This window comes from Pecten maximus, chromosome 9, assembly GCF_902652985.1.
Source record: "Pecten maximus chromosome 9, xPecMax1.1, whole genome shotgun sequence".
In the NCBI taxonomy this organism is placed as follows: Eukaryota; Metazoa; Mollusca; class Bivalvia; order Pectinida; family Pectinidae; genus Pecten; species Pecten maximus.
In genome coordinates, this window is record NC_047023.1 from 16,782,733 (window position 1) to 16,845,937 (window position 63,205).

Genomic DNA, 63,205 nt, shown 5'->3' on the forward strand with positions numbered 1-63,205 from the left:
ATTGCGAATTCATAGATTATATCTTTCTCAAGCATTTAATCGTCGATAATCCATGAGACCGTGACATGTAAAATAAGGGATAAAATCTGTATAATTATTTAGAAGTGTGTTGGAGGCTTCAACACGGGTTTTCATTCGGGAGAGATTTAGTCTATTGTAGATCATGATCTATACAATATATTACTCTCTGAATGAAGTATCCTTCATGACTAAAAGAGGGTTTTGTATAGAATACAACGCATAAGTTTACTGTATCTTTGTATTTCGTCTTTTCTCACAAACCAGAGTATCCAGAACTGTTGTATTTTTGTGGTATGCTTATTTGAATATTAATTTGCGAATAAAATAGCACATTATTTTATTAAAAGAAATATTGATGCCGTGTTCCTTTTATAGTAACGAGGAAGAAATGGTAAACACATAACTAATATACCTTTATTGGTGATTGACCGATTATTGGGTCGTGTATGGCATCTGTATGCCCCTGGTATAATACATTATTCTTTGTTACCCAAGCGGTCATTTTGAGAGTCGATTTCACTAAAATCTTCTTTTTTTGAACGCTCAAACTGATATTGCTGGATTTCGACTTCTTGTCGCAATATTCGCCGAAATCATCAACCTCAAATCTCATGTCCAGATCGTATTCAGACATGCTGTGTTGTTTCTGTTCACACTGTCGTCTATACTGCTGGCCACCATTTCAGTTACTGTTAAACCTGTGGCGTCATAGACTTCAAAATCAGCGTGACTGACCGATACGCTGATTAGCAGTCGACCGACAGCGCTGTAATAAACAAATGAACTAACAACCGAAGGCAATCGTCATTTTAATGGCCACGTGTTTCATTGACAATCATTCATCCTTATGATATCAACCTAGGAGGTTCTTAAAAGTTTTTTTTTCTTTCTCAAATCAATCCACCGCAACTGAGGGACCTACATAAGTTGCGATGTCGTAGCTCAAGACGACGGGTGCATGCTTAGTGCAAGGATATAAGTACTTCAATGTAATTTGGCTATCTAGGATATGAATCATTTGATAAATCTTTCTGCCATTATCGCATCACAATGAATGGTACAATATATTAAAATTGCGAAATGCGCTGATGAATGATCTACACGTGACGTTATGGACACATTTACGTTTCTGGGCATGACGATATGACAACTGATTGTAGTTTTTTAATATATGCTGGAGTATTAATCACGTACCCGTCCTTCTAGTACATGTTTTGTTTTAAGTACAGCAATTTAAATATTGCTACAGAATGACAGTTTAGAACAAAAAAATACTGATAAACACATGGGACCAATTCAAATCCGATCACTCAAGCCTTTCCAATAGAAACAATATAGGTCAAATCATCTTACCTTAGTTGGTCACCGAACAATTCTTTGCTTGCAATAATTGATAAAAGTGGGTACCAATGATAATAAGCCTCTTGATTATCCCATTTTGATTGCGGACTCTGTCTTTCGTTGTAATTCATTGTGATTAGACGGTTCTTCTGGAGATCTTTTTTATTAACAGGTGACGGTGGGTCCACGCGAGATTTGTATACTGGTCATAGTATAAGTTGTTGAAATCGACAGGCGTTAAACAAGTGAATACATTTCTACGTCTATGGACCTGGTACAAATGATGGTGTTTACCTTTAAAGTTAAATGAATGTTAATAAAACCAAAAATATCAATTCCAGCGGTATTTACAAATCAGTGTCACTTCAGTTCATTTAATTTCGTAGACCTATCTGCCCACAAGTCGCTACCAGACATCTTGTGAAAACAGAAAGGTAAAAACTCATTGTTATCTTTCGTGGGATGATGAAAATGACTGACGTCGCCATTTTTTTGTACCCTATAATGGTAAGTAATAACATCATGAAATTACTAGAAAAGTTCCGTTGCGTTAATTATAATAGGTCGTTTATGTATACCCTGGTACCAGGGACCTATATATTTAGTATATAGGTCTCTGCTGGTACTGTACATTAAATCCAATGGAGAGATCATTTTTAAACCAATGATAAAATTTAAGACGATGCATTTTGAAAATTAGAAAGAAAAAAAAAATGAAATCCACTAAAGCAGCCGACTATTTTTTAATGGCGGGAACCTTGCAATATAACGTGGACAACAGAATGCATGTGTTTGGATATCTGATTTCCTAGGTATGTCCGATAATTATTAAACCCGTATTCACTTAACAATGTGACGCTTAGTTAAGTATCAGACGACTTTTGACTAATTTGTGTGTAATCAACCCAGTTCTTGTGATCACTGCTTAATACGTAAATTTGTATGTAATTAATAACATGCATCTTTCAATGAGTCGTCGTTTCACGTAACGGTGTTACAAAGCCGATATCCGTGTTTAATTTCCGATCATAAATTTATTACATGTATTTGAGATTAATCAATTATCGTATCACGTAATGTATGATTGTGCATAAATTCTGTAACATTTAGGTCGTAGAGAAAAAGCAATGTACCGTTATAAAAACAAAAGCTACACATTGTAACACAGGTAAACACCCGGGGCTATGACCTGGCAGCGGTCGCTATGACTACGCACAGTGTCAAGCGATAGTTTGTACAGCTGTCGACACGGGTGACTTGGCCCGACATTTTTTTCTCCTCGTGGTGAAAAAATCGTCCGGATTATTGAGGGAAATTTACTAATGAAAAGTACGTTCCCTTCCCACTGGTGAGTACAAATAACGTTACGGAAATCCGTTCCCGTGCATTTCCGTCCGGGCTGTGAGTTTTCCGGACTATCGGCGTCCGGATTATCGCGGGTCCACTGTAATGTGATTTAAATCGTGTTTTTATTTTTTGACGAGTTTATGGTCACTGGTTACTTCGGTGAATCCAAATTTCAACAATCAAATTATTTTGTCACATGTAAACAGATTGCAATAATACTATCTTTGAAAATATGTCTGTCAACCCACCGTAATAGTTAATTTGGTAGACTTACGAATCTAGGTTCATAACGGACTATCACACGTTTATCAGTTAACTTGATTGACAGCTGACACTTTTATAAGACGAGTCCGTACCCGACCGAGCAAGATACGTGTGTAATAGGACTATAGCAGGGTTATACCAGGGACATAGATATAGAATACTTCTGGAGAAAACTTGCTAAAAACCGACTATACATTATTTGATACACAATTTTTAAATATTTAATGAGTGAATGAGGAATGTATTCCGCTTTTTACATAGTTAAAACGCTAAAAGAGAACAAACAAAAACAATAATCGTTTTGTTATTAAAACAAAAAATTTCTTGATAATAACTTATAACCCATCTTGAAAATCGAGTCGCCGCGGGTAAACTTTCAGACGCCTACTTTTACCAAAATCATCACATGTGATATATAGGACCTATATACACTTTAGGTCCGACACCCATATGATCTACGAAATGACTTAACCCATGGATGTAATGAAGACAAACTATTGTTTTCACTTATTTGACCATCGACGTGCATATATCAGTTAATCACGTGTAATAACAGGTCTCTGGTTTGACGATCCTTCTGAAATGAATTGAGAACAAATATCGTAAGATATCCCATCCTCGCTGTCGCTGGCCGTATTTTTCAAGGACTAAATACCAAGTCCGTGGTTGGAGGCCTAGCAGTCGAATTGCTGTAATCTACAAATATCAAAAAACAAAATCTTGCCTTATAAACGTGACCGTTGTGTAAACTTCCTGAAGTTATTAAACAGCGCCGTCTATTGAAGGTGAAAGGTCATCAAAGACAACGCGGATAGTCCGTACATGCAGAAGTCATGCAAAACGGTAAAAACATATCTACAATGTATTGTCGTTTAAAATCGAATAATCCAGTAGAATCTATTACAGTTTCAGCAAAATATAAAGTCTAGCGCACACAACTCGGCCGAGATTCACGTGTCACACCTACGTAACAGTTTTGGTGCTCTCGATCTGCTATCAATACACAGACACATATGTCGAGATTTCTCCGTTGTAAGTGAAAACAAAAACCGTAATAAAACTTTGTGTGGGACATTTAATAATTCCAGTAAATACATCTCTCAGAAGATAGTCATACGGTTTTACAAGGTGATTTTAATTCACTTAGCAGCACATCTAGATACCTACCGATATGTACCCACAGCAAACGCAGCGCGGAATCGGGGACGACGTCCCCGGCTGTACATCAATGGATTTTGATTTCAACTAAAATAATAATGGATGGAAATGAAAACAAAACAGTCATAAATCAGTTGGTTCATGTACATTTAATAATTCCATGGTCGTCAAGAGCTATGGTTCAGCTAAACTTACAGTGTGTTCCCACGTGTCACACCTACGTAACAGTGGTGCTCTCGATCTGCTATCAATACACAGACACATATGTCGAGATCTCTCCGTTGGAAGTGAAAACAAACACCGTAATACAACTTTGTGTGTGACATTTTAATAATTCAGGTAAATACATCTCTCAGAAGATAGTCATATGGTTTTACAAGGTGATTTTAATTCACTTAGCAGCACATCTAGATACCTACCGATATGTACCCACAGCAAACGCAGCGCTGAATCGGGGACGACGTCCCCGGCTGTACATCAAAGGATTTTGATTTCAACTGTAAAAATAGTGGATGGAAATGAAAACAAAACAACCATAAATCAGTTGGTTCATATACATTTAATAATTCCATGGTCGTCAAGAGCTATGGTTCAGCTAAACTTACAGCGCGTTCACTGTATGAAGCCTTTACTTGCCATCGTCACGGGGCACGTTTGACACACAGGTGAACGCGCTCAGCCGTGACGAGGCCATCGGCAAGTATTCTGAAACAGATGAACGATTTATAGTTACTAGCGGTCTACTTTTACCAATTAAACCAAATTATATATAATTAGTGGTAATTACTAAATTGTACTGGAAAGAATAAACAGCTAGTGGTAAGAGTGATAAATCCGTGGAAAGACTATTAAAGCAGTGGTAATAGGAAACATTTTGCGGAAATATAAAAAATAAAGTGGAAACTACTAAAAATCTCTGGTAGGTTAAGCCAAAAGTGGTAGGAATTTCCACTTTGGCGAGCGAATTTCCACTTTTCTAATCCCTAGTGATAACTTCCAAATATTTATTATGACGTCATAATTATAATGACGTCATAATTGTCATAACGAAAGATGGCTGTTAAAAAAGCTGTTCCGTCTCATTGACGGTAATAATTTGTTCATTCATCGTCAGAGCAAAATTTCTGGATTTAGTCTTTAAAAATCGTTGTCAAATGTAAATATTAGCATTGAACTGCTTTCATTTGGAAGTTATCGGCTGATCAGCAGCCCATAACTTCAACTGAAAGCAGTTTAATGCTTAATAAACATAGAAACCTTCTACGTAAAATACTGATGCACAATATCCTGTATCTTACATGAAATCAAAATTAGCAACAAAATTGAATTACCTATGGCACTATCGATCAATATCATCCTCCTAACAAAATATCATCAAAATGATGTCGCATAAATTCAAGTAGTAAATAACTTTTGAATTTTCATGTAAACGGCAACAGAAATAAATAGAATCATTATGAAAATGAACTTGAAACCAATATCTTTCAGCGTACCAACTTTTGATAAAATCGGCCTATCGACAAATGCAGGCAAATTCTTTGATAAAAACGTTGAAATGGTATAAGATTATATAGCAGAATTAGATTGCGAGGAAAGACTTCTGACCAAGCAGTGTATATGTTCTTCATTTAAAATAATTGTTTATTAAGTATGCCTTATTTATAAAATTGGCAATCCTTGAATATATTGAACTAGAAAATAGAAGTAATTATGAAATACTGATATACTATGCAATCTTATTAAAGAATCAATCAATTTTAAATTTGGTGTTGCACCTTTTAGTGTGTTAGATGTGAACATTTTGTTCTTAAGCTTGTTGCTTTGGACTTCTCTGAAATTCAAGTGCAATATATATAGTTCTGCTTGATGAATGATACATAAGCGTGCATGCATTTGAATTCAGTTATAAGATAATATTTGCTGTCTAAAAAACTTAAGTAAGTACATGTACCAACTGGTCAAATTATTTATAATGTATATTAATTTGTATGCTTTTCATTTTGATTTTTGTTCGATAAAATTGTTATGCATAAATCATGAATTGTACTAAGGGATCTAAAGGAGAAAGTCGTCCTATAAAGATGTGTTTTAAATTGAACATTCACATCATTTGGCTATCGAATTACAACTTTATGGTACACATTGCCATATCAACTTAATTTTTTAATGAAAATAAAGATAGATGCTTTGAATAGACATCTTTCATGATAAATACACTCCCAAGCCAAAAATATGTCAACTTTTTTTGATAAAAAAGTGCATGAAGTAATGAGGAAAAAACACAAACCTTGACATATTTTTAGCAGGTGGGTGTACATATGACAGCTACAATTATTTAGATGAAATATCACTGATCAAAACACAATCTTATACTGGGTATTTGCTTTGATTTGTGTGTTTACTTGAATAAGTCCTGATTTTTTTTTTATTAATTCAAAAATAGTGACACTACATACAATTAATTTTGAGGTTTAAAAACACAAAATCCAAAATTAATCTTTTTTTTAATGGTATTAACCTCTCATTTATTGTATTTTAAAGAATCTGTTTTTTTTTTTAAAACTTACTTGAGTTATGTTTATTGTTTAATCATTCAAACACAATTATTAGGTACTATTTACCATTTAGCAACATTTGTTATTTTGTATCATGCTGCATGTATTAATACACAAGATGAGCTGTTGAACCTACAAGTAACAGTATGGGAGCTGCGAACATACATACAGATGTTTATTACTTACAAAACATGGCATACATCTGATATATTTGACTTGTTGTGATAACGTGATATAGACCTTTAAGGTTAAACTGTATACATTTTTATTTATGTACACATATATACAAGGCTAGGTTGTATGGGTTATGTACATTGTTGCATTTCCACAAGTTTCTACGCGAATGACAATTCCTGTTTTACCTGTTGTGCAGTGGTAATCAAAAGGCCTAAAGCCCTTTGTTTTATTTTAAGTATGTCATCTATTGACAGATCTAATAAAAACAAACTTTAAGTGTCATTCGTTTCATACTTTTGTTCACATATAATTACAAATGAATGTAGCATGTGTGATTTATTATGAATGAGGACTGATCAATCCCCTTTCAGAATCCTATATATACATCATCACTTCAAAGCTAACGCAAAAAACTCATTTTGTCACCATGTTGGGATAAAGAGCTACCAAGTTTCTTCACATGACAGGGCATCCAGTTGACCCTTGACTTTTCAGAAGTCAAATCACCTTTTTCTCAGAAATACATTATTGTATGAAGGGTCAAAACATTATCTCAAAAAGACCTGCTCCTTCAAATTCAGAGTCAAATCTGATTTTGGGGAGTCAAAAACATACTCTCAAGGGTCTACTGTATGTCCTGTATGAATGACCTTGTACGTTTAAGGTTATAGAGGTATAATATGTTAAAATCTTTGAGCAACTTCTTCTCAATAACCAAGAGGTCCATAGCCATAATATTGGACCAGTGTCGTGGAACGAAAGGCTACGCTACCAAAGGTGTACAAATGAAATATATTAGTGTTCTTTCAAGTTACAGAGGTCAAATGTGTTAAAGTTGAGTCCAATAAAGTTTTTTCATTTCATTTTTCATTCAAATCGCCCTGCGTCCATGGTGTATGGTCCGTTAGTCTGTCCCTCAGAAAACAATTGTTGATATCCCTATTTCTCAGAAATTGCTAAAGGGGTCTTTCTCAAATTTCATAGTAAGTTCCCCTTGGTACCTCCATAGATGTGCATAATACACTTTGGAACAGATCGGAAAACAACATGGTCGACAGGCGGCCATCTTGGATTTTGACAATTGAAGTTTGTTATCGCTATTTCGCGAAAAGAACTGAAGGGATCGTTCTCAAATTTCATATGTAAGTTCTCCTAGGTGGCTAGTTATGCATATTGCATTTTGGAACCGATCGGAAAACAATATGGCCGATAGGCAACCATCTTGTATTTTGATAATTTAAGTTTGTTATCGCTATTTCTTGGAAACTACTGAAGGGGTCTTTCTCAAATTTCATATGTAAGTTCCCCTTGGTACCTAGATGTGCAAATTTCATTTTGGGACCAACGGAAAACAACATGGTCGACAGGCGGCCATCTTGGATCTTAACAATTCAAGTTTGTTATGGCTATTTCTCCAAAAGTCCTAAAGGGATCTTTCTCATATTTCATATGTAACTTCCCCTTGGTCCCTAGTTGTGTATGTGCTATTTTCTTTCGGCTTAGACGACGATTTCTTAGAATGACTGTGTTATCATAGCTTTCGTAAAGAACTCGCATTCTTTTAGTTCTATCAGTTTGATTGAGATGAAACCCAGGAATGATCCCAAGATAGTACATGTACCATGTGTTGTTATTTGTCGAGAACATACACTAGTACTGGGGTTTTCATAGTCAGACGGTCGTTAAGGCAATGCGGGATCATTTTAATTGAGCTAAGCTAAGCATTTTTAGGTCACTTGAGACGTCTCAAGTGACCTTTTCTTATCACCTTTTGTCCGACGTCCGTTCGTAAACAATTCACATTTTCTTAATAACCAAGAGGCCTAGAGATCTGATATTGGGCATAAAGCATGCTAGGATGAAGGGCTATCAATATTGTTCAAATGAGTTACATGTACCTTGACCTTCATTCAAGGTCAAAGGGTCAAATATGCTAAAACTTTTTAACGACTTCTTCTCAATAACCAAGAGGCATAGAGAGCTGATAAAAGGCATATAGCATGCTGGGGTGAAGGACTGTCAAGATTTTTCAAATGAACCTTGATCTTTATTCAAGGTCACAGGGGTCAAATATGCTGAAATCTTTAAACAGATTCTTCTCAATAACCAAGAAGCTTAGAGAGCTGATATTAGACCTATATCATGCTGGGGTGAAGGGATATCAAGATTGGCCAAGTGAATGTCAATGAATGACCCCTAGACCACCATGTGATGGGCTATAGTTGTTCTCTTGCCTTTATTATTGCAAGTCGGCAATAGGACACAGGTTTCTGGGGACAGCTCCGGTTTTTTCCCCGGGCGGCAGGATTTTCGTTTAAAATGAGTTTCCCGTCCAATAAAGTATGCTATTAAACCGGTAACATTATTTATCAGGTAGCAAACACTTAAACATTATTAAAGGACTTGCGCAACTAAATCAGCCAATCAGCTGCCGTTTCGTCAGAACCAAATCCCTTACGAAAAATTGTTTCTGAGGTTTCTAGCTATTTTCGTGAGTATTTAACGTATGGAATAGAGCAAGGGTACGTAAATTCGCACACCTGATTAAAGTAATAAAGAACTTGAAACTTGATCTATACAGTTGCACACAGCTCATTGATTACACAAAGGTCACATCTAACAATGATAATATAACTATTAAAATTAGTTTTTGGCAGAATACGTGATAGCTCAGACTTTTAAATTCCCTTTACATATTTCAAATAGTACTTAAAAATATTTGAAAAGTACGTTTATGTTTATAAATATTTTAAATGAAATGACACCTGTTCACATCAAAGACGTATATAATAAATATAACTCTGTTCATATTTAGCAGGACGCTAAATGTATAATCAGGGACGTACATACAGAGATTGGAAACTGCCTCTATCTGTTAGTAACGGCGTAGCGAGATGACATCGAGTTAACTACACAACCTTATTGTAAGCCACTTTTCTCCAAAAAATCCCGTCCAATCATTTTAATTTTTGAATATGTAAAAAGCTGAAAACAATTCACTTGCACTGATGAAGTTTTTCTAGCAAATTATTTTGAGCAAATTACTAAAAATTTGCCTAAATAATCAAAGATTTTACATAATGGCCGCTAACTGTTCATAGTAAAAAAACAAATATTTTCGAAATATACGACCTTATTGTGAACCAATTTTCTCCAAAAATACTTGGCCAATCTTTGCCATATTTGGATTAGTAAAAAGCTGATTAGATTCCACGTGCAATGATTAAGTTTTTGAAATGTATTTTTGTTTTAAAGTTTGTGTCATCATATTGATATCATTTGGGCAGTGATTTATACATGTACCCGTAAATGATAATATATTCACACAATTATTTATCATACATAAACAAGTACGTTATATTGGTAACAAGCAGGAATTTGTTCTCTGTATGAGGATTACATCAAAGTACAAGAATGGTCTCAGGAACTGATGTGTATGGTGTTTCGTTAGGGCCAAATTTCAAATATAGCTTCTTCGCTCCTTCGTCATCGTATTTCCGCTCCTTCGTCATCGTATTTCCGCTCCTTCGTCATCGTATTTTCGCTCCTTCGTCATCGTATTTTCACTCCTTCGTCATCGTATTTTTACTCCTTCGCCATCGGTTTTTTGTCGCTCCTTCGCGTTAATGTCTATGGAGCGATGTTGGTGGCCCTAACAGAACACCATATATGTGTCCTTATATAGAGGGCTGGTACAGACTGGTGATTGTTTGTGTCAGATCAAAGCAATTCAATACCAGATTCCGTCGACATATTACCGCGAATATATCATCGCAAACCACGTGAATTCCCATTCTGAATGTTGTTTTCCAGCATATCGATTTTGAGGGGAGTATATACTGTCAATATAAAATTTATAATGTTATAATCAACAATATTATATTTCCAGTATTATTATTATTATTTTTTTGTGTACTATTTTACCATACTGGAAAATACTGGAATCAAAAATGATAAAACCAAAATTCCCCCATAGTTGTGAAACCCACATGAGGATTTATTATGGTTGAGAGCTGACGCTCATAATGAACTTTGACCCTGGTAAGGTAACAGCCTGATCAATTTATTACCCCTACAGTGACAGTCAAAGTGGAGTCTGGACAGTGATTTTGATTGAAATGTAGTCACAAAGATAATTTGACAAGATATATGGTGTTTAATTTGAATTTTAATAACAAGTGTAAGCCAAAACAAAAGAGATAAACTCGAAGGCAATTAAACATTCTTATTTCACCATCTCTTAATTAAATTTAAATTTATCTAATCACAGGTAAAACGAAACATTCATGAAAATAACAAACGCACACGGTGACTTTCAGTCCTACACTATTGTTAGACCACATACACATCTCTAACTCGTATTTTGATAGAACATGCATGGTTTGCCATTTTGTGAGCTGCTTCAGTTGATAACACATGATCAAAGATGTTGGAAATATAATACAAATCTCTTTCTTGTTTATTATTTAGGATTAGCATGGTATTATTTTGATATCGTTCAGGTGATTAAAAATTAAAATTTGTTAGGTATACAATTCTAACATAAACTCATTATTAATGAAACAATTGCTTCTTACCAATAACTGTCTAATTGTGGGGCTAACTGAACATGCTTGAAGTGACCAACATTCCGTCCCATCGGGCCTTTACAATCCTAAAATCAGTGGAGCATGAAAAGTGCAATTTTAAGTTTTTCAAATTAAGTTTGATGGTAACATCCCCACTCACGCTATAGTCCTGTTTCTGATTAGGAGAGGGGGCATATACATATACATGTATACACAACAACAATGCAATTGTGAGCAAACTTGGAGGCGAAAAGCTGCATTGCATCTGGTTGTTTCCCCTCTTTCATGTAACTGACAATGTATACATAACTGAGTCTACATCCTGTGGGATATTCCATGCAGGCATCTTTGTGAATAGTTCCGTTATGTTGCACCCCAAAATGCAATCTAATCAAAATTAGACTTGTAATTCCAATTCCTCTACGATACTCTACGATACACTTTAATACAAGATCTAACGATACCCCTGACACTCTTGGTTATTGAGAAGAAGTCGTTTAAACATTTCAGCCTATTCAACCCCTGTATCTAAAATGTAAGTCAAGGTCCTTCATTTTAACAAACTTGGTAGTAGCCCATTGCCAAAGCATGATGCAGGTCTAATATCAAGTCTCTGTGCCCCTGGGTTATTGAGAAGAAGTTGTTTAAATATTTTTATCCTATCTAACCCCTGTGACCTTGAAAAAAGTCAAGGTAATTCATTTTAGCAACTTGGTAGCCCGTCACCCCAGCATGCTAAAGGCGTAATATCAAGTTTCTGGCACTCTTGGTTATTGACAAGAAGTCAATAAAACATTTCAGCCTATTTGAACCCTTTGACCTTCAATGAAGGTCAATTTCATTTATTTGAACAAACTTGGTAGCCCTTCACCCAGGCATGCTACGGGACCAATATCAAGTTCCTTGGGCCTCTTGGTTATTGAGAAAAGTTGTTGGAAGTTTTCAGCCAATTTGCCCCACCCACGTGACCTTGAATGATGGTCAAGGTAATCCATTTGAACAAACTTTATTTCCCTTCACCCCAGCAAGCTACAGGCCTAATATCAAGTCCCTGGGCCTATTGGTTATTGAGAAGAAGTCATTTGAAGATTTTAGACTATTTGACTCCCGTGACCTTGAAAGTAGGTCAAGGTCATCTACTTGAACAAATTTGGTAGCCCACCACCCCAGCATGCTACATGCCTAATATCAAGTCCCTGGACCTCTTGGTTATATTGAGAAGACGTTTAAAGATTTTAGCCTATTTGACCTCTTTGACTCTGAATGAAGGTGTTTAAAGATTTTAGCCTATTTGACCTCTTTGACTCTGAATGAAGGTAAAGGTCATTCATTTGAACAAACTTGGTACCCCTTCACCCAGCATGCTATGTATGTGATCGCACAACGTTCCACGATGTGCGATGTGCGCACGTACGATGTGCGCACGATGTGCGATATGTGCGATACGGATCGTGCAGGAAAATGTGCGCACGATGGGCGATTGGAACGGTGCATGTGCGATATATATCGTGGTCGATATAAAATGAGGAACGCGTCATCTAATTATTTAAACGTGTGGAACGATTGTAAAATATATACAACGATTAACATTTTACGAGGCAGCTAATTACAATATTTTTTGGTGAAATATATGCAATAATTATTAGGAATGAAACTAAATAGTAAATACCGATGTATAGTTAAATAAATTATCTAAAGGACTTTATATAATTTGCTCGGACGTCGTCGAGGACACCACTAGGCCTTGGCGAGTCCAAGAAATGTGTATTCAGCGAGATTATATACATTTGTGTACAGGCTATTTAATACATGTAGAACTAAACAACAGACAAAACGACTTGTTTTGAATAGAAACATTTCTGTTGTGTTTAAAAATACATAATGTATGAAATTTACGTATTAAGTAAGATAAATAATCGTAGTGATGTCCGTCCACCATTCTGGTACTATTTCTTATATCTTTTCGTATAACTAGTTATTCCGTAATATTTGTAACCCTATCGTTAGCTGTGCGGTTTACATCGCAAAGTTGTGCGGTTTGTATCTTACCTCGCACATTTTGGGGTGGCATAGGCGTTTTTTAAGGCTATACAATTGTTTTCCTCATCCGAAAAAGGGGGGTAGGGGTTAAGTGTACGTGTACGGGAACTCGGGAGTAAGGTGGACGTGTACGGGAACTCGGGAGTAAGGTGGACGTGTACGGGAACTCGGGAGTAAGGAGCGGAAACTCGGGAGTAAGGGGGCGGGAACTAGGGAGTAAGGAGCGGGAATGGGAGTATAAGAGGTGCAGGAATCGGGAATTAGGAGGGAGGGATTCGGACACTTATAATAACATCTATACATTTGTTAAAAACACGCAAAAATACCGTCTCTTTCCGCTTGACTGTTATAAAAACATTTAGGTATGTAATATCTATGTAGTAATATCTATGTAGTAATATCTATGTACCATTTTTAATGTATCAATCAATTGTGGAGATCGATGTTGGCATCACATTAACGTGTAAAATATTTTACTATCTATAAGAATTGAAATAAATCATACCTCATCTTCGTTAGGGCTGGAGTCGCTGTCCCTGTCCATTTTGCCGGACCGTCTTGTAGCTATCGTTGTAGCTATCATCTAAAAAATAAGTTGTAAGAAACCGGTGATAACCATTAAGTAGTTACAATTAAGTAGTAACAAATAAGTGATAACCATTAAGTAGTAACAATTAATTAGTAACAAATGGTAGGAAGAAATAAATGATCACTAAAAATGTCCCTCCGAGACAGTCGCGGACCTATCACAAAAAAAAAAAAAATAGAAAAGAGAAGTTGTCAGATAAAAAATTCGCCTCTCCCGAGTATGACCCGTCCCACGACTACATATCCTTGACAAGGGTCTGAACTCACCGGAACGTGAAAACCGACCTATTTTCTGTCACATTCATTTTCTCCAATACAATAAATACCATCGGATTTTAATCGTGCATGGCTCGTTTCAAAGATGAAAAATTTATCTAGCCATCGATACTAAATACTTGGTGCTGAAAGACCACAATTGTGTATTAGGATGCCTAGAATGTTAAGTTTTGCGTGAAAAATGCTAGTTTTTGAAATTCCTGTCGTAGTTGTACTCGATGAATATTTGTAATATGTGTACAATTCGCATCCATGTATGTACATTGTATGTAAATACATTGCGATCCATGTATTCTCAAAAAGAAACATACAGTATATATCAATGTTTACAATTTGAGCTATTTACAGTTTTCGGACTTGATACATACATGTACCTAACAGATTATCGTGAACCAGAAACTGAAAGAAAATGTGTATTTATGAAAGTATACGGGAAATTCCCAAAAATAATAACTGTGGCTGCTGGACCAAGTTTCTCCAAAAATTATTCCCACAATGCAACGGCTGGTTTTACAGTCCATACAAAATGGCGGAACGCCGAAGCGGCGAAAACGCAGACACAAATAAGACACAAAAATGTGTGGAATCGGCAAAACCCGAGTATTTCCTTAGGTCCTTAGGTACCGAAATGATCCTTTGGAACTTAACGATAGAAGAGAAAGGAATAGACTAGAATTCCGGTTTTTCAGGACGTCTATTGGATTGCTGGTAAGCTTTTGAACATTGTCAACTTCACCGATCTATGATTTTATAAATGTTTTGTTGTATGCATATTGCTACATTTTAAAATTAAATATTTAAATGTAGATTATGTTTGTTAATTTTGTTCAGTTACCTGGGCATTACGCGAATTTTCTGTTAATATATTTAAATGAAAGCATTATTAGGCAAAGTTCACGTTAGAACGAATATTCATACCCTGCCTACACTGCTCTCCGACGACGACCATCTGTCAGAAATTGTCCGTCCGTTGTCCAGAGCTACGTTAACAGCTAAGTTCACGTATGCTCGATATGTAAACAACGGCCATGTGTATGTAGTTTATGTGCAGTGCACACTGTTATAGCCTCGTTCTCGGCCCTAGGACAAATCTCGCGATAAATATAAATGCGGCGAGTTATTTTTATACACAGATGTCTCTAGGACTCCCCCGGTCAAGCGTTCAGGCAAGTGGTCATTTTAATGTTGGAAGAGCGTGAATACACGTGTGCAGCTAGAATTTTAGGTTGTTCGGGTTGTTCGGCTCTAAGGCCAAATAATTTTGCGGCATACTTTTGGCCCCGGATATGACGCTACAGGTGGCGTTACTGGTCAAGATGAAGTATGTGATTGGTCAATGTAACGGTAAATGCAAAATACAGATATGCAGTTCAAAACGAAACAAAGATAAGATTGAATGCATGCATGCTGAATAAGTAGATTATCTTTTTAAATGACACATTAATAAAATCATATTCCTGATTCAAATGCAGTCTTATTATTACCAAAAATGATTCAAACTGATATAATTTTGTTATTCGTGCTAAAACGCTTTAGTTCGTTAATTTCGTTCACCATCAGTTTACATTATAACCACCAGCATTAAAACGATGTCGTTTATCCTTTTTAAAGATATTACTTTATTTGGCCTTAAGGTAAAATCTTTTTCTCTTTGCATGCTTCTTGAATAGTTTATATTCATATGATCAGAAATATAAGTGTGTAGAACAATTATGATTTTTTTTAACCTTTTGGTAAATAAACTTTTTTGCCATTATGGCCACAATGGCAAACGTTTATTTACCTTAAGGTCAAAAGATTTTATTTACCTTAAGGTCAAAAGATTTTTTGCCATTATGGCCATAAGATTTTTTAAACTTAAGGTAAATATAGAACTTTTTGGCCACTGTGGCCACAATAAATCCCCATGAACTGTCCGAATGTGATGGTCAAGCGGCGGACGTGTGTACGGAATATAGTCATTGGCACGGGCTTCGGGGTGGGGTTTTATAATAAGGTCTATCTGATTAATATGTAAACGATTTGTAAAATTATGCAATTTAATATGAGCATGCCAATTGTACATATATGTTTTCCCCCGTGTTAATCATTTTTAATTATCTAGTATTAAGAATATGTGGACATATATATACAAATGTACATGTATTTTTTTTTTTTTTTTTTTTTTTGTAAAAGTAATATTACATGAAGTTCGAAATCTTGATAGTTTTGCTATTTGGATCTTTCACTCAAACCAATTATTCATAGTTTTCCTTTCAAAAGAAGCATACTTTTAGTCAAAATCAGTACTTATAATATATAATCCATGCACTATATAGTAAACGTGTGAGCATTATGTTCCTTACATACATGTATATATAATAATCTTTTACTTTGCAACTGTTTCGTAGCTTATGCTTTTCATGTATAATATGTATATATCTTATTCATTATTCATATAATTCATCATATATACTTAGTATTCAAGTGATTTTTGTTTTCAATATATGTTCTGTAAATAATGAACTTATCTACAATATCCATAGTACACCTGTATCCATACATATAATATTAATACCCACCACTCAATTCCGACACTCAATCGAGTATATGCTGAAAATAAGCTGTAAGTTACCTGTATTATTTTATCCTCTTTTCTGTCTTCCTCTTTCTAAAGCATTCATTCTGTTCTTTCTCCTCTATATCTTCTCCTTACCCGACTCCACCTCCTTCCCAGATGTATGTGCGCACACCAGCTATCACCTACGGCAGACCTCCTTAACTTCTTTGAGATTTTCACCTTTGACCCTCCATGATGGTAATGATGTTTGCGCCTGGAGGGCCGCCATAGGATGCTTCTATTGTAAGTTGTCTTGTATTCCAGTCACCTTTGTTTTCAACAATGACTTTTTCAGAGTTTTTAAAAGAGTTATCTGCAATCTTAACTGTCTTCATATGATCTATATTTTATTACTGCAGTTGTCCAACTACATCCATCATCCGTTTAATGCAACTTTGATAATTTTATTAATAGCTGGGGATATCCACCCAAACCCAGGACCCAATTCTGATAGTTCGGTTTCCAGTGTCCTTAGTTTACTCCAAGGTTCAATATTAGAGCTCTTTGATAGACGATATTGATATAGTATGTATAACTGAGACCCATCTTGACAACTCCATCCCCAACTCTGCAATACAAATCGATGGTTTTTCGGAACCCTTTCGCAAAGATCGTAATATGTCTGGGGGTGGGCCCTATACTTTTCTGAAACACTTGTAGCTAGACGGAGAATTGATCTCGAATTTGGTCATGATGAAATGATATGGTCTAAAATCAAATTACGTAATACTTTGTATCTAATTTGCAATGTATACAGGCCACCCTCTTATAGTGGCGGTGGTTTGTGGCATCATTTACGACATTCCATTGAAACAGCACTAGAAGAAACGCCCAATTTATTAATTACAGGTGATTTAAATATTGACTTTCTTAAACCCATCAGAGATGATCTATGTGATATTCTGTCCAATTATAATTTAACCAATGTCATTACCGAACAAACTAGACAAACCGATACCTCTCCAACCCTATCATTGCAAGTGATACTGTAAATGTAATTTTTTCCGATGTTATTGACATTGAACGAACTATAAGTGACCATGATGCCGTTTTCGCAATTATAAATATTCCTGTTAAAATCAAACATTATTTTAAAAGAAAAGTGTGGCTGTATGAACAAACCGATGTCAATAAGTTAAAAGGAATGATAAACAGTATTCCCTGGTTTGACACTTTTACCAATCTTTCAAATGTTAATGATATGTGTTATTTATTTACTGAAAAATTCCATGATGCTATTGATAAATGTATACCATCAAAAGAAATATTAGTACGCGACAGTGATAAACCGTGGATGAATGGAATGGTAAGACGTAATATAAGGAAAAGAGACAGACTTAAAAAAATAATGTTTAATAATAATTCAGAGTCTAATAAGAATGAATACAAGAATATGAGGAATGAAGTAAATAATATGATAAAGAGGGCTAAAGAAATATTTTATGAAAACATTAACACAGTTACATGTATCAAAAGATTTGACCTTAAGGGCAAAAGTTTTTGCCATTATGTAGGATTTGAACTTATTTTACTTTAAGGTCAAATCTGGTATTTTATGACAGAATGGCGTACGTGTCATACACTTGACACTCAAAACAACGTTGACAAAACAAAACATAAATACCATTTCAGAAAATATTTACTTGGAGGTAAATCAGCGACTTCCTATTGATCGAAATATGAAAAATATAACGAAATACTACAATCGTTGTGTGGAGAACTTTCGACATCCCATTAACTTACGTTTCCACAACATAATGATCGTGAATCTCGCCGTTTAATCAAACACAGGCGCCGCCATCTTTGGTGTCATGTGATCGAAAGTAGCCCAAAATGTTTACTACATTGCATTGGTCTGAGTCTAGTTTCGAAGAAAAGGACGAGTTGGTTCCGATTGCTTTGGTCCCAGTCTAGTTCCGGAGCAATCGAAACCCTTCGTCATCAACAAAATAAAGGACACTTATAATAAAGTTCAACTATATATTGCTTCTGCTAAGGGTGACGGTTTTTTTAACGCTTTAAAAGACAAACCCCCCCCCCCCCCCCCCCCCCCCCCCCGGATCCGCTAGTGAAAATAACTGTTGAACCATAACAATGGTGGTTTTTTTTCGTACTTGGTACATTAATCATGCCCAAGCATATTGTATGTGATGCAATCCTTGTGTTCTAATATCTTGTAAAAGTTAAGGAAATTTATAAACTTTTGTGAGGTTCCATTTTTTCTTGTGTTATAATCTTGTATTATTTGTTTCCTAATAGTCAGGTGAGTTTATTGATTTATTGTGTCTGGTCGGTTTGGTCAGGTTCTCTGTAGTCTCTATAGTCTCTATAATGATAATGATATGGAGTATAGGTTCTAATTGACAGTGGAGAGATAAGGGTCCAGTTAATTAGTTGGATGAGTCTTATCAGTAGTAGGATTATTTAGACTGGTGTAATAGTCTTAAGGTCCATAGAGTGAATATGTAGTTATTTCTATAGGTTATACATGTAGTTATTTCTATAGGTTATACATGTAGTTATTTCTATAGGTTATATATGTAGTTATTTATATAGGTTATATATGTAGTTATTTCTATAAGTTATACATGTAGTTATTTCTATAGGTTATACATGTAGTTATTTCTATAGGTTATACATGTAGTTATTTCTATAGGTTATACATGTAGTTAAGGATAGTCATAATAAAGTAGAAGCTAGAGTACACTGTAGTTACTTAGTGCCTAGTGTTTATATATAGATATGAGGTCATTAGTGTCGATTTAGTAGGTATTTTTATATATATAGATATGAGGTCATTGGTGTGGACTGAGTAGGTCTTGTTATAAATATAGCTATGAGGTCATTGGTGTGGACAGAGTAGGTCTTGTTATAAATATAGCTATGAGGTCATTGGTGTGGACAGAGTAGGTATTGTTATATATATAGCTATGAGGTCATTGGTGTAGACTGAGTAGGTATTGTTATATATATAGATATGAGGTCATTGGTGTGGACTGAGTAGGTCTTGTTATAAATATAGCTATGAGGTCATTGGTGTGGACTGAGTAGGTCTTGTTATATATATAGCTATGAGGTCATTGGTGTGGACTGAGTAGGTCTTGTTATAAATATAGCTATGAGGTCATTGGTGTGGACAGAGTAGGTATTGTTATATATATAGCTATGAGGTCATTGGTGTAGACTGAGTAGGTCTTGTTATATATATAGCTATGAGGTCATTGGTTTGGACTGAGTAGGTCTTGTTATATATATAGCTATGAGGTCATTGGTGTAGATTTAGTAGGTCTTGTTATAAATATAGTTATGAGGTCATTGGTGTGGACAGAGTAGGTCTTGTTATATATATAGCTATGAGGTCATTGGTTTGGACTGAGTAGGTCTTGTTATATATATAGCTATGAGGTCATTGGTGTAGATTTAGTAGGTCTTGTTATAAATATAGTTATGAGGTCATTGGTGTGGACAGAGTAGGTCTTGTTATATATATAGCTATGAGGTCATTGGTTTGGACACAGTAAGTCCAGATATATTTAGTATGAGGTCATCTAGGGAGGGGTATGGATGATGTCATTCTAAGAATAGAGAGATAGCAGGAGTAATTATAAGGGGTTGAAACAAAAACAGAGGGGAGTTGAGAGTAGGGAGTTCTTGAGTAAAGAGATAGAGAGAGGTAGTGTTATAGCGGAGAGTAGTTTTGGACTTGGGGAAAACTGGAGAAGTTTGGATTTACTTTCCAGGATTCAGTGTAGTTTATAGTTGAATTGTAGCTTAGTTTAGTGATTTTATGTAGTTATTTAGTGACAACTTGAGATTACTTTACTTTACTTTTGGATTACTTTACTCTTGAGATTTATTTATCTTTATATTGGGATTTATCGGAAAAGCCTGGAAGACACATTGGAAGTTATTAAATTGATTGGCAAGTAATTTTAATAAACCTTGTTATTCTGAAATAAACGTATACTTAAATGAAACTGAAGGAATTTTATATACCTGAGTATGTAGTTTTTAATTTCATCAATTCTTATGATGTGGTGTCAGAAGAAATAAAGGGCTTGTAGAAACCTAACACTTTATTGAGTAGATTATATGGTGACTGTCTACTTACAAGTTACCACTGTATTGTTCGTTATGTACCGGCTGTTTATACTATTCGGAATTCCTTAGACATTTGACAGCGGAAGTGTTCCGAGTACAGGTAATTTGGCGCGAATATTGCACGTGCGGTTGCCGCGGTCGTCTATATAAGCCGGTACACCTGTGTAGTTCGTCTACGTCGCCTGAACACAGCCCACGCCGTGGAAGGAGACGTTAAACCACTAACTAACTAAAATGTAGTTCGTCAGTCAGATGGAAAGTCTCTATAGGACTGCCTGGCTCAGCTCTCCCTGACTCACGTAGTCAGAATGAAAGTCTCTATCAGACTGTTATGGTAACACTCACTGTCAGTAGTTTTGTGTACTATCGTTTATAGTGAAGGCCATGTAGCCGCTAGTTTACTAAACTACTGTCATGTTGTCATATACTATGTGTGTTGAGTGTGCGACAGAGTTGTATAATTTGTCTGTATATTTTACACAGTGTTGTCTAAATAAAACCAGAGACCTATATACTAGGGATTCGCAACAAGCTCTTTGGCTTACCAAACGTCACCGCCGAGCGGAAGTTCGGGTAATTTATCCCATAGTGCATTGCTGCTCCTACTGTTCAGACGCCATATTGAAGGTACGCCTGAAACACGGTCAGCTTTATGACAGCTCATAGAAGACTATTGTCCGATAACAAATCACGGGAATCAAACGTAAGTGCAATTATTTTTATGTAAACTGGTGTTTCAATCGTATTCCGTCGTACTTTATGTTCGGAAGACTGCACATGTGACCGTTCTTTTCACGGCTATTACCACGCTGGTTAGCTTATGTCTGGTGTTAAAGACGATGCTACATGGTTTTAGTTTACTTGTTAAACTCCTTTTTTATTTATTGACCAATTTCAAAATGGTTTTCAAATAATTGTTGCTCGATAGTTACTGTATCGCGTTTAGTCAAATTTGTTGTGTAATTCATTGTGAATATTTAGTTATTGCCCAGTGAAAATAAGTAAACAAAACAAATTATGGTTATACTGTGAATGACTGGTGTTAAGGACAGTGCTACATGTACATGGTTTTAGTTTATATAATTAACTCCTTTTTTATTTATTGACCAATTTCAAAATGGTTTTCAAATAATTGTTGCTCGATAGTTACTGTATCGCGTTTAGTCAAATTTGTTGTGTAATTCATTGTGAATATTTAGTTATTGCCCAGTGAAAATAAGTAAACAAAACAAATTATGGTTATACTGTGAATGGCTGGTGTTAAGGACAGTGCTACATGGTTTTAGTTTATATAATTAACTCCTTTTTTATTTATTGACCAATTTCAAAATGGTTTTCAAATAATTGTTGCTCGATAGTTACTGTATCGCGTTTAGTCAAATTTGTTGTGTAATTCATTGTGAATATTTAGTTATTGCCCAGTGAAAATAAGTAAACAAAACAAATTATGGTTATACTGTGAATGGCTGGTGTTAAGGACAGTGCTACATGGTTTCAGTTTATATAATTAACTCCTTTTTTATTTATTGACCAATTTCAAAATGGTTTTCAAATAATTGTTGCTCGATAGTTACTGTAACGCGTTTAGTCAAATTTGTTGTGTAATTCATTGTGAATATGTAGTTATTGCCTAGTGAAAATAAGTAAACAAAACAAATTGTGGTTATACTGTGAATGGCTGGTGTTAAGGACAGTGCTACATGGTTTCAGTTTATATAATTAACTCCTTTTTTATTTATTGACCAATTTCAAAATGGTTTTCAAATAATTGTTGCTCGATAGTTACTGTATCGCGTTTAGTCAAATTTGTTGTGTAATTCATTGTGAATATTTAGTTATTGCCCAGTGAAAATAAGTAAACAAAACAAATTATGGTTATACTGTGAATGGCTGGTGTTAAGGACAGTGCTACATGGTTTCAGTTTATATAATTAACTCCTTTTTTATTTATTGACCAATTTCAAAATGGTTTTCAAATAATTGTTGCTCGATAGTTACTGTATCGCGTTTAGTCAAATTTGTTGTGTAATTCATTGTGAATATTTAGTTATTGCCCAGTGAAAATAAGTAAACAAAACAAATTATGGTTATACTGTGAATGGCTGGTGTAAAGGACAGTGCTACATGGTTTCAGTTTATATAATTAACTCCTTTTTTTTATTTATTGACCAATTTCAAAATGGTTTTCAAATAATTGTTGCTCGATAGTTACTGTATCGCGTTTAGTCAAATTTGTTGTGTAATTCATTGTGAATATTTAGTTATTGCCCAGTGAAAATAAGTAAACAAAACAAATTATGGTTATACTGTGAATGGCTGGTGTTAAGGACAGTGCTACATGGTTTCAGTTTATATAATTAACTCCTTTTTTATTTATTGACCAATTTCAAAATGGTTTTCAAATAATTGTTGCTCGATAGTTACTGTAACGCGTTTAGTCAAATTTGTTGTGTAATTCATTGTGAATATGTAGTTATTGCCTAGTGAAAATAAGTAAACAAAACAAATTATGGTTATACTGTGAATGGCTGGTGTTAAGGACAGTGCTACATGGTTTCAGTTTATATAATTAACTCCTTTTTTATTTATTGACCAATTTCAAAATGGTTTTCAAATAATTGTTGCTCGATAGTTACTGTATCGCTTTTAGTCAAATTTGTTGTGTAATTCATTGTGAATATTTAGTTATTGCCCAGTGAAAATAAGTAAACAAAACAAATTATGGTTATACTGTGAATGGCTGGTGTTAAGGACAGTGCTACAATACATGGTTTCAGTTTATATAATTAACTCCTTTTTTATTTATTGACCAATTTCAAAATGGTTTTTAAATAATTGTTGCTCGATAGTTTCTGTATCGCGTTTAGTCAAATTTGTTGTGTAATTCATAGTCTTTGATATCATATTTATAATTAGATTAGTGATTTGATAGCTATAATCTGTAGAATTTTATAAAGTATAATCATGACTTCTGTTAACATTGATCTCATGAATAATAAAGCCATTATTGAAAGAAATGCATTAATTGAAACTAATTGAAAAAAGCATAAATCAGTCTAATGTAAATTAAATTAAATATTATACTTTTTGTAAATTATTTAGTGTTTCAAAACAGATATTTGATACAGAATTGCAGGGATTGATCGAGGAATGAGTGTGTTGGAATATAATAGCTATGATATCTTTTGCACACAGCAAAACATTAAATACTGCGGTTTATATTTTATTGTATTGTGTGGGAAATCAATAAAATCAAAAGGTTATATATATATTTTTTCCCCATTATGACCGATATATATACACCCCCCCCCCCCCCCCCCCCCCCCCCAACCTTTGGGGCATTGATCACACCTCACCTTTGATAAAAACATTAACACCTGGTCATGGGGCATCTCCTAATAAACTCAAAGGGGGTCCATTCAGAATATATGTAGAGTATATACCTGTATGTACCTGTACTTCTGGGTCTACAGAAAAAAATATTGTCATTGTGATCACCTGGGCTCCTCACTCCATCCAAACCATAGGGACATTGACCACACCTTTATTACCTTTGAGATATACATGAATCAACAGGTGTGTCTCATTGTCAACACCTGTCCTGAGGCTGGCCATGTCCATCTCCCCAAAATACTAGAGTTCACTAAAGGCATGCTGTGCAGTATACAATCTAAATATTTACCTGTACTCTGGAAGACAAAAATCCCTCAGGTGTGTCCTCATTCCCTAATTAAACTTAAATGGGTCCATTCATATTTAGATATATATGTTTTTTAGGTTAATTTTGAATTTACGAATCTGTTTAATCAACATTTGGGGTATATGAATTTACTGCAGGGTATTTGAAATTTGAATGTTTCAAATTTAAATCTTATAGAAGCTTCTCTGCCTATTCTATACCATAATGTATCAATACTTATTAAACTTGATTTTTTTTTCAGAAAGCCAAAGAAGAAAAGATCTACCATTGGTACATGACCTAAGCACTATCAAAGTTTTCAATACTAAATAATAAAATATTATCAATCATCAAACATGACAGTGTTTTTTTGTTTTTTTTTTCATTTTACTTAAGACTTTTGCTATAGCATTTGTCTAATACACAAGAAATATCTCCAAAAAAAGATAAAAGGCATAGTTTTAATGGTGGTTTTTATACTGTACTGTAAAACTGCTGGTGAAATAAATCAACTAATCACTGGTCTAGTGGTGGGTGCAGATGAGCTCTAAGGCCTATAGGTATATAAGATATATAACATTAAACAACTACAGATGTGTACAGGAAAGTGTTGCATGAAAACTGTTCAATATAAAATTATCTACACTAATAAATTTTGTCTTTTGCAAGCCAAGTATAGATATTAACCTAAATTTGACAACTCTCTAACATTATTAACAGATAATAGTTGGATTAATTTAAAAACAGAATGTCTTTTGTGGTAATATTGTTTTAAACATTTTACCCTCAGACCTGTATATAATGGACATATCAAAATAAAATGAAACTCATCCTCGATGTCACACAAATCACAATTGTTACAGGTTCTATTTCTTTGGGTAATATTATTATGTCTACCTATTTCTATATTTAATTTGTGTGAGGATGCTCCACATACATTTATATTTAGTTTCTATAGGTTTGAAACTGTACACAGTGGCTATCTATCAGATATCAATATATAATCTACCTTTCGACGAACTAAATATCTGTTAACATGTTTTGTTTTGTAACATCGGTCAATCTCTGCTCAATGCTTTTAAAAGCATAGTCTACTGGTGAATTAGGATAAAACATGTACTCAATACCTAAAGCGGCTAATTCATTCTTAATGTCACATATCCACACGTCATTCTAATTTACCATTTCATCAAGACATGTTTTCAATACCAGATTATCCGACTGTTTCACCAATATTTGAACACTCTTAATTTTCTCATAATAGTTAATGGTTATCTACCCAATTCACAGTAAACGAAGTCATTGCAAGTTGATTTAGGCACCTTATTAAGTATTTTTTTTTTACAGAATTTCTAATGTACGCTTTCGACATCCGGTGCTTTATGAAATCCCTATATTTCCGATGCATAACGTAAAATACTATTTACATACGAATCAAAAATAGAACAATAAGTTTCTACATTCAAGCAATGATTTCTAAGAGAAGTTGTCAGAGAAAATAAAGCTTTTCTGCCTTGTTCTGCAAAATGTTTTTGTGTTTTGTAAAACTTCCCATTGTAGTTGAACAGCATACCCAAGTATTTAAAACTGTCAACAATTTCTATATTGTCATTATTATTAATTATTATATTTCCATGGCTCAGTATTTCTTATTTGTCCACAATTTCTAAACACCATGATTTTAGTTATATCAACATTGACCTCCAGATTCCATTTTATGGTATATGCATAAAGAATCCAACATAATGTGTAAATCTCCTGGGCAGTTAACAAATAAAGCCATGTCGTCGGTATACATAAGCAAGAAAAGATCAAGCATCTGTAATTCAATACTTGGACAGTTGTCATTAATAAAGTGTATTTAGATACAAAGAAAATAACACAGGTGATTATATTTCCCCTTGTAAGAGTCCGGTATAATTAGGGAAGCACTGACTGAAGTCAGTATCACTATCGAAAATATAAGAATCGTCGTCAGTATATTTCTCTATACATCTAAATTTAGATCATCGTCTAATGGCAGAAAATCGGACGACATTTTCCATATGTTTCTATATGAATTTTTAACGGAAAAATGGTGCTTTTTTCGGTTAGACACTACTTAAATATCGTTGTTCACATCTGCCGATATACATTACAGTGCATAGGTATAACTATCGCCAGTGTGAAGTTATCTCGGCCAAACGCGGTGACACATGTGCACAGACAGTCGTCGCCATCTCTTGGCACTGCACATGTCACTAATATAAACAATCCCGATATCAACCTATTGCGCAGCCGCAGCGCTTGGTCTCGCTAGATCTCGTGCTAAATATACCTCCGGTTATGAGAACAATAGGTGAGGTCGTGACTCTGCGAGAAAAGCGGTTGTTGCGAATCCCTAGTATATAGGTCTCTGATAAAACTATATCTATTTAGATATATAACTTTATATATGTTGAGTTTGTGTTTATTTGCCAGACTTCACTTACAAATTATGACCCAGAATGCAGAATGTAAGACCCTGACGGACCCAAGATCACCGAACCTGGGTATAAATATTTTAAAGGTGTCGGTTTGAGGTGAAGAGCCGATCCTTTTACAATCTTGACAAAAGACTGAAAAAGTACAAATAAGATCCAAGCTATCATTGGAATTGATTTTTTTGTGATATTCAAGTTAAATCTCTCGATAACCTCACAACCTTCAAAGTAAATGGTTCAACTGACCACTCACATCAGTCATAATAAATTGCCAACAGATTTACATTTCAAGCTTGACAACAAACATACGTTCGCAGACGGAGGCGAGGTGTTCCGACTGGAGGGTTCCGATTGAGGTGCGAGGTGTTCCGACGATAGCCTATATCTATATATAGTGCGTCACTGCCATAATCGTCTACTCCACAGAGGAAAACCCAGGAAACTGTGCGTAAATTTATACAAACGATCTCGGAGACCTGTCTAACTTTACAAAGAGCTCCTTACAATTCCATCGACATGTCTCAAGATTTACGGCAGAAAATTGATGACGAAATAAAAGCACACACGGTTCTTGTTTATTCGAAAACCTATTGTCCGTATTGTGTAATGGCGAAAAAGGCACTAGACAGCCAAGGGATTGAATACGAAGCGATTGAGCTCGATAAGTTAAGCAGTAGCGATATGGAATCGAGGCAAGACATCCTTAAGCAACTCACGGGAGCAAGATCTGTAAGTATAAACACCTATGTAGTTTAATTTACCTTCGCATAATGTCGGATGAATCGGAGGTGCATGTCTTTCGACATGTCCCTGTGGACGAATCGAGTCTAACGATAACTGTTTGGTAACTATCAACCATGTCTGTATGGTATCACTTTTAATTTATAGAGCTTATCTAACTGTGGTTTAATGAATGTGTTAGGCCTATTGCATATTATAATGTCAGCGGTGAGAATATAGAACGATCAACAGGTGAATATACAGAACGATATTTCATGCGAGTTATGTCCCCTCTCGCAGTTCTGACGTGTAGCGTTGTCGCTTACAATGCCCAGCTGCAGTTCAATATTTGAACTAGGCATATTACACATTATACAAGATAGCAACGGTAACAGAAACAATCAACCATACAGTCATGTCTAGATAAACTAGCGAAATGGAACCAGACATGGATGATGAAGTTTCACTCTGAGAAAATAAAGAAATGTAGTGTGTCAATCAGCAAGAAGATATAGAGAAACCAAGAGACTTGTTTATCAAAACCCAATCACTCGGATTACAGAATATTTCGATATTTTTCACTTGTGCTTGACCACACTCGTGAAAATATCGATATTCTGTTATATTCGTGAAGAATGTGTTATATTAAACGGGAACCCATTCAATATCCTCTATCTTATATTAGCTAATGATTTACGATAATGAAATTTTGGCTCTACCCATGGCATGAGCAAATGGCTCAGATAAAATGCATCTATATATAACACAATAAACAATGAGAAAATACCAAGAAATACAATGAATATTTATAACAAAATAAATAAATATGTTTTATCACTATCTACAGGTCCCAAGAGTTTTCATCAAAGGGGAGTGCATAGGAGGAGGAACTGAAACGGCTGCTGCGGTTAAGAATGGTACTTTGAAAACAAAGCTAAACGCTGCCGCATGAATCCATTGCCAAAGTATTCCAGACAAGCATCTCTCTAATATTGAAGAATTGTATGGAGGACAACTTTTGTTGTCACAAAGAAAAATTTCATGCAAATCTTTCAGGAACTTTTTTGATGAAAAAATATACATTTACATGGAATAGCCTATAGCTATTATGCTTTAGGAAGTGCTCTTCATCTGATTTTTTTTAATATGCTGTAGTCAGAAACTTGTATTGTATATTTAAATCCCTGTCCTAGTATTTCTTGGATAATCTTCTATAGGAAAAAAATTATAACACATGTACTCAAATATTGTAAATATATGGACAATGCACAATCAGTCATTTTTTTCGTGACACAACTCTTATTGTTAAATTGAAAATCTGTCTTTTTTTTTATATCTGTTTTGACATTCCCTGCAATACATGCTTCATGATATACTGCATACACATACTTGTATTTGATCATGAGATACTATTTGCTATCTAAAACCTCAAAATATGTACAACTAGTCAAGTAATTTAATGAAGTATACATATGTTTGTTTGTATACTTTGGATGGTAGTAATTGTTAAGTAAAATTGCTATAATGATATCTAACTTGTAGTCGGATTAAGTTGTACTCAGGTTAAAAGTTGTACTCGGTTGAGATGGATGGTGCTCAAGGAGAAAGTCTTATTGTAAACATTGCTTATTTTTGTGTTTTCATTGGTCCCATCAATTGGCTGTTTAGTATATTTTGGCTATTAACATATAGTTCGCTGTATGGTCAATAACATTAAAATTAACTGCTAAAGTTTTTTTGATGAAAATATAGATGAATTTATTACACTACAAAGAAGGAAGATTTGAATAGACAAGTTAACGTCATTATATCCTTGGCAGATAACATGTACTCAATCAAAAATGATTGCTGAAAATATTTAAGTAAAATATATCATTTCTGATCTAAATAGAACCTAAATTTTCTTAATTTTGCTAAAATGTTTGTTATAGAATTGTTTGATTTAATGACATATACAATTTACTTTGATTCACCTGTGATTATATTCGATAAACGTAACAAAGGTTTCTCAAAATATAATCCAAAATTATAATTGTACATTATGAAAAATATCTTAAACTGTGTTCATTGAAACACAATATGTCATTATTTTATGTATTTATACATAACAAGTACATGTACATGTAGTATTTGTTATGTTGAATCATTCTGCATGTATTGCAGAAATAAAACAAGATCATTTAAACAGTCAACAATATAGCAACATGCATTGATATGTGTTATCCATATATATTATAAACTTATTGAAATTATTATTGATATATTATATAGTATTGACTTGTGTTTATATAGACTTTTAAGATTTAACTGCAATATAATATGTGGCAAGGCTTGTAGGTGTTTTACACTAATGTGCAATGTATATATTTGCGGTGTTTCTATTTCTACATGATTGACACTTCCTGTTTCACTTGTTGTACTTGCGGTATAGGACTTTAACACTCCCTACATTATGATATTGGTGTTGCCACTATTGTCAAACCAAATAAAAAAAAATAAAAGCAAAGTGACAATTGCAAAAGAATATGTGTACGTCATCATCATTTCAAATAGTAGGATGGTCGACTTTGTTGGATCATTCCCCAAAATATGTCGCCAAATTCTCTAAAGCTGATGGAATCGAGCAGCATTTTGCAGGCAGCATAAAGCTTAAAGATATTGCGATATTAACTCGGAGTTCCCTTGAGTCAATTAAATTAAAACTTCATATCTTTCTTACCAAAAGTGATTGCTTGGGATTGATTTCGAGGTCCGAAGGTTAAAGATCCAGGTCGCTGTTTCTAAACATAGAAAGCTTGACCTTGGATGTTGGTCAAGTTCATTCATTTGAACAAACCTTGTATCCCTTCACCCCAGCATGTTTCCAACAAGATACCAGGTCTCTGGCCCTCGGTTATTCATGAGAAGTTGTTTATAAGGAAAAATTGACGCCAGACGGACAACGAACGCTGCACCACTATGGAAATACTATAATGAATGACTATAACTTGAAATCACAAAATAATTAAAATACTGTTAAAAATTCAATAACATTAAACGATTGAAAGTATCTCGTGTTTCAAGGAAATTTGGTTAAAATGTTAACCAAATATGAAATGATGGGCAATGACTTATGCACAAATTGTCGAGTTAAAATGTGGTTCAGGGAAGCAGGTACATGTAATTGTACTGTAATATATGGACAGCCATTTCAGGGTAAAATACAGGAACTTTTTAAGTGCAAAAACTAATGGCAAAACGAAAACTTTTTTGCTTAAGTACAAAAATATTATAATGCGAAAAAGGTATTTTGTCATTATGTAGCAATACAATGCAAGTAATTCTTTTGCACTTAAGTGAACAAAACACATAATTTGACATAAAAGTCATAAGAGACACACTTCCGATTTCCATCGAAAATTAAACTTCCAAAGTATATACATGTATCAAAATGGATAATGTCTAATTTCAAATTCATTTTGTTTTATTGATGCTTTTGTTCTTTGTGCACGATTCAAGTTGGAGTAAAACAAATGCAGTACATATATAAGTTTTGTAGCCAAATCAGTCAATGACAAGATTTTATTCTCATAAACATATAAACTGTAGGGAATTACCTGTACATAAAAAAATGTACAGAACACACGAAAACTTCGCTCATTAGTTTACCAATAATTTTGCTTCATTTTGGAACAGTCGAAAATGACTTCAGTAGGTGAATTTCATGTTTTCAATACCAGATTATCCGACTGTTTCACCAATATTTGAACACTCTTAATTTTCTCATAATAGTTAATGGTTATCTACCCAATTCACAGTAAACGAAGTCATTGCAAGTTGATTTAGGCACCTTATTAAGTATTTTTTTTTTACAGAATTTCTAATGTACGCTTTCGACATCCGGTGCTTTATGAAATCCCTATATTTCCGATGCATAACGTAAAATACTATTTACATACGAATCAAAAATAGAACAATAAGTTTCTACATTCAAGCAATGATTTCTAAGAGAAGTTGTCAGAGAAAATAAAGCTTTTCTGCCTTGTTCTGCAAAATGTTTTTGTGTTTTGTAAAACTTCCCATTGTAGTTGAACAGCATACCCAAGTATTTAAAACTGTCAACAATTTCTATATTGTCATTATTATTAATTATTATATTTCCATGGCTCAGTATTTCTTATTTGTCCACAATTTCTAAACACCATGATTTTAGTTATATCAACATTGACCTCCAGATTCCATTTTATGGTATATGCATAAAGAATCCAACATAATGTGTAAATCTCCTGGGCAGTTAACAAATAAAGCCATGTCGTCGGTATACATAAGCAAGAAAAGATCAAGCATCTGTAATTCAATACTTGGACAGTTGTCATTAATAAAGTGTATTTAGATACAAAGAAAATAACACAGGTGATTATATTTCCCCTTGTAAGAGTCCGGTATAATTAGGGAAGCACTGACTGAAGTCAGTATCACTATCGAAAATATAAGAATCGTCGTCAGTATATTTCTCTATACATCTAAATTTAGATCATCGTCTAATGGCAGAAAATCGGACGACATTTTCCATATGTTTCTATATGAATTTTTAACGGAAAAATGGTGCTTTTTTCGGTTAGACACTACTTAAATATCGTTGTTCACATCTGCCGATATACATTACAGTGCATAGGTATAACTATCGCCAGTGTGAAGTTATCTCGGCCAAACGCGGTGACACATGTGCACAGACAGTCGTCGCCATCTCTTGGCACTGCACATGTCACTAATATAAACAATCCCGATATCAACCTATTGCGCAGCCGCAGCGCTTGGTCTCGCTAGATCTCGTGCTAAATATACCTCCGGTTATGAGAACAATAGGTGAGGTCGTGACTCTGCGAGAAAAGCGGTTGTTGCGAATCCCTAGTATATAGGTCTCTGATAAAACTATATCTATTTAGATATATAACTTTATATATGTTGAGTTTGTGTTTATTTGCCAGACTTCACTTACAAATTATGACCCAGAATGCAGAATGTAAGACCCTGACGGACCCAAGATCACCGAACCTGGGTATAAATATTTTAAAGGTGTCGGTTTGAGGTGAAGAGCCGATCCTTTTACAATCTTGACAAAAGACTGAAAAAGTACAAATAAGATCCAAGCTATCATTGGAATTGATTTTTTTGTGATATTCAAGTTAAATCTCTCGATAACCTCACAACCTTCAAAGTAAATGGTTCAACTGACCACTCACATCAGTCATAATAAATTGCCAACAGATTTACATTTCAAGCTTGACAACAAACATACGTTCGCAGACGGAGGCGAGGTGTTCCGACTGGAGGGTTCCGATTGAGGTGCGAGGTGTTCCGACGATAGCCTATATCTATATATAGTGCGTCACTGCCATAATCGTCTACTCCACAGAGGAAAACCCAGGGAAACTGTGCGTAAATTTATACAAACGATCTCGGAGACCTGTCTAACTTTACAAAGAGCTCCTTACAATTCCATCGACATGTCTCAAGATTTACGGCAGAAAATTGATGACGAAATAAAAGCACACACGGTTCTTGTTTATTCGAAAACCTATTGTCCGTATTGTGTAATGGCGAAAAAGGCACTAGACAGCCAGGGGATTGAATACGAAGCGATTGAGCTCGATAAGTTAAGCAGTAGCGAAATGGAATCGAGGCAAGACATCCTTAAGCAACTCACGGGAGCAAGATCTGTAAGTATAAACACCTATGTAGTTTAATTTACCTTCGCATAATGTCGTATGAATCGGAGGTGCATGTCTTTCGACATGTCCCTGTGGACGAATCGAGTCTAACGATAACTGTTTGGTAACTATCAACCATGTCTGTATGGTATCACTTTTAATTTATAGAGCTTATCTAACTGTGGTTAAATGAATGTGTTAGGCCTATTGCATATTATAATGTCAGCGGTGAGAATATAGAACGATCAACAGGTGAATATACAGAACGATATTTCATGCGAGTTATGGCCCCTCTCGCAGTTCTGACGTGTAGCGTTGATCGCTTACAATGCCCAGCAGTTCAATATTTGAACTAGGCCTATTACACATTATACAAGATAGCAACGGTAACAGAAACAATCAACCATACAGTCATGTCTAGATAAACTAGCGAAATGGAACCAGACATGGATGATGAAGTTTCACTCTGAGAAAATAAAGAAATGTAGTGTGTAAATCAGCAAGAAGATATAGAGAAACCAAGAGACTTGTTTATCAAAACCCAATCACTCGGATGACAGAATATTTCGATATTTTTCACTTGTGCTTGACCACACTCGTGAAAATATCGATATTCTGTTATACTCGTGAAGAATGTGTTATATTAAACGGGAACCCATTCAATATCCTCTATCTTATATTAGCTAATGATTTACGATAATGAAATTTTGGCTCTACCCATGGCATGAGCAAATGGCTCAGATAAAATGCATCTATATATAACACAATAAACAATGAGAAAATACCAAGAAATACAATAAATATTTATAACAAAATAAATAAATATGTTTTATCACTATCTACAGGTCCCAAGAGTTTTCATCAAAGGGGAGTGCATAGGAGGAGGAACTGAAACGGCTGCTGCGGTTAAGAATGGTACTTTGAAAACAAAGCTAAACGCTGCCGCATGAATCCATTGCCAAAGTATTCCAGACAAGCATCTCTCTAATATTGAAGAATTGTATGGAGGACAACTTTTGTTGTCACAAAGAGAAATTTCATGCAAATCTTTCAGGAACTTTTTTGATAAAAAAAATATACATTTACATGGAATAGCCTATAGCTATTATGCTTTAGGAAGTGCTCTTCATCTGATTTTTTTTAATATGCTGTAGTCAGAAACTTGTATTGTATATTTAAATCCCTGTCCTAGTATTTCTTGGATAATCTTCTATAGGAAAAAAATTATAACACATGTACTCAAATATTGTAAATATATGGACAATGCACAATCAGTCATTTTTTTCGTGACACCAATCTTATTGTTAAATTGAAAATCTGTCTTTTTTTATATCTGTTTTGACATTCCCTGCAATACATGCTTCATGATATACTGCATACACATACTTGTATTTGATCATGAGATACTATTTGCTATCTAAAACCTCAAAATATGTACAACTAGTCAAGTAATTTAATGAAGTATACATATGTTTGTTTGTATACTTTGGTGGTAGTAATTGTTAAGTAAAATTGCTATAATGATATCTAACTTGTAGTCGGATTAAGTTGTACTCAGGTTAAAAGTTGTACTCGGTTGAGATGGATGGTGCTCAAGGAGAAAGTCTTATTGTAAACATTGCTTATTTTTGTGTTTTCATTGGTCCCATCAATTGGCTGTTTAGTATATTTTGGCTATTAACATATAGTTCGCTGTATGGTCAATAACATTAAAATTAACTGCTAAAGTTTTTTTAATGAAAATATAGATGAATTTATTACACTACAAAGAAGGAAGATTTGAATAGACAAGTTAACGTCATTATATCCTTGGCAGATAACATGTACTCAATCAAAAATGATTGCTGAAAATATTTAAGTAAAATATATGATTTCTGATCTAAATAGAACCTAAATTTTCTTAATTTTGCTAAAATGTTTGTTATAGAATTGTTTGATTTAATGACATATACAATTTACTTTGATTCACCTGTGATTATATTCGATAAACGTAACAAAGGTTTCTCAAAATATAATCCAAAATTATAATTGTACATTATGAAAAATATCTTAAACTGTGTTCATTGAAACACAATATGTCATTATTTTATGTATTTATACATAACAAGTACATGTACATGTAGTATTTGTTATGTTGAATCATTCTGCATGTATTGCAGAAATAAAACAAGATCATTTAAACAGTCAACAATATAGCAACATGCATTGATATGTGTTATCCATATATATTATAAACTTATTGAAATTATTATTGATATATTATATAGTATTGACTTGTGTTTATATAGACTTTTAAGATTTAACTGCAATATAATATGTGGCAAGGCTTGTAGGTGTTTTACACTAATGTGCAATGTATATATTTGCGGTGTTTCTATTTCTACATGATTGACACTTCCTGTTTCACTTGTTGTACTTGCGGTATAGGACTTTAACACTCCCTACATTATGATATTGGTGTTGCCACTATTGTCAAACCAAATAAAAAAAAATAAAAGCAAAGTGACAATTGCAAAAGAATATGTGTACGTCATCATCATTTCAAATAGTAGGATGGTCGACTTTGTTGGATCATTCCCCAAAATATGTCGCCAAATTCTCTAAAGCTGATGGAATCGAGCAGCATTTTGCAGGCAGCATAAAGCTTAAAGATATTGCGATATTAACTCGGAGTTCCCTTGAGTCAATTAAATTAAAACTTCATATCTTTCTTACCAAAAGTGATTGCTTGGGATTGATTTCGAGGTCCGAAGGTTAAAGATCCAGGTCGCTGTTTCTAAACATAGAAAGCTTGACCTTGGATGTTGGTCAAGTTCATTCATTTGAACAAACCTTGTATCCCTTCACCCCAGCATGTTTCCAACAAGATACCAGGTCTCTGGCCCTCGGTTATTCATGAGAAGTTGTTTATAAGGAAAAATTGACGCCAGACGGACAACGAACGCTGCACCACTATGGAAATACTATAATGAATGACTATAACTTGAAATCACAAAATAATTAAAATACTGTTAAAAATTCAATAACATTAAACGATTGAAAGTATCTCGTGTTTCAAGGAAATTTGGTTAAAATGTTAACCAAATATGAAATGATGGGCAATGACTTATGCACAAATTGTCGAGTTAAAATGTGGTTCAGGGAAGCAGGTACATGTAATTGTACTGTAATATATGGACAGCCATTTCAGGGTAAAATACAGGAACTTTTTAAGTGCAAAAACTAATGGCAAAACGAAAACTTTTTTGCTTAAGTACAAAAATATTATAATGCGAAAAAGGTATTTTGTCATTATGTAGCAATACAATGCAAGTAATTCTTTTGCACTTAAGTGAACAAAACACATAATTTGACATAAAAGTCATAAGAGACACACTTCCAATTTCCATCGAAAATTAAACTTCCAAAGTATATACATGTATCAAAATGGATCATGTCTAATTTCAAATTCATTTTGTTTTATTGATGCTTTTGTTCTTTGTGCACGATTCAAGTTGGAGTAAAACAAATGCAGTACATATATAAGTTTTGTAGCCAAATCAGTCAATGACAAGATTTTATTCTCATAAACATATAAACTGTAGGGAATTACCTGTACATAAAAAAATGTACAGAACACACGAAAACTTCGCTCATTAGTTTACCAATAATTTTGCTTCATTTTGGAACAGTCGAAAATGACTTCAGTAGGTGAATTTCTTGCTGGAAACATTCCCCCCCCCCCCCCCCCCCCCCAAAATGGCACATTTTATTGACACTTAAGTGAAAATCTTTTATACTTAAGTGTCCAAAGCACTTAATGCCCATTTGTTGTTTTTTTGCACTGAAGTGCAAAACTTTTTGAACTTAACGTGTTTCTGGATTTTATCCTAAAAACGGCCGCCCATAGTAAGAGGATACAATGTATCTCCTGATATTTCCGCCGGAAAGGCAACGCCGTACCATAACACCGCCGTACCATAACACCGCCGTTAAATTTTGACCAGCAAATAAAATCGGGAGATTCTGTTCAGTCAGATTATATATATTAATTGTACAAAGTCCTGCTTCTTGTTACTATTATAGAAAAAATATCGGCCCCTATTCTTACTAGATCAGCCTTATTGATATACATACAAAATGTATGTAGTAGGAGAATGGGCTTAAGGTTGATCTAGTAAGAGTAGGGGCTAATATGTTTTTGTTTTTTTTCTATCAATACTAACCAGAAGCAGACGCCTGTGGTTATTGTTTCATTACTTAAGATTATCATGGATTTTATACTCTGTTCTGATTGACGCTTACATCAATGCCAATAAAAAGTTATCATACACGAATACTTAAAAAAATACATATTGATTAGACAAAACCATTCTTATAGCTGATAGGATAATACCTCAAACAAGGAAATCAATATCATACTTGGGTTAGAAAATAAACCAGATGTATGATTTGATAAAAAAAACTCTTTTTATGTTTAAGCATGGTGATGTTCCCAGATACAAAACAATTGTATTGATCATCTTCTCACGCTAATACACATGCCTCGTTAGTCACATCTCGGCAAGATGACGAAGGATATCGGAATCAGTCGAGATCAATCTGATTAGAATACCGATCATCACCTTATACTATCGTGTTAAGGATCCTCAACACAATCGTATAACGTGATCATCTGTGTTTTAATCAAATTGCATTGATGTATAATCAACTTAAGGTATACCACTTGTTTCTGAATCCTTTATATATATATATATCTTACATAATACACCATGTTCTGTACCAAGGAAAGAAATGAAGTTTAAACTAAATGAAAATAAGCATTCACAGTTGCCATTAACCAAGGCGGCCGGGTTTCGATTCCCCGATCGGACGTGGAAAGGTATGGGTCACCTGCCCGACCACGTGGGTCCTCCCCGGGTACTCCGGTTTCCTGCCACAGAAAGGTCCCTCACACGCTTCCATCCGCGCCAACAACCGGGTTTAATATCAATTGATATAACTTGATTCGCAATTGTTGTAAAATAAATAAAAAAAAAATATTTTAAGCATTCAAATATAAGAGTTTTATTTACAACAGTTTGAAACAAATATATACGAGATGGTCGAAACTGACACAGTAACGGATTAAAACAATGGTTCTGCACCACGGTACATGTAAAAATGTGTATCAACTCAAAACACTTTAATGCTAATATGTACACATGTATTTATATTTCCATTTGAACACGTACACCTTCAGCGATCAAAATATCTGTTGTGGGCTGGTCCTTGTAATGGTATGATACAATAGCACAAGCTACACATGTTACACAGATCAAAATACAATTATACGCTCATGTTGGTAAATCATCAATACTACAAACAGCCACAGCCTCCTGTGTATTGTGTACACACATGCAAATGTATGTACATAATGTAAAAGTTCTCCGATTTCGGTTTGAAATCAGCATGAATACATTCGTTCAATAAACCTCGAACATGACACAGTTGTAAGCATTTGTATTAGTCTACACTGAACCCTGTATAAGTAGCGCAAATTGCGTAACCTGAACAATCTTAAAACCTCTCTAAACTGAATGTGTATCAACAGTGTCACTTGTTTTAACGAAACCTCATAGAAACGTAACCTTTCTAAACTGAACTATGTAGAGATATAACCTGTCTAAACTGAACCGTGTAGAAATATAACCTGTCTAAACTGAACCCTGTAGAAACATCACCTGTCTAAACTGAACCCTGTAGAAATATAACCTGTCTAAACTGAACCCTGTAGAAATATAACATGTCTAAACTGAACCCTGTAGAAATATAACCTGTCTAAACTGAACCGTGTAGACACATAACCTGTCTAAACTGAACCCTGTAGAAATATAACCTGTCTAAACTGAACCATGTAGAAACATCACCTGTCTAAAGTGAACCATGTAGAAACATCACCTGTCTAAACTGAACCATGTAGAAATATAACCTGTCTAAACTGAACCCTGTAGAAACATCACCTGTCTAAACTGAACCCTGTAGAAACATAACCTGTCTAAACAGAACCCCGTAGAAATATAACCTGTCTAAGCTGAACCATGTAGAAACATAACCTGTCTAAACTGAACTATGTAGAAACATAACCTGTCTAAACAGAACCCTGTAGAAACATAACCTGTCTAAGCTGAACCATGTAGAAATATAACCTGTCTAAACTGAACCCAGTAGAAACATAACCTGTCTTAACTGAACCGTGTAGAAACATAACCTGTCTAAACTGAACGGTGTAGAAACATGACATGTCTTAACTGAACACTAGAAACATCACCTGTCTAAACTGAACACTAGAAACATCACCTGTCTAAACTGAACACTGTAGAAACGTAACCTTTCTAAACTGAACTATGTAGAGATATAAACTGAACTATGTAGACATATAACCTTTCTAAACTGAACCCTGTAGAAACATAACCTGTCTAAACTGAACCTCGTAGAAACATAACCTGTCTTAACTGAACACTGTAGAAACATAACCTGTCTTAACTGAACCATGTAGAAACATAACCTGTCTAAGCTGAACCATGTAGAAACATAACCTGTCTAAACAGAACCCTGTAGAAACATAACCTGTCTAAACAGAACCCCGTAGAAATATAACCTGTCTAAGCTGAACCATGTAGAAACATAACCTGTCTAAACTGAACTATGTAGAAACATAACCTGTCTAAACAGAACCCTGTAGAAATATAACCTGTCTAAGCTGAACCATGTAGAAAAATAACCTGTCTAAACTGAACTATGTAGAAACATAACCTGTCTAAACAGAACCCTGTAGAAATATAACCTGTCTAAGCTGAACCATGTAGAACCATAACCTGTCTAAGCTGAACCATGTAGAAATATAACCTGTCTAAACTGAACCGTGTAGAAACATAACCTGTCTAAACTGAACCCTGTAGAAATATAACCTGTCTAAACTGAACCATGTAGAAACATAACCTGTCTAAGCTGAACCATGTAGAAACATAACCTGTCTAAACAGAACCCTGTAGAAACATAACATGTCTAAACAGAACCCTGTAGAAACATAACATGTCTAAACTGAACCCTGTGAAAATACCCTAAAGAACCGGGGAAAAAAACGCCGAAAAGTGCAAAACCCAAAAAAACCTGTTTGTTAAAAAGGTAGAAAATAAAAGTCTAAAGCCGGAAAAATTTTTCCTTTTTAAACAACCCTAAAAATCCCAAAAGAACCCCCTTAAAAATTTAACCTGAAAACCAAAAAAACCCCTCTAAAAAACCCTTGCAAACCTGTTAAAGGAAAAATAGTAAAATGTTAAAAGAAACCGTGAAAAACCCAAAAAGCCTTTTTAAACAAACCTCAAACAAACCCGTAGAATTAAAATTTTTTCTAAACCAAACCCTTAAAATTTCCTTTCAAAAAAACCTTTAGAAAAAACCTTCTAAAATGAACTGAAAAAAAAGTTTTAAAAAGAAACCTTAGAAAAAAACTGTTAACGAAGGGAAAATAAATTTTAAAAAAGAAAAAAATAATTTTTAAAAAAACCGGTTAAAAAACCTTTTAAACTTTTGTTTTAGGAAATAAACCTTCTCCATAAAAGGGGAAAAAAATTTTAAATGGAAATTTTTTTTAAAAATTTTAAACCTTTTTAAAAAAGAATTAGGAATACCCCAAAATTTTTAACCTTTAAAAAATAAAAGGTTGAACCCGGGTTTTAAACACAAAAACATTCTTATTTAGAGAAATTTATTTGGGTTTTTCTGAACCTAAACCATACTTAAAGGTCTTACAAAAAATCATTTTAAAAGAAAAATACATTTAACGTAATTTAAAACTCAATAAAAAAATGTTTAAAAAGTGGGGATAAAACTAAATTTTGTTTTCAATTTGTTTTAAAGGGGGGGGAAAAACTTTAAAAAAAAGAAAAAAAGATTTAAAGGTTTTTCCTTTAGGAAAACCCAAATGGGAAATTAAAGAAAAATTTTAGATTGTAATTTAAAAAAAATTTTCCCTTTTAAATTTTCAGCCCTTAAAATGCAAACTTTTTAAAAAATTGGTCCCCTAAAAACCAATATTTGAAAAATTCCCCAATTAAGTTGGGGGGAAAAAAAGCCTTTCCGATAAAGAAAAAAAAAAAGAAATGAAATTAAAATTAAAAGTTGTTTGAAAATTTCCAAGGTTTGGAAAAATTACCCCAGAAATTCCATTAAGCAAAAAAATAAAATTTTTTATAAAGTTTCGGCTTTTCCTTGGGGGAAAAAAAAAATTCTGGTTTTTAAGAAAACTACCTGTAAGGGCATTTAACCCCCTTGGGAAAAAAATTAAATTTTATAAGCCTATTTTAAATTTGAAAAAACGGAAAATTTAAAATGTTTTAAAAGAAAAAAATTGACGACACTGAAAAACGACCAAAAAAAAATTTTTTCCTTTTGGGTTTCGGTAAAAAAGGGGGGCCCTTTTCCCGGAAGGGCAAGACAGTTAAAGTTTTTAACAATTTTAAAAAATTTTTTTTCAAGTTGCTTAAACCCCAAAACCGGAGGACAACCCAATTGGAAAAAAATTTTTTGGGGGAAAAACCCCCCGTTTTGGCTGCCTTTTTTGCAAATTTTTTGGCAAATTTTCGGGGTAAAAGGGGGGAAAAAACCCTGGGGCATTGGTGGGGAAAAAAAAAAACCCGGGGGCAAATTGGGGAAAGGGTTAAAAATTTTGGGGGAAAAAAAAACTTTGAAAAATTCGGGGGGGGGGGGGGGGGGGGGGGGGGGGGTTTTGGACAAAATGGCATTCGGGGGAAAATAAAATTTTTGGACCCAAAAAAAATTTGGCAAATTCGGGGGGAATCATACGACTTCCCTCTCAGGTTTCCTACCCCCGATCATACGACTTCCATCTCAGGTTTTCTATCCCGACCATACGATTTCCCTCTCAGGCTTTCTATCCCGATCATACGACTTCCCTCTCAGGTTTTTATCCCGATCATACGACTTCCCTCTCAGGTTTTCTACCCCGATCATGGGGCTTCCCTCTCAGACTTTCTATCCCGATCATACAACTTCCCTCTCAGGTTTTCTATCCCGATCATACGACTTCCCTCTCAGGTTTTCTACCCCGATCATGGGGCTTCCCCTCAGGTTTTCTACCCCGATCATGGGGCTTCCCTCTCAGGTTTTCTATCCCGATCATACGACTTCCCTCTCAGGTTTTCTATCCCGACCATACGACTTTCCTCTCAGGTTTTCTATCCCGATCATACGACTTCCCTCTCAGGTTTTCTACCCCGATCATACGACTTCCCCCTCAGGTTTTCTATCCCGACCATACGACTTCCCTCTCAGGTTTTCTATCCCGATCATACGACTTCCCCCTCAGGTTTTCTATCCCGACCATACGACTTCCCTCTCAGGTTTTCTATCCCGATCATACGACTTCCCTCTCAGGTTTTCTACCCCGATCATACGACTTCCCTCTCAGGCTTTCTATCCCGATCATACGACTTCCCTCTCAGGCTTTCTATCCCGATCATACGGCTTCCCTCTCAGGTTTTCTATCCCGATCATACGACTTCCCTCGGTAATTTTTATCCCGATCATACGACTTCCCTCTCGGGTTTTCTATCCCGATCATTCGACTTCCCTCTCAGGCTTTCTATCCCGATCATACGGCTTCCCTCTCAGGTTTTCTATCCCGATCATACGACTTCCCTCTCAGGTTTTCTATCCCGATCATACGACTTCCCTCGGTAATTTTTATCCCGATCATACGACTTCCCTCTCGGGTTTTCTATCCCGATCATTCGACTTCCCTCTCGGGTTTTCTATCCCGATCATACGACTTCCCTCTCAGGTTTTCTATCCCGATCATACGACTTCCCTCTCAGGTTTTCTTCCCCGACCCACTACTCCCCTGTTTTTTCTCTTGTATTCAGATTTCCATTATTTTGTTACTTTTATAAGGAACGCGCAATTGATCAAATGTGTCTGATGTACACCCGTTATTTATCTAAAATTACGATCCTCGAAAGAAATTAACTTGACCCATCTTCAAAGTCACATGGGTCAAACTATAAGAAGACTCCAGAGACTTTCCAGGTCGTTTGACCAACAGTTTCCTCTCATATACCAAAAGTCTTTATGAAGACCACATGAATGAACTGGTGATAAAAGAGATTGACAGAGGTACAATATTGTACCCGGAATGCTCATATTCAGCTCATATATAGTATTTATCAAATGTAATGACCTTGACCATTCCACGGTTAAAACACTGACGTTAGATTTGCTTCATGAATCTCTTATTGAATAGAAACTAATAAGTCCTAAGCCTACTGTAATGTAAGACTATATGAACCTACACATCCAAATCTCGTGGAATGTGACAAATTCTCCAAGTCCCTGTGTGCTCGTCCTATACAAACATAAAATGTGTAGAACGTGAAATTGCAAAATGTAGAAGATGTGTACGCTTGTACACAGGATTTGGCACAAAGTCCCACCCCACAGTCCATACATGTATGTATAATGTGTACATGTATATCACACATTTATGTATTGTATAAAACATACATGTATGCATACCCGTCGGTTGAGAACTCGTGTCATGTCCCTGTGTGTATATGTAGATCGCGGGATGAAGAGCAATGCTCCTTCCCATTCACGCATAACAAGAACAGCTAATGAAACAATACAACCATCACTAATCAGTAACATATGTTCTCGTGTACACACCGTTATACAATGTTATACAATGTTATACTCACCTTAGCGTAAACAGCTACACAGCACACCGAATGTCTGTGATCCGAACTCGTTAATGTCTGCTACAGTAGTACAGTACTACACTGACAGTGCACACTTCAAACACAGAGATACGTAATGGTCGTGGTTGACTGTACAATAGGTACGGGAGAACACCGATCCTTACAAACTAGCACTCCGAACTCTACTACCACCGTAATGCCAATTATGTAAATATTGACTAACGAACATCCGATTGTGTATAGCATAGTTAGCTTAATAAATCGATAAAATTATAGTATGGATGTGTTCTAATGATTAGTATGTATACTGAATTTTATGAAAAATAATAATGTTCAGAGGGTGAAGTATTGTATAAAGTCATATGAAAATACATGTAACATTTAAAAAAAAGTAATTTTAAAATGAAATATTACAAAATTAGATTTTAATACCCATAAATGTTAAGCAGTCTGATCTTAGGAAAACTTTAGTCGTGTACGTATGTTTACTACAGACGTGTTATTACGTAACATATTATTATCATTTACAGTATGTCGTATTAATTTGTTATGAAGTAATTGCTATTTCCGGTGACCTGTAAACTTGTCACTACATGTTGGTGTACGGACGTATGGCAAGGTATGAATGTATATGTATATCACGATAAAAATTATGGTAAAATTATATTTTTCACAAATTCTGACTTGCTGAAATGAGGTCACATGACTCCCCGTTAACACACATGGATCCGCTAGTTAATGTGCTTGAACTCCATGATAGTCTATAATCTTTGTCATAAATGTGTCTCTAAGGAGAAACGTAGAAGTACAGTTCGTAGTTGAATGCCTATTGGTATCAAGCATGGGTAGCTCAAAAACACACGCCAGCATTTTACATATAGTTTCGTTGCATTGAGAATATTTCATGTAGCATAACATAAGATTTACAATATGTATCGTGGATATCTTTAAATCGTGTTAAGTCATTGTCAGTATTCATTCTGTTGGATAATAGCTCATTTCTCCCTCATTTCTTTTGATCCTCTTACAATATATTTCCAGTTTAACTTAGATGGAAATTCGGCATAATAAATGTAATTCTGAATATACCCAGTCAAGTTATATATAATTATATTTCCCCGAAATGGCTACAATATCTGGAATAATGCCCATGTTGAATCCTACTTATGTAAATCAAAACTAACTAGCCTTTTGATTTCGGTCATAACTGAGTGTTTCTTTCTTAATCCGAGAAAACATGCTTTATATATTAAAGGTCAAGGTAAGATTTAATATTTTCTCACTGATTAACATTTTGTGATGACATAATGAAGAAAAGATGGTCAACTGCCCAAAGACCAAGATCACTGGGCCAACATTCAAGTCCATTTTGGCCCTAAGGTCAAGGAAATTAATTTGATCTTTGACCATTGCCCTAGATTAGATTAATTAAAACGAACGTTACAAATGAGTTTTATACCATTATATCGAGGTGGAAAGAAACAAGAGTCACATCAGAGTATATTTCGCTTCCAATCTAATTAAATTTTAGACTTGTTATTCCACTTCCTGTACGATACTCTACCATACACTGCAATACATTATATAATACAATGTACTGCAGTGTATCGTAAAGGAGTGGTAATTACAAGTCCAATTCTAATTAGATTGCTTCCTACTTGCAATTGCTTTTGGAGTCCAAATGTCAAATGTCAAAACTGAACATCAGCAATATAACCAGATTGCTTCTAATTGATGATTATGGAGGATATGTAGACACATAACAGGGCCCCTTGCTGACCTGTCAGTATTCTAATTGGCTTTGGATTTTCTTTTGAATCAGAAACCTAAATTTAGTCAAAGGAAAAAGTTGCCAGAAATACATGGTACATAAAATAGGAAACCTACGATTGCTTTGTCATAATTACGGAAATATCCAGGTGAGAGATACAGGTCCCATCGGCCTCATGTGTCTACAGTAAAATTCTCATATTTAATGTCACTATCAGTGTACAATTCACCGTAAAATGGGTAACACGTTTTTGTTATGTTTTGCTTCAAAGTACCGGAAGGCTGATGGAACATGGGTAAGATAAAAATATAAACAAATTTATATTTAAAGTTGTGCGCCATCACAAAGATCTATCCAAAGAGAAGAAACATACTAAAGAAGAAAACTTGTACTAAAGTAGAAAACTTGTATACTCAAAGTGAGAGAGAAATGGCGGACTTGTATACTCAAAGTGAGAGAGAAATGGCGGACACCGAACATAACAAGGTGTGAAATCATCAGGATTGTATAATGAGTATGTGCCTTCCGAGTCGGTACATGCATAGGAGATAAAAAAAGACTTCCTCATCTGAAACATCCTGTCCGTCACCAGTTTCCCCTGTCACACATTGTGTTAGGGTCTGTGTTAAACTGATATTGCGGGTTATATATGTTATACAACACATTTATGTGTAGTCGATAACAATGACACGCCCATCCGTCCTGGATACACGTGTACACAGGACACTCGGCCATCACTCGGCCAATGAAATATTTGGTACAACAGTATCACAACAAGTCATATTCTTTAAACCTTTATTGGCAATTTGTTCCAGCATCACAAACATTTTATATTTCAAATTATTCTCTAGTGTTCTAGAATTAAACTCATTGCAGTTTTTGTATGATTTGCTTTTAAATTTGAAATAATCAATATTTCAAAAATAAAACACACAAAATAAATTATCTTTAGAAATGTCAATTAGAAAAGTTTTACGATCCCAGAGGCCTGGCATACATTACTGTTTTGGAGTAATGGTAGTTTTTTTTATGATTTGATGAATTATTGAAAATAAATATCATAATAATTAGCGAGTAAACTTAAATTTTAACGATTCTGGAATTTGTGGTTCTCCACTGAAACGAAAAATAAAAATTTGCCTGAAGAAAAATAGTAATTGGGACCGCGATACATCTTTAAAAAATGTTTATTGAAATCTCCCTTGTTATGCAGGCGCGCTTCATACACTGCTATAGGAATATTCCTGGGAGAGTTAGAGCTAGGTACATATTGGTTCGCTCACATCCAAGAATCACAGAACACAAATATTGGATCAATAAAAACAAAGAAAATACCACTTTTTCACGGAATCAATTATCAAATCAATATTTTGTGAACGAAGGGAGATAACTCTTAATAAAGTTAGACCTTTCTCACTTATTACACGGCTTTCCACAACATAACACATCACATTTCTTTCACAACTTCATACTCAAAACTAAACTCAGAGTCCCAGCTCTCTCTCTCTCTCATCCAGCATACACGTATATGTACATATGAAGAATGGTTTTAACATACATGTATTGTGGAATGTCAATTGTATGGTAAATCCTATTGGTTAACACCAACCAAACCCCCTCCCTTAGCTTCAGGATGGATGAAATTAATTTATCTTTGATTTCTTTAAATTACTTTAAAACTAACATTGTGGTAATGGTATTGATTTCATGCTCATTTAAGAACATTCTATTTTAAATCAGACTACAAAATTTAATTTGATTTGATCCAGGTAATAGACATTTTAAAGCTCAGAAATTTATTTGAGATACATTATGATTTCTGAAAATAACAAACTTTTGACTCACTACATTTTTTTATCTGGAAACAGAGATAATCAAATGTTTCACAAATAATTAAACAAAACCATTTTTCCCTTTGTGCATTTCCAACAAAAAATATTTAGAAAGCAACTGAAAAGTAATTCTAAAGGAAAGATACAGATGTTATCCTGCTGAAATGTAATTAACTGTAATTTCAAAACAAATTCAGTATGTGAATCATCATTTTACAGTTTTCCCGGTTCTCGTTCCTTAGATATCAAGATATTTTACTACACATAGTCCATGTGGTAATGCAGTGCATCCCTGAGAATATTTAGGGAATAAACACTATCGTGTTAACAGAGCACCATTAAATCATTTAAAATACAAAAACTAACTATGTAACAGTGATGATCAGTTTCTGAAACATGAGCATGCTAACTTTCTATTAAATTAGGGACATATACAAAATATACAGCTGTACTGGTGCTATAGGAAGTCCAGGGGAAACATATAAACCTGAAGTATAGACTAGCTGGCTTTGTCACCACACAATTTGCAATAAAGACGCAATTTGTAATAAAAATCAAAATTAAAATTTTTTTTTTTACCAGATTAATTGTTATCACATGGAAAGATAATCTGTACTGTGTACATGTTTCAACCTAATTCTATTTAAAATAAATACTTATTTATTACTTAAAATGAATTTTGGAATGTTATTACAAATTGCGTGGTGACAGGGCCTACTGTTGCACAATGCAATAGCATTTGTATCTGTAATCAGTTTTACTGAACTTCAATAGGTTTGTTACCTAGGATGAACATATTGTCATATATCTAGAGTCATATACAAATGTACTTTCTTAAATTAGTTCAAGACAATGACAGACAGTGGCAGCTATAAGGTTTTCAAGTGACCCCAAGATGTTGTGGTAATCTGCTGGTTTGTTTGTTGATTCCTGGATCTGTTAACTGTCAAGGTCATTTTGAATCTAAGCCTCCTTGTACAGTAGTATCTGGTGGACACCTCACTAAACAACACATGAGAGGCCTGTCACATGGTGTTCTTAACAGGGTAAAGTATCATTTCCAAGGACACAACCACAACAACACAAGATAGTAATTGAACCAAATACACCTCAGAACTTCACCTGAAGTTACAAATGTTTCATGCTCCAAAGAGCTTCTGCAGCTCCGCTCTGAAGTAAATGTCAATATGCATAAAAGCCCAACCTACTGATAGAGTTAGGCAATCTTATAAGATATGGTGTTAAAACAATATCACTACATATCATTTTACTATGAGGATGAAGAAAAAAATGGAACACTGTGTTATGTGGGGAAGATGGAGAGAAGGCAAAACATATAGAGTGGAAGAACAAGATTATCAATTTGACTAGTAAGGGCCTCGAGGAGAGAGGTAAGAAACACAGCCTGTATACTCTGCCAAAACATCACAGCAACACCTGGAAATGGAGAAAAACTAGAAATTACATACTGCTACAAATACATAATATACCTGTAGATACATTAGAAGGCACATGTATGATGTAATCATAACATATCATGTATGGAGATTCTCAAATCTAGAATACTATTTCTAACTTTTATATTTCAAATGTTTTAAAGGTTGTTAGATATAAAATGGGTTCTGTTTTTCACCATTTCAAAGATAGCATAGAATTAGGATTAATCAGTAATGAAAATTATGGTTTATGCGATCGCTTTGGCCAAAAATACATCCCTTCTGCAGCAAACTGTTTTTTAACCTAAGGAAACTTGAATTATAAAAAAACAAGCTTTACATTACTGGAGAAGGTTCCTTATACTTTCAATCTGTTTCTCATTTGATAAACAATAATACAGAGACTGTACCTATACATGTATAATGTATAAATATAGACAATGAGAATCATTAACAGGTGCTTACAGATACGCAATATCAATTATTACAAAACCAGTTAAGAATCTAGCTAATATACAAATAAAAGATAAAACAAATCAGATTTATTTTTTGGTCCAGATCATGTAAATTCTAGTTAACCTAAACTACTACTTACCCAATTTGTGAAGGCCGTACAGTGCAACTAGCTGTGATATCACAGCAAAACAGGTACCCTCAATGGTCTTCTTACTCCCTGTCAGGTAGAAAGGGCAAACAAACATTATCATAACACTGTTACCATGGTAATTCTTACAATGTGTTACTGTTACCATGGTAATTCTTACAATGTAACAGAATATAATTATTTTAACAACAAAGTTTTGACTTTATCAAGTAATGAAATAAAGGGAGAAATCAAATTAAGTAATAAAATAAAGGGAGATATCAATTAATTATAAAATAAAGGGAGATATCAAGTAATAATAAAATAAAGGGAGATAATCAAACAAAATTGCGACGAAGAGATCAGGAGGGTGGATATATTAAAGATAAGCGTGCTTAGGGTATGTTATCATAATTAATGGCTAGGCCTGTATAATCTGCTTGAAGCAAACAATTAGGTGATAGTTCAGATTATTTGAAATGAACTATAACACACTTCCAAAAGGTATGAAATCTGCAAATCTTTATCAAAGATTTCATTTCTAGAATTAAAGTCTTTGTTTTGGAATATACACATTTGGTTACAAAATGATACAGGTTGTAGATGACCCCCAATAATTTAATTGAAGATTATTTAAATAGAAATAAATACAAATGATGCCATATATCTCTCATTCCACTTAACCTCTTTCCATTTATTTATCTAAATTTTAATTCATTCATTTATATTTGGAGAGGATTTATATAGGTTTAGTCTGCTATCTGATTCTATTGTATAACTTTGGTACAATAAAATACGTTGAAATGAATCTCTTTCAATTTTTAATGATAAACTCCAAAATCACACCACAAGCTCATTAACTAATGAATGTTCCTTACCTTTTTTTGTTTAATTTTGTTACAATGTTAAAATGGTAAAATCTTTAAAGAACAGGGGAGATCAGGACACCAACAATGGAATGAACCATGAGAGAGATTAAATAGTTAAATAAATGAATAGTGTTTGTAAGATTTTATGCTTACAATGTCAGAAGTTGTTACTTTAAAAGCATAGAATATTCATTTGGTGATATGGCATTTCTATACAAAGCAATTTACAGACACATACATGTATATTTAAACTATTGAGATTTTATTTTGCCAAAGAGGATAGGACCATGCAGACCTGCAATCAGTCAGGTTTTCCTTAAAATATGTAGATTTTTCGTGAGTTTTAATGTATATTTTCTATAAGGAATATAAAAGTTCCAGATACCTGGCCATCTATGTCTCCCCATGCATGACCCTCCTACAGATGCCATCGTGTCACCTACACCAAGGGAAATTACTCCGGCATACAACCGTAAGTCAGAACCTACAAAATAAGAAATATATATATATATGATTATTTGCCTTTGAAATGATGGATATGCTTACTATCAGGCATTCATTTTCAGGTTATTACTTTTTGGTCAGTAGATTGACATATTAAATGTGATGTCCCTTGTTAGGCATAATCGTATATTTTTTGGTTTAGGATTTTTCAAGAGCTAATATGAATTTAATATATCCAGAATACATTTCCTAATAGGAGATACTTACTCTCTAATTTGTCCATGGGGACTATCCATAGAGGCCAAAACAGACCAAGGAGTAAATACAAGGGTGTCAGGATTATCTCCCCCTGATCTTGACTATCCACAAATACTCTGTAATTCTTTTTTAAAATGCTTCCCAGAGGCCATATACGATCCATTCTCATCACCTAGAATAGATTTTTATCTTTTCCATTAGTTTCTGTCAGTGAAAACGTAAAGTGATAAAAACATAACTAATATACTATACATGTACATTTATTATTGTCTATATCATGACAAGGTATTTAATCTTTTTCAATTTGAAATATAAATTCTTTTTTAAATGATGAGTATTATTTTCAGACTAAAAATATTATCACAATAGTGTATAGAAATACAATAATGTTATATATCTCATTTAACATATTAAACCCTTAAATTTTAAATGTTTCATTAAAAATCAGTATTGGAACGATATACATGTACATTTGATTGTCATCAGTTAAATATTTAAAACCATGAGGCCTATAAGCCTTATAGATCACGTTATGTGGAGTTATGTGGTATTTCAGTAAATTTGACACTTTTTGGCCCTACTAATCAGCCCCTGAGTTCTACTATATAAAGTTTACTCCCTCTCGAGGGGCAAATGAGAGACCCCACGGGTTATGAAATTCACTATTTGAGTAAAGTACCTTAAAACCCTTCCATCTATGAAAAGTCTTCTTTCTTATTGGGTTCTTGAAAAGAAGATTTTTGAAATTTCAATCTATTTGACCCCTTTTGTTCCGCCCCTTAGTTCCCTGGGCGTTGGGGAATATATAATTCACAATTTTTGTTGACCGTTGACCATGGTTGGTTTCTTCAAAAATTCATTGAAATTGATTTAGGGGTTGTTGAGAAGAAGACCAAATTGTAAATTGCTTATGGTCACAAAATGCACAATAGACAAAAGGCAATTAGAATAGGTCACTTGAGATTTTGTCTCTGGTGACCAATATTTAACCAGAATTATCAGTTAATTTGACATAGATAGATACATATATTAACATTATAATGTTGAATAGGAAAATGACTTTTTCATTGATCCAAGTTTTACCTCAGGCAAAGATAAGTCAAAACATGACTATAAAACACTGTCTTTAAGGGAACTGTATTATCATTTTGCTGTTAAAAAATTGACCTCTGGTACTGACCTCCAGAATGACCATGACCCCTAAAGCTATGACTGACGATGTCCAGAGGAACGCTGGGTCCATCAGCAGCCCAGGTACATATACTGCCATCATGACTAGATGGAACACCTTGCGCTGATCTGAGGATACTTGACCACCAGCAATCGAGGCATTCCTTGCATACACAATCAATCCACTCAGCGCGATCAGAATGGTCCAGAGTATCAACAGCCTTGTCTATGAAATAAATCTACTATACAAATTATCATGTTAATTTTATGTCAAAATCTTAATTAAAAATAAACGATGATATCTTGAATTCTAATTTATGTGTTTCTTACAAAAATACAAAATTCATAAAGTTTAATTCAAACCATATTCGAACTTCTACTCCTGAAAATTTATTCAGACTAATAACACTTTCAATATCATCCGACTACTTTTTCTCATTATCAAAACTACACAACTTTGATAAAGTACAACATAAATCTATTTCTCACCTTTGATTACATTTATTAATTTGTCTGCTAATTTACAAGAACAAGTTATAGAAACTGAAAGAGATATTGAGTTAGCATGTATGGGTATTTCAGTTTTGAACTAACAAAACATAAACCAATTTGACTTCTGTGACCTTGTATTGGTCAAGGTCATTAAGTTTAATAAAGATGATAGCTCTTCATTCCCATGGATTTCGGAAGTTGTTTAAAAAAAAAAGTGAAAAAAGCCAAAACCCAACTCCAGACACAAGAAAACAATAAATAACAATTATTTATATTCAAACAAATAACTGTACGACAGATACTAATTCTACATTTATTAATGATAATAAGAACATATCACATATTAATCATATGCATGAATAAGTCAAGAGTACTGTATACTACATACAAATGACATATAAGTGTTGCAACATGTTAACACGTACAATATACACACACTCATTCCATCACTCGATCCAACATAATATATGACCAATCGTAAACAATTTAAACATAAATTGGCGAATGGGGCAGACTCAGCTTACTTACACTAACCTAAAAATATTATTTACCCCTTGACTCGGTGTAGCATAGTTTGTGTATATATATGGTGGTATAATAGCTACAAGAGCCGGACGAGGGGCAGATAATATGAAACTTGTTCATAACCCTCAACTCGGTGTAGGCAAGCTGTATGTAAGCATTACTACAAGAGCCGGAAGAGGGTATGGAACAAGTCTTCAAATGATATGCTAGCCCTCAACTCGGTGTGTTGCCGAAACTACAAGAGCCGGAAGAGGGGTACCAGTATTTGGTGACGTGACCTCAACTCGGTGTAGCTGTATACGTACACAAGAGCCGGAAGAGGGCTTATGCCAAGACACGTACAGCATCTTCAACTCAGTGTAGCTGTAAACTACAAGAGCCGGAAGAAGATCTGGAACGCCTATATTTGAGAATTCAATGTAATCAATTATGGGGTAAAGCGAATAGTCATCAAATTACCACATTTTTGAATGTTAATGAGCGAATAGCCTAATGAGCAAATACCTGAATAAATCATCAAATTACCACATTTGAGTGTCAATGAGCGAATTCCTCATTTATATTACATTAATCAGAGAATTGCCTCCTACCTAACCGCGGAGTCTGCCCAATAAAGGTGAGTGGCGGGGATGGTGGTGGTTTCAATTCACAATTCTACTGCATACAAAATGGCTACTGCTGCTGAACTTGGACGGACTGACCACTGCTATCTTCAGCCAATCAGCGGTCAGCATTCTGATCCCTAATTATGTATTTCATCTATGGCCCCGGTTCTGTATACATCAAACTGACCACAGTCACAACAAACGATCTGGGAAACTGGATTAATATACCAGTATACGTACCGCACATAATACTAAAATAATCATGTAACTGAGAGGGTATGGTTATTGTTGAATATAAACCTGGTTTATTTCCATAAACCTTAACTTACTCTTGTTGTATTTTGTAAGATGAATTCAAGGATGTCAACAGGAAAAGTTGAGCCGAACGCCTGGTACAGGAGAGGCAGCACGACTGTTAATGTTGTAGTAGAAAAGGCTAGGTAAAATAGGGGCGTGGCTCTACCAGTGGTTAACTGTCTGGCAATCCAGTACTTGATTGCGCCAAGTAATACTCCTTCAAAGGCGACCTATAAATAGTGATTACAAGCAAAGTCTAATTTCACATTAAGAGTTCCTAGTTCAAACAAAATGTGTTGTAGATCAATTTTATCCTCTATTAGTCATACAAGAGTTTAAATATGACTTTCAAAATTAAAGATTGCAAACTTGTACTCTCATATTTTAAGTGTTGATAAGAAGTTAAAATGTCACATACAATTTTATAAGTTGCAAATGTTACATGTCAGGATTTTTTTGATTTTTTCCCCCTCCTTCACAAATATTTTACCCAATTGAAACTTGAATTCCAGATTAGGTTTCGCTTTTCTTTTAATTTCACAAATATCAAACCAAATCAGGGAGCTGAGCTCTAATGATTAATTACTGGGCATGTAGCACTACTGTGAAAAAAACATTGAGATTCCCTAACATTACATACATATAAAAATCAATTTCCCCCACTCTGGTAATGTGTTTAGATATGTTGAACAACTTATGAGGATGTTGTATCCCATAATAGCATACATCACAGGTATCTGCTTCTGGTTAGTATTTACTAAATAGAAGCAGACACCACTGCATACATAGCATAGATCTGTCTATAATGACTTTATATATAAATGTTGAATAAAAAAAGTTAACTTAACCCCAGTTTTTTAGTACCTGGTATATGATAATCTTAAACAATAATAATTTCCAGACACATAATTCATTGTACAAAATATCATAATTTAAAAATTGATTTTTCAGTAAATATGTGATAATGATTAATTTCTAAACATAGAATTCATTGTACAAAATGTAATCATAAGTTAAAAATTGATTTTTCAGTAAATATATGATAATGATTAATTTCTAACCACAGAATTCATTGTAAAAAAGAGTATCTTACCACGGCCAGCTTTTGACCAGGAGATAGATCATCTTGTATGTCAACATCTCCCTAAAATAAAAAGACATACATGTTCTACACTCAGTCTTCAGCACTTTTTGTCTATATTTTCATTCCAAATTTGATAAAGAAACTTTCTTTTATGAGACTTAATCAATATCAAATTATCAAAACTATATGATAAATTTTCTTAATTATTAATTATAACTAATGTTCTTTATCATACTAATTTCCTAGTTCCTAGCAATGACACCACAGTACACATATCATTACTGTACAAATCACGACGTCTTATTTCTGTTACCTTTAAAACACTCAGTGTAAGGGAGAGTATAACAGTCAGAAGGAGCTGCAACACAACAGTTATCTCCCCTTCTGTAAATGATCTGGGCAGTAACTCGGGTACCTTTGTAAGTAGCATGAAGAACACTACACATATCACTCCAAATAAACCCAGGCTGAAAACATCTGCAAATAAGATATATGAAATAAACCTTAGGATAATAACTGTACTACTTAAAACAGAGGCGGAAGACAGATTCACAGTTGTTTATGAACAAAACAGCAACAGGCAAATGTTGTAAAGGTTTTTCCACATCTTCCCCACCCCAGGACTCCAGGTTTGATTAAGAGGTAATACCCATAAAATTTATTTAATAAATTACATAGAAGTAATAGGAGGGCAATCTAACCATGTATGCAAGTGATTTAATGTGGAGTCTGGCATGGGTCAGGTAGATATTTTAATGGAATAGCCATAATAGAGATTTTAACTATTTCTGAGTTAAACTTTTTACTAGTTTCGGTCACAGTGTACTTATAAGTGATTTTGTAGCTTAGATTGCGGACCTAGGTTCTGTCATCATCTTGACCTAAGATCTTCCTAACAGGTACATGACAGTAACTTAATTCATTACTTTAGACTTACATATACATGCATATAAAGACAAATTACTTGCAGTATATTACACACATTCTGGGACTGCTGCTGGTATATGTACACTCTGTACTTAACATTTGAATAAGAACCATATAACTTTATATTTTGATGCTCATCACCGAGACAAGAAGGATTAAAAGAAATCCAGGCGATACAGAACAGCGATTTCTTTCATTCAATGTCTAAACAACAATTACAGCTGTTCCAGGAGTAAAGTGTAGTTATGGTCTACACAGGAAACAAGCAAATAAATATCATACCCTGTAATATCTTATGGTCAAGCATCTGAAACTATATGTACAAACCCTGCTGTAAGAGGTGAGAACGCAGCCAGAGAAGCTGGAGGGCTCCTGCTATCTGGGTGAGGTTTGAGGCATTGTAGTGTACCAAGGTCAAAGGGATGGTAAACAGGAGGAAACTTGTCTCCAGGACTGACAAACTCCCCACTGAAGGAAGAAAGAAAATTCATCATATTTACTGGAAGGGTATACATGTTGGATGAAGGAGACATGGTTTCATATTAACTAGCTGATACTCGGTCCACTGGATATAGTGATCTGATCACAAGACATACCCACCAGATTGATATAAGTATTAACTCAGAAGAACATTCCATAATCACACTGAAAGTATATTCCTTAACTTATGTTATGTAATCCTATTCCAAAACTTGTATTGAGCTCATTCCTTACCATATTGAGTTTATTCCAAACTTTTGTAAAGTTATTAAAAAAATTATCAGTATCTTTAAGTTTTTTCCTGTCAGTTTGTATTTGTATTATTCCAAAAATTAACTATACAATGTACATGTACATGATTATCAATCTGTTTTAGAAGAGTCTGGGACTGAGTTAATTTTACCATATGAAGCATCGAGCAACAGCAATTCTTAACCTTATTGATATCAGCAAATATGGTTTATATACCAACAGCAATCTTCCAGGAATGGCAAAGAGTACATTATATGATATCACAATAATTATGGTGTTAACAATTCAGCTATGGCATTCATAGGACTATAAATGTATAAATGTATCCTGGCATGTGCTACTCTTGCCATGGTAGCACATTAGGTATAAAGCATATAGTATGATATTTTTCAGTGTATTCTCAAAAAAAACCCCAATTACCTTGGATACTATATCCAACATATGCCAATGGCAATATGGCACAACACCAGATCCCTGGATCAGCTTTAGTTCTGTAATACAGGTAAACCTTAGTAAGTAAGTTTAGCATATATGTGCCCTTGTTTAGCTCACTATGATAGGTGGGATTACTCTGAGGTGAGATTATTTCTTACTTAATTTTGCTGAAAATCTCATTAAAATTTTAAAGAATGTTATCTACTATAAGAAAATTCTATTAACTTTAACCAATTCAAAACTCTGAAATTCATCCAGAACATTGATGACCCAGAAGTATCCCTGATTTTAGTATTAGTGCAGTAAGCACTGTTTAATTCTATGTCTTCATAAGTAGTCAGATATCTAGTATAGTCTGATATAAGTGTATCATTTTACATTGTGATTTTATATTTTAATAAAATTATCATTTCTGATTTTGTGAGTTTTGTATTTTGAGATATGATTTAATCTGAAACCATATCCGTGTTTTCCACAGGGTATCATTTAAGACAGGTTAATATGGAGTGATCTGTATTTTATTTCTAAAGTATTTCAGTTTATAAAAATATAATACTTTATACAGGTTTAAATTTCCTCTTATACAAAAATAAATAGTAACAAACACATTCAAAATCTCTTAATATTTTGCCTTATGTTAATGGCGCTATATTGTGTGCATTCATCCTTTAGGCATGAGTTTTGAGAATTATTAAACCGCAAAGACATTGACATCATAAGGTTAGTCAATTAGTCAATTTAGCTGTAAAACTTGGCTTGACTTTGATATTGGACCAACCTGTACAATCTTCTAGAGGCATCTGTCCGCTTTAGCTCAGGGTTAAATTGGGGCACCAACTGGTGTAGCAGGACAAGAATGTAAGAACAGCCCAAAAATCCTGTGTGAAATTAAAAGTTAGAGTATGTCAAGAGAACAATATGAAAACTTTCTTCCAAACTGAATACATTGTATAGTCAGCCAATCCGTGTTTCTTGAACAGAAACATTGTTCACCAAGTAGTGGTCAGTTAGACAGGTTAAAGTTTTATTTGATTCATGACTTCTCACCTTTTTTTTCTCAAATTGAGGCATTATTTCAATAAGGCAAAACTATGAATGACTATAACGGTTTACCGAGGCTGTGGAGCTGGAATTCTTCGTTTGCTTTGTCCTGTAGATAGGTCCCTAGTGAGATACACCCGGCTGTTACTACACCAGTCTCCAGGATAGCACGGGCCTCCATGTCTATCTATTCAGACTGAGCAGCTTCACTTTTCCGTCCTCACATCTATATCTGAAACAACATCAGTATACATTTGGAGCTGCCCTGCTACTTTAGAATGCTTTATCTATACGTGTCATGATTTGCAATTTCAGTTTATCTCCTATTCTACCAATATCATCAGATCTGCATATCATCAGACCAAAGTCATTTGTATTCATAATTGAAAAATAATAATAAGAATACCTTATACCTTGTTCCAAGGGTACATGTGAAGGTCCTTTAAAAATTACATTTTACATATCTTTATAATAAAAATGATTTCTTAATTTTTCAATGTCTATTTTCCCTACATTCTCTTGTATGTCAAGCTAATACATCCATGCAAATCTGATCTTATTAATTCACTACAGGTATACAATAGACAATTTATTTGTTTATATATCATTGTGTTACTGCTCCTTTAAATTATGTGTATGATGTACGTCAGAATATAAAAGGTATTAATGATGATGATGATGAGTATGATCAGAGACCTATAGGTCTCTGGTATGATGATGATGATGATATCAGACAATGATGATGATCATCAGATGGTGTTTTATTGTGTTTACGATGGTATGAATGTAATGGAATACAGACATGTACATATTCTATATAGGGCGTTAGCGCTATATACATGTATATTGAACACAGTCAGAGTTAACTAATCTGAATTAAGAAGGGAAAGATGTAAATATAGGAATATGAACATGTACATGTAGAGTGAATAACAAATGATAATTAAATAATTTATACCTAGCATAGCTTATATGCCTTTACTGAAGTTGAAAAAAAACCAAGGCGAGATATTTTTGTTGCTAGCAAACAGCCAACTCAAGGACTATTATTAAGATTGTGTTGCTGACACGTTACGGTAGGCCCATCTCAGAAAGAATCATTTCATAATTAATGCACGCTGATGGTAGACGAATGTTTCATAGTAAATGCTTGGAAAGTTACATGGACGTATATGAAAATAGGCCCACCCGTATGTAACGTTACACCTGCTGAAAATGTAAATGTAAAAAGAAAGTGGGAAACCGACCCATAATAACGACTGACACTGCATCAGATAATGATCTGAAGCCTCTCTTTCCCACCGTTATTGCGATCTGTTTTGTGAATATTGCCGTCGTTATACACACTTACTGGTGTGAATTTCCTTCGTACCTTGTTATCACACTTGTTTTCTGGTCATCATTGTAAATTATGCAGCCTAGTGATTAAAACACGAGTACGAGTTATCTGCGTACCGGCAAGTGTCCACTCGGAACATTTTTGCTATCGTGTTCCGAATGGGTAATGTAGGGAATAAAACTGTTCACTAAACCCGTAGTCGTCTCCGAGTCTCTCTCGGGTTACAGCTCATCCCAGTAGTGTTAGCTAAATGTATCTAGGGCACTATAGTTATTTTTTTTTTTTTTTTTTTTTTACAATTTGTACCTATTTGTTATGACAATAAGACAATAAATTCAATCACGTACTTAAACTTTATGTGATCATTGTAGACTTCTAGATTTACCTTTATTTATTCATTTAATTTTTAGATTTTCACTGATGTTTTTTTGAGTTCTCAATGCCACTACACCATGTATTATACCTAGTGCAACAGAAAATATTTTGGAAAGAAATAGTTCGGAGCCAGTATAGAGATCAAGTCGATACAGACTACTTGGAATTTGTCCCATACATAAACGTCTTATTACTTTATCTTGGCAATCTCGGGGAGAGAGAGGTCTATCTTCTTTGTGTCTATGTTATAGTTAGCTCGTGTTTAATTAAGGTGCTATTATAGTAGTCAATAACTGACAAAGGCCAGTCATTTTTTATGGAATAAAGATTGAAGTATTCAGATGTAAAGTCATGTTTACAATTTTGTTAACAATCTCAACAACCTTTCTTGCAAAATTCCTTATCATAAGCAGAGACCTATATACTAGTATATAGGTCTCTGTCATAAGGTAGGATAATGTGTTTCAAGTTACAAATATAATAACGAGCCTCAATCCATCCTTAACATTCGTAATAGTTAATTACTAATATTTTTTCTCGTGTAACGCCATGTTGGCTGGACTTAACTAAAAAGTATATGTATTCAGAAGATACACGAATTGTACCAGCAATGAACCGATAGGCATACAAAGTAAAAAGTTTAGATATTTCACTAATATCACTCCGTTACTATACTCCAGGTGTGTAGCACCGTGAAACATTTGTTAAAATGGACACCCTCGATGTTCATATATTTTGATTGTAACACAAAGTCTGTATTTGTGTACAGCAGCCAGACAAACTACAGAGTGTATAAGTCACAATTCTGTCCTCGTCATTCCCCCCGAAACACTTTAAAAACAAAAAACAAAACAAAAGCAAAACAAAAAACAAAACAAAAAACAAAACAAAAAAGCAACAACAACAGAAAAAGCTGGCTCACACATAAAGTTGCAAAAATCAAAGCAGAGACGTGTATATCAGACCTCTGATCAAAGCGAATATCTACCACACACGAAACATCATCGCATCATCATTGCGATCGAGATTGACAGCTACTTTCAACAACCCTAAACTATGAATGAAATTCCATAGCCTGAATCTTCTGACGCCTTCAACCTGGCACATAATACCTCTGGGTATACATCTAATAAAAGGTAAGATTACAGGTGTCTGCATCTGGTTAGGGCTAGTTTATGGAAAAGACATTAGCCCCTATTCCTACTAGAATATCTACATATGTATGTTGATATAGTTGGAATAGGGGCAAATATATTTTTCTATTTGTCAGACGCCTGTGACAAGATAATAGTTTATTAGATTATAACTATACATACTCTTCTCATTGATCATCGCTCACTAAACATATCCGTCCACATACGTTGTCATCTCGTTTTCAGAGAATTTCAAACATATTGTATTATTTTTCAACATTATCCCCTTCAGTATCTATACACTTTTGCCAACGGTGTTTAAGGGCCTCAATGTCACTTTTGTAGAACTCCTTTTCTTGGCTGTTCGGAAAATCACCAACTGCATGTATGACGTCATCATCAGACTGAAAGTGGTTGCATGAAATAGCTGTTTTGGTAATAGATGAAAGTCTGATGGAGCAGAGATCAGTTGAATAAGGCGGATGCTCAATCAATTTAAAGCCATGATCGTGAATGGCAGCCATGACAATGACAGACTTGTGAACAGGAGCATTGTCCGGATGGAATAACACAACTTTAGTGAGCTTTCTGCGAGGAAGTTTGAATATTTTCCCGTTACTGCCTCTGAAGTGAAGCATAGTATGTGCCATTGGTTGTTTGTCCATTTTGGAGATAATTTATCAGCAGAATAGCATCTGCATCCCAGAAAACCGAGGCCATAACATTCCCAGCTGATGGAACATTATTTGCCTTCTTTGGCGGGGGAGAGCCAGGGTGCCTCCATTGTTTCTATTGTTGTTTGGCCTCTGGGGTAAAATGATGGACCCGTGTTTCATCCATAGTGAAAATCTCTGAAGAAAGTTGGCAGGATCTTCCTCAAAAATGTTAAGATTAGCACGCGATAATGTGCCACTGGTATGCTTCTGATCAACTGTCAGAAGTCTTGGTACGTACCCATCGAGCCGACAGCTTTCTCATTGCAAGATCCTCGGTCAGAATGGAATGTACTCTTTCCTGTGAAATGCCAACTCTACTGGCTGTATATCTTTCTGTGACTCGTCTGTCAGTAATAACAATATCATTACCTTTATTGACCATTTCTGGGGTGGTAACATTGACAGGCCTTCTAGGACGGGGTTCATCCTCAATACTGTGTCGTCCGCGCCTAAATACCGCCACATATCAGTTCACTGTAGCATATGAAGGGGCATCTTTCCCATGTGTTGCTGCCATATCATTACGGATATCCTTGGGTATTATGCAATATTACTGCTCTGCAATTTTGTCCATTTTGAAAAAAAAAGAAACAAAAAAACAAAAACAAAAACAAAAAAACCCCAAAAAACTGTCTTGTTTACTTTCGAGTGTTACCTCGCCGATATACACTAACCAAATGAGACCAGTCCTTTGGTACACGGCTCTATATAGTCAGAGAATAGGACTTTAAAAGGACATCCTTGAGTACCTCCTTCAATACGAGGCTCACAACATATCAATCACCACTCGTATGTTGTATTCATGTCATTGTAGGTTAC

The 63,205-nt window shown here is 34.5% G+C and overlaps 1 protein-coding gene and 3 long non-coding RNA genes across 5 annotated transcripts; 2 read left to right on the top strand and 2 right to left on the bottom strand.

The window, feature by feature from the left end:
- The first annotated feature begins 27,540 nt into the window (after window positions 1-27,540).
- LOC117334325 lies at window positions 27,541-30,420 on the top strand. Its single transcript, XR_004534122.1, has 2 exons — window positions 27,541-27,905; window positions 28,744-30,420. It is a non-coding gene; the product is annotated as an uncharacterized LOC117334325 (long non-coding RNA).
- Window positions 30,421-33,246: 2,826 nt separating this feature from the next.
- Window positions 33,247-36,106, top strand: LOC117334326. Its single transcript, XR_004534123.1, has 2 exons — window positions 33,247-33,595; window positions 34,432-36,106. It is a non-coding gene; the product is annotated as an uncharacterized LOC117334326 (long non-coding RNA).
- A 1,927-nt stretch (window positions 36,107-38,033) lies between these two features.
- LOC117334828 lies at window positions 38,034-40,660 on the bottom strand. The gene is made up of 2 exons (XR_004534238.1): window positions 39,876-40,660; window positions 38,034-39,815 (listed from the first exon to the last, which is right to left on the bottom strand). It is a non-coding gene; the product is annotated as an uncharacterized LOC117334828 (long non-coding RNA).
- Window positions 40,661-46,874: 6,214 nt separating this feature from the next.
- LOC117334665 (dolichol kinase-like) lies at window positions 46,875-60,299 on the bottom strand. Of its 2 annotated transcripts, none has more exons than XM_033894417.1 (13): window positions 60,196-60,299; window positions 58,896-59,055; window positions 58,561-58,660; window positions 57,768-57,838; window positions 56,943-57,083; window positions 56,002-56,165; window positions 55,698-55,748; window positions 54,637-54,834; window positions 52,696-52,911; window positions 51,525-51,687; window positions 51,199-51,297; window positions 49,957-50,034; window positions 46,875-49,362 (listed from the first exon to the last, which is right to left on the bottom strand). In XM_033894417.1, the coding sequence occupies exons 2-13, from the start codon at window positions 59,002-59,004 to the stop codon at window positions 49,229-49,231; spliced, it is 1,524 nt and encodes a 507-aa protein (XP_033750308.1). In that variant the 5' UTR covers window positions 59,005-59,055; window positions 60,196-60,299; the 3' UTR covers window positions 46,875-49,228. The 2 variants fall into 2 exon arrangements, with proteins under 2 accessions (XP_033750308.1, XP_033750307.1); XM_033894416.1 differs by having other exon boundaries at window positions 60,175-60,287.
- Window positions 60,300-63,205: the final 2,906 nt, after the last annotated feature.

What these genes read in the sequence shown, in the direction of transcription:
- LOC117334665 (XM_033894417.1), bottom strand. Translation starts at nt 59,004, where the DNA reads ATGGAGGCCCGTGCTATCCTGGAGACTGGTGTAGTAACAGCCGGGTGT. An exon ending in TCTTACAAAATACAACAAGA is followed by an intron (nt 52,912 to 54,636) that starts GTAAGTTAAGGT and finishes TTTATTTCATAG; the next exon opens with ACAAGGCTGTTGATACTCTG. An exon ending in GGGGAGACATAGATGGCCAG is followed by an intron (nt 50,035 to 51,198) that starts GTATCTGGAACT and finishes TCTACCTGACAG; the next exon opens with GGAGTAAGAAGACCATTGAG.